At 42.4% G+C, this 72,089-nt stretch overlaps 1 protein-coding gene across 1 annotated transcript; it reads right to left on the bottom strand.

Annotated features, from left to right (window-relative positions):
* Positions 1-26,341: 26,341 nt before the first annotated feature.
* On the bottom strand, positions 26,342-71,754 carry LOC150077195 (solute carrier organic anion transporter family member 74D-like). Its single transcript, XM_090385810.1, has 9 exons — positions 71,151-71,754; positions 69,637-69,723; positions 67,288-67,482; positions 67,021-67,185; positions 53,352-53,547; positions 44,071-44,230; positions 27,928-28,082; positions 27,628-27,692; positions 26,342-26,715 (listed from the first exon to the last, which is right to left on the bottom strand). Exons 1-9 carry the CDS (start codon positions 71,752-71,754, stop codon positions 26,342-26,344), a joined length of 2,001 nt encoding a protein of 666 aa, XP_090241936.1.
* Between the last annotated feature and the right edge of the window lie 335 nt (positions 71,755-72,089).

The raw sequence follows: 72,089 nt of genomic DNA, 5'->3' as shown, positions 1-72,089 counted from the left end.
ACGTGGAGGCAGGAGCGGTGCCACCTAGTGGCCAAGCGGTTGGAGAGGTTAGTTTGTTAGTGCAAAAATTAATAAATATGCTAGGAAAAGAAAGGTAATTTTCCTTTCTGGGTTCTTACTTAGGATCTGTTAAGTACAGAACCACTTACAAAGAAATGAGGATGCGAAAAGCACTAGAAAGTAAATATAACCAAATCACTGAGAAAGAGCACTATATCTCACTTGGGAAAATCGCTTGGACACTATCGCTTGGCACTCGGGGCCTCAGCTAATGGAGAAACGGGCAGTTCCTCATAGATTATTTGCTGATGCTGTTAGGCAGAATTTGGTTTGTGAGAATTTAAATGGTGATACTATTGTTAGTGACGCTACTGAGAGGCGCGCAATGGGTGTTGCAGCTGCAGATGAGGTTGTGCATGTGTCCCCGGTTAGTCCCCGTGGTATTTCGGACCCTAAAAACATTGTTATACTTAGACCAACAGAGAATTCTGCTTTGGCTTCAAGCCAAGACGTCAGGAATGCGGTGGCAGACGCAATTAAGAAGGATTATAAGAATATGAAAATTAAAAATATTCGTCTCCTGAGGAATAAAGGGGTTTTATTAGAAACCACAAACTCAGAAGATGCAACTAGGATAGGGAATGTTTCAGCTTTAAAGGAGGTTGGTATATCGATCGAGAGGCCTAAAATGTCAGATCCAACAGTGCTTGTATACGGGGTGCCCAAGGAGTTTACAAAGGACGAAATCCTGGAGGATTTATATTATAAAAATTTTAAAGATTATGAATTTACTCAGGATGAGGTAAAAGATGAAGTAACATTCAGATTTAATTCTGGATCTGGAACTAATGCAACTAATTGGGTCATTGGTTTCAGCCCTCGATTATATAAATGCTTGTTTCATAATGAAAGAATTTTCCTTGGATTCGGTTCACATAGGTTTCGGAAATTCACGGTGGTGAACAAGTGTTTTAGATGTCTGGGTTTTGGACATGGTGCACAGTCATGTTCACACAAGACTGTTTCTTGTGGTCACTGTGCTAATGGGGATCATGTTTTCGCTGAGTGCCCTCACAAGGAGGATCCTCCACAATGTATTAATTGTAAGAGAAGAAACAGAGATTGTAATCACTCCGTAAGGGACATTAAGTGTCCTGAGTACATGAGAGCAGTGGAATTAGCAAACATGCTGCGCATCAATCATGGATAATAACTCCTCTGATTTTACCTCTGGAGCTTTGCAAGGACATAGAGATTTAAAAATTTTGCAAATAAATGGTCAGCGCTGTCGGGCAGTTACTGATGAAATAAGGGTGATTGCCTTGGAGCATTGTATAGATATTGTTTGTATAGAGGAGCCATTTTATTCCTCACAAGTGGGAGGGGCAGCTCATAAGATTATGGGTTTTCCTTCTTCTACTAGAATAGTAGCAGCTGTGGATGTTCCTCCAAAATCCGCTATTGTGATTTTTAATCAAGACCTTGTTGTAACGTCAATCACGGGTTTGTGCTCGGCGTGTATGACAAGCATTATTGTGTCTTCACAAGTTTCTTCTTTCTGCCTAGTGTCACTGTATTGTCCTCCATCGGAAAATATAGATAGCGCTTCATAATTTGGAAAATATTTGTTTAAGATATGCAACCCATAATCTTATTGTGACTGCTGATTTTAATGCAAAATCACATTTTTGGCACAGTGGATATACTGATGTGAGAGGGAACCAATTTGAAGACCTCTTATTATCTCATAATCTTGTTGTTCAAAACCTTCCAAATAAGCCGTTCACCTTTTCAACTGTAAATGGAGAGTCTAATATTGACGTAACTGTGACATCTCTTCGTATGTGCCATTCCGTTTTGAACTGGGAAGTCAATTCTGGTTTAGTAAATAGTGATCACCGTGCAATTTCATTTGATCTCTGTTTAGAAGTAGGGGAAAAGAGCTTCGCTACGAGTGATCTGTCTATATTTTCTATGGACCGTGTTAACTGGAACAATTTTAAAAATTATTTGACTACAGTTTTCGATAGTGATAATTGTGAGATACCTGGAGAGAGTTTAAATGATATGACAGCTTATGAATATGTAAACTATGTACAGTATCATATTTTCCAGGCTTGTGTGCACTCCACGAGGAGAAAAAGGACTAAAAAGTTGTCTGTGCCGTGGTGGACTCCTGCTTTGTCTTCTCTGAGGTCTCAGGTATGCCAGGCTAGGAAAGTATACCAAAGAAATAGACATCTCTCTAGTGTTGATGTGGAATCATTTAAAAATGCCTATAAAGAGAGAAGAAAGGCCTTTCATAAGGCTATTTCTGAGAGCAAGAGAACTTGTTGGCAAAATTTGGTTAATGAAGTTGGTAACAGAGATCCCTGGGGTCTCGTGTATAAAATTTCTCGTAATAAGTTGCTTTGTGGAGAAATATACAACACTGTATTGAACAATAATGATGAGACATCGGATTGGTTTTCTACTGTGGAAACGATTGTTAGAAGACTATTTCCTCAGGATCTTCCTCAAGATGATTCACCTGAACAAACGGAGATACGCCGGATGAACTCTGAGTTTACAGGAGCAGGTGACGCTGAAGCTGAACTCTTCAGTTTGGTGGAGTTGGGTGCAGCAGTAGCTAAATTGAACGTTAAGAAATGTCCAGGTTTGGACTTAATTGAAAATCAAGTAATCATTAAGTTTTATGATTACTTTCCTCAAATTATGTTAAATTTGTTTAATAAATGTTTCACTGAAGGTACTTTTCCAAGACCGTGGAAGATGGCACTGCTAAAGATATTGCATAAGCCTGGTAAGCCCAGGACTGATCCGAGAGCATACAGACCAATTTCTCTCTTGGCGAACATGGGTAAGGTTTATGAAAGGTTACTTGCTCCCAGAATTTCTGCAATTTTAGAGGATAAGCATCTGTGTTCTGCTGATCAGCATGGATTTAAGAAGGGGCACTCTACAGAGGACGCCATAACATCTCTTTTAAAGTACATTAAGGATTCTTCTGAGAAATATGTTCTTATGGTCTTTATAGACTTCGAAGGAGCATTTGATTCGGTATGGTGGGAAAGTGCCCTTCGATCTCTAGTGCTTGCAGAGTGTAATAGTTACATATTTAACACTATAAGGTCATACTTTCAGAACAGATTTATTACTGTGCGTGCACGTCATCTGTCATATAGTGCCAGTGTCTCGAGAGGCTGTCCTTAGGGTTCGGTTTTGGGACCTCTCTTTTGGAATGCAGTTTTAGATCAGTGGCTTGTTAAGGAGAGTACAGAGTTTGCTAAGATAGCTTATGCTGATGACCTTGTGATTGGAGTTTCTGGGCGCTCCAGACTTATATTGGAAGGAAAAATACAGTCAGTTTTAGATGATTTAATGGAGTGGGCCAATTTGAACAAATTGAAGATCTCTGCAAGTAAGACCTGTTTTATGGTTTTTAAGAAACAATTTGATTACGGCAGACCTCCAAGAGTTCTTTTAGGTGGAGTTCAAATTCCTTATGTTGCTAAAACTAAGTATTTGGGATTAATCATAGATTACAAACTTTCCTTTTTCCCACATGTTTCACACCTAAATGTAAAAGTAAGACACTTTACAGGCTCCATTGCTAGGATTTCTCGTAAGGAGTGGGGATTGAATAAGAGGGTGTTGTCATTGTATTATAAGACTATTTTTCTCCAGATAGTGGCATATGCGGCTGTTGTTTGGTTTTCTGTGGTAACTAAAACTAGGATTCGATCGGAACTTTTATCGCTTCAGCGCTCTATGTTATTAACTTTATTGAAAGTACCTAGAACAGCGTCTACAAACGCCCTACAGGTAATTGCTGGTACCATGCCATTGGATTTATTTATTGTCTACAGAGGGTTTTTGTACAAATTGAAAAAGGGTACATCAATAACGTTTTTGGATATTACAATAGATTTGGAGAATAATATTAAAGACGAAAAACAACGAATATGGAACAAATTAATGGATTTATGGCAGACCAGATGGGAAAGTGGTGATGTTGGAGCTGTGACGAGGAAATATATTCCCCAGGTGAACTATGCATTGGCAAAAACCGTGGCATATTGGTTTACGCCTTCTATGTACACTTCTTATTTGTTAACAGGAGACGGCTCACTTAGGGCCAAATTATATGAGAGAGGGTTGGAGACTGATCCTTTCTGTACATGTGGCGAGCAGGAGACTTGGATGCACGTAATTTTTTTATGTCGGGAGTATGAAGACCAAAGGCGGATTTTGATGGCGCATGTTCCTGACTTATCATTTGATACAGTGCATTTGCTTATTGCAAATCGTGACTGTTTTAATTTATTTCAGGAGTTTTCAGCTGCTGTTTTTGCAAGAAGAACTGTTCTCAGAGCCTTTCTTCAGAGGCAAACCTAGTGTCTTAATTGTCTTCATGGAGTTTCACTATTTGTTTCTACATCTGGCTGGCGGCTGGGGTGCTGGACCTGATTCATGGTGTTGGGTCTGGTGCTCTGGTTGGTTGTCTTTTGTGCTGCGATCATGAATACTCCATTCTGGATTCTGCCGTGCTGGATCAGATTCATTGCGTCGGGTCTGGTGGTCTAAAGGTTCTATTATCCATGGCGTACAGTTGGAGATTGCTGAATAGTACCGTTATTGGTTTTGGAGGTTCCAGTGCATGTGAAACAGCAGCTGAGGAAATATTCAGTTGAACTGTGATTTTTGAAGTTTATAGTTGTGCCATCCAGACTATTGAATATTATTGTTGTTTTATTATATATATATATATATATATTTTATTATTATTATTATTTTTTTCCCTGCTGGCTCCCTGGTATGGGCAACCCGGGGCGCGGGATTGCTGGCACTCACTGGTGTTGCACTACCTCCAGTGGGTGCGGGATTTCAAGTGCGAATAGCGCTACAGTAAAATCAGACTCAGGTAATTTAAAATACTTTTTAAGGACTTTGTAAAGACTATATATTCCCAAGTTCTCAAGGTAGATTTGGGCTTATGCCTGGGAGCTACCCTGAATAAGAACACACTTGCACACACACACGAGAGTTTAATGTTTGTCAGAGCATATAATTATATGTAAATATATCTTGTATATAAATCATGTATATACTTTTATGTACATAATGTTGAGACTATATTGTGTGTAATTAATAAATGAATGAAAAAAAAATGAATGCCCTCAGCAGATAGCAATGTGTCAAGTGACAATGTCCTATGCGGAGTCGAGATAGAACAACTTCCTCTTTTCGGTTCCTGCGCAGACTAGACTGCCAATGTTCAATTACAGGCTTAATCTCATATAACTTGTTTGTAGTCTGTCCATGCCAAGAGTGTTGCCATTGGGATATCAGTTTCTTTCAATTACTGGCCTGTAGTCTGTATAGGGGACTGACAGGCAAGAGTTAAATAGGTTCGCTGATTTGGCTGCAGAGTCTGCCAAATCATTTCCTGAGATCCCAATGTAGCCTGGGATCCAGCAGAAACGAACATCAAATTTGAATTGTGCAAAGAAGTGCAGCTTCTGCTGTATCCGGGTCAGGACAGGATGAGGGTTGAACCTCATCGATGATAAAGCCTGCAATGAACTCAAGAGAATCGGTATATAATATATTTTTTGTGATGGCTGGTGGTTTGTATACGATCCAAGGCTAGTTGAACTGCGTGCAACTCTGCAGTGAACATACTGCATTCGTTGGAGATCTGCTCAGATTCCGTGGTGTCTGGGGAAACAGCTGCAGATCCAACAGACACTTCTGACCTCGAGCCATCTGAGCAGACGGGCAAGAAGTCAGAATGTTGAGAGCGCTCTGCTAAAAAAGAGCTGCAGGTAGACAACGGATGGTGTGCTGTCTTTTCTCCAATTGTTAAAGGAGAGGTTGCAGTTTGGGACACGAGCATGTCAGGGTGGACTGGGTTGCCCGGGTGACGGAGCAACATTGTCTAATGCGATGTTCAAATCGTCGCTAAGTAGCCTTTGGATAAGGAACACCGAATGGTTGATTGGCAGTCTGGTGAATGTTGTACATATTTTCCCAACGTGGCTCAAAAACGGGTGTCCACGTCGGATGGTCTGGCAGGGATTTCAGTTTCGAAGCATACTGTAGAGAAAACTGTTTCCTGCGAAGCGATAACGAGGGCTCATTCGCTTCGACATATAGGCTATGGACGGGAGATGTTCGAAATGTTCCAGTGGCAATACGGATCACATGATGGTGGATGGGATCCAGCCATCGGAGTACGCTGAGTCTAGAAGATGCATATACCTGGCACTCGTAATCTAACCTTAATCGCACAAGTGCACGAGAGAGGTGCAAAAGGATGCACCGGTCAGCGCCCCAAGAATGTGAAGAGATTGCACGTAGGATATTCAAACCTCTCGTGCACTTCGTACGTAGTTGAGGAATGTGTTGTGGAAAGGTCAACTTTCTTTCAAATACGAGCCCCAAAAATCTGGTCTCAGGTACTGCTGGAATAACATTAAGTATAAGCCTCAATTCAGGTTCGGGGTGAACATTGCGCTTTCTGCAAAGATCCATGCAAACAGTCGTCTGTGGAGAGAACCTGAATCCGTTATTCGTTGCCTATGAGTTCAGATGGTCTATGGCACGTTGCAGTTGATTCTCAATTACCCCCATGTTGCAGGATTAACAGAAAAGGCTAAAATCACCAACATAGAGGGCACAGTTTACAGTTGGAGGGAGTTGTTCTGTGATGGAATTCACTTTGATGGCAAAAAGCGTAACACTTTAAACGGATCCTTGAGGTACTCCCTCCTCTTGGCTAAAAGGGCGAGAGAGAGTAGATCCTACACGACCTTCGAAAGAACGATGAGATAAAAAGTTTTTTATAAAATTTGGGAGATGACCTCTAAGGCCGATGCTGTAGAGGTCTTTTAAAATTCCAAATCTCCAAGTTGTGTCATACGCTTTTTCCATATCGAAGAACACAGACACCAGGCGTTCTCGTTTTAAAAAGGCATCTCGAATGGAAGTTTCGCGCATGATTAAATGGTCCAAAGTTGACCTGTTCCTACGGAAGCCGAACTGAAATCTGGAGATGAGCCCATTTGCCTCCAAATACCATATAAGGTGGGCATTGACCATTCTCTCCAGAATTTTGCACATACATCTGGTTAGAGTAATAGGACGGTAGTTCGCTGGGATTTTAGGATCTTTTCCTGGCTTAGGAAAGGCAAGCACTATCTATTAGGATCTTTTCCTGGCCTTATGCCAGGAGTCCGGAAACTGCTCTTCTTGAAATATTCTGTTATATAGAAAGAGCAGTTGGTCCATGGATTTTGCAGACAGATGCATGATCATATCATAATCGATAAGATCTGGTCCAGCAGTACTTGCCTTGGAAAGAGTTAGAGCTGTTTTTAACTCTTCCGAGATGAACGGTCCGATTTAGGGATAAGACTCTTTTGATTTAAAGTTAATTGGCTGCTTTTAGAGATTGTCTTTCCACACAAAAAATTCTGGGGAGTAAGCAGATGTTGACGAGATGGCGGAAAAGGTCTCCCCAAGTACATTGACTATTGCAGTTGGGTCCGCAATAACGCATCCATTATACTCCAGGACCGATGAAGGGTGCGATGTATATTTACCCTTCATTTTCTGGATTTTGTCCCAGATAGCTTTACTTCCTGTTGACTGGGTAATAGTGGATTTAAGCGGATCCAGGATTCCTTTTGGCTCTGACAACGAATATATCGCGCTTTCGCGCGTGCACGTTTCAAGGCAAAGAGATTTGCTGTGGTAGGATATCGTCGGAATATCCACCAAGCTTTAGGCCCCGGGTGCCAAGCGTTCCGTGACCAAGTGATTTTTGTGCGTTCCTGAAAGCGTTATACCCAAAGAGCCTTTGAACAAATTATATTTCGTTCCAACTACCGTTTTCTTTATTTATAAATTACTGCAGCACTTTCGCACTACAAGAAGTAGGCAAAGGCCCAGAAAGGGAAGCCACCTTTCTGTTTCTATTTCTAACAGTACTAACCAATTAACTCAGCCGCTTGGTCACCTAGTGGCACTGCTCCTGCCTCCCCGTGGCGGGGCCGGAAACCTGGGAGGTAAAGCAAACCCCCAGGGCCAAAAGGAGCAAAACATGGAATATGACAACTTCCCCCCGATTAAGACTGCAAATCTGAATAATACGGATTTGCATCAACCTGATATCGACTCTACCAATCCAAAGAGACTGAAAACGGATACTCATCGAATTGAACATCCGAGTTTTCTGATTCTCCATTCACTGACAAACCAACCCTTAGGCAATCTATCGCCATTTCTAATTCAAAAATGTCTTGAGAATGTAGCTGGTTCCCCGAAAATGGTGAGGCGACTAAAATCTGGAGACTTGCTTGTAGAGACCACAAGCTCTAAACACTCTGAGTCTCTACTTAGACTCAATTCATTTGGTGGAATTCAAGTCAAGGTGTCCCCACATGCCACACTAAATACATCCAAAGGCGTAATTTCAGAATGGGACCTAATGAATGTTTCAGAGGAGGAAATTGTACAGGAATTGCAGGAACAGAAAGTCACACAGGCCAAAAGAATCATGATGAAAAAAGATGGCGAGCTAACTCCAACTCGGAGCATCATACTAACATTCAGCTCACCAAACCTACCTTCGTCAGTGAAAGCAGGGTATTTGCATTGTCGCATACGGCCATACATTCCAAACCCAATAAGATGTTATAAGTGTCAGAAATTTGGACACTCACAAACAGTCTGTCGAGGTGACCCAGTCTGCCCAAACTGTGGATCGAAAGAGCATACCCAAACTGATTGTAATGCCCAGTCTTCTCTTTGTCCCAACTGTAAAGGCAACCATCCAGCCTTCTCCAAAAATTGTGAACAGTGGAAATACGAAAAAAAAAATCCAGAAATATAAAATAGAAAACAAAGTCTCGTTCCCAGAAGCACGAAAGCAACTGCAAATACAGATGCCTAGACGTACATATGCCGAAGCCTCAAAAAAATTTCATTCAGTATCCATCCAAACTGACACATCAATTCCACCAAACATCTCTATTGCTGAGTGGGCTCGATCCCTGCTCTCTTCTGCACCACAATCATCAAAGCAACATATATCAAGCAGGGCTAACAACACGCCAATCACCATACCACCTGCTGTCCATGCAGCCCCTGTAATATCCGTTCAAACAGAGAAACCAGATCCCGTTAGCAAACAGACAGTTGACTCCATCCTTATGGATACCAATGAAATCCCCAGTCAGGAAGAAACAGAAATGATTCTGGAGATCCATCCGGAAGATGAAATAGACAAGAGACCAGTTTTCTCAAAAAGAGATAAAATCAAAATTGACCGCGGTAAACAGACTTTGAAAAAGCAGACAGACTCAGCTCCCTCATCTAAACCTAAACAATGAATAATATAGTCCAGTGGAATTGCAGAGGCTTGCGTAGCAATATTGATGACATCCAGGAAATAATTAAACATCATAATCCAGTTGGCATCTGTTTACAGGAGACATATTTAACTCCTAAGGTATCTCTCTCGATCAAAAATTATTCTCTTTTCAGAGAAGATAGACCAGTTACAAATAAAGCTCACGGTGGGGTTGCTATTCTCATAGATTCACGAGTCCCTTGCAGGCGTATTCCTTTGCAAACCTCTATTGAAGCGGTTGCTGCGCGAATAGCAATTGGGTCACTATAACAGTTGTCTCTATCTATCTACCGCCCACTCAGCCTTGCACTATTCATGAACTTGAAGATCTAATACTGCAGTTGCCAACCCCTTTCTGTTTATTGGGCGACTTCAATGGACACCATCCATTGTGGGGCTCTCCCAATGCAGATGGACGGGGACAACTTATTGAAATGCTCATTGACAGGCAGAATTTATCCATCCTAAATACTGGTTCACCAACTTACATTCATCTCCAAACAGGAACTGTGTCCTCAATAGATCTATCTATATGCTCTCCAATCCTTTTTCCTTGTATTGAGTGGACAGCTTTGGATGATCCACTGAACAGTGATCACTATCCACTAATCTGTAAAATTCAAACTTCACACTCTGTGAGTTCAGAAAACTGCATGAAATGGAAATTTTCCAAGGCTGATTGGGCAAAATATACTTATCATGTATCATTTGATAATCAGATAATTGAATCTTGTCCAATTGACATAGTCACCAGCCATATCACTAAACAAATCCTAGCAGCTGCGTCTATTGCCATTCCACAGTCACAGTCAAGCTCTCGTAGATCCATAAATTATTGGTGGAATGAAGACTGTAGAAGTGCCAAAAAAGAAAAAAACCGAGCCTGGAATATATTCCGCAAACATCCTACTACCAATAATCTTATAACTTATAAAAAACTCAGAGCCAAGGCTCGCCATATCAGGAAAAAAGCAAAAAGAGACTCCTGGATCCGATTTGCAAATTCAATTAATAAAAATACAGATTCTAGAATAATATGGAGAAAAATAAAACAATTAAATGGCAAATTTCCTCCTCCATCCTCCCCAATTTTCAACTGGAATGGACAGGAGCTGTGTACTCCTGCAGAAATTGCAAATGCTTTAGGCTCTGTATTCTCACAGCTGTCTGCATCGACCGCATACGACCAGTCATTTCAGAAGATTAAAGCTTCAGCTGAAAAATCTCGATTGAACTTCAAAACCAAATCGTGTCTATCATATAATCGACCCCTCACTATGATTGAACTTCAAGAAGCTATACATACCTCAAAGAACAGTGCTCCTGGTCCAGATGGAGTGTATTATACAATGCTTAAACACTTAGATAACAAAGCATTATCCTTGCTGTTAACTTTCTACAATCGTATTTTCACTGAACATTCATTCCCCACATGCTGGCATCACTCCTATGTACTGGCAATTCCCAAACCAGGGAAAGATCACTCTGTCCCTCACCACTATAGACCTATTTCTCTTACCAGCTGCTTGGGCAAAACCCTGGAAAAAATGATACACCGCCGACTAACCTGGTATCTTGACTCCAAACATTTAATATCTGATAGCCAATTTGGATTCAGGAAAAATCGATCATCCCTGGATCTCATGGTCAAAGCTGAAACAAACATCAGGAATGCGTTTATCCGAAACGAGCATCTCGTTATGGTATGCCTTGACATAGAAAAGGCCTTTGACACCACTTGGCGTTTTGGTATCTTGAAAGATCTACATTCCCTTGACCTCAGAGGCCACTTACCATATTTCATACAAAACTTCCTTCAGAATAGAACTTTTCAAGTCCGCTATCGGCAAGTCCTCTCGCAAATCTATATACAACAGGAAGGAGTCCCACAAGGCTCAGTTCTGAGTTCTACCTTATTTGCAATAAGAATAAATAATATAACCAAATGCATACCAGTCCCTGTAAACACATATCTCTATGCCGATGACCTGTTTCTTGCAGTTCACAGAATATGAACTTCATCGAAAGGCAACTACAAACCTCTCTTAACAATATTGAATTATGGATGACACAGAATGGATACTGACTATCACATCAGAAATCCAGTGTCATTCATTTTTGCAACAAACGAAAGATGCATCCTGAACCAGAGCTTCACTTAACGAATCATCCTATATTAGTCATGAAAAGTATTTCTCTCCTGGGCCTCATTTTTGATAGTAAGCTTAATTTCTTAGAACATATCAAATATCTGCGGACTACTTGCCAGAAAAAAATGAATATACTCAGAGTTCTTTCTTCGACAACATGGGGTGCAGATCGCTATACCCTGCTTCAATTGTATAGAACTCTAATTAGGTCTCGTCTTGATTATGGTGCCCCAGTTTATGACTCTGCCAGGGAAAGCGTACTTACACGCCTTGCACCTATTCAACATTCTGCTCTCAGGATTGCTACAGGAGCTTTTAGGACATCGCCAGTACAAAGCCTTTATATTGAAGCCAATGAAGTTCTACTCTGTCTCAGAAGAAAGGTGTTACTTCTGAATTATGCAGCTAAAATTCGAAGCATGCCTACCCATCCAATTTGGCCTATACTTAGTGACCCACAGTTTAAAATCTTTTATAGAAATAAACCCAGTGCTGTTCAGCCTACTGGTATCAGATTACAAGCACTATCAGAAACCTGGAATGTCCATCTCGAAAAAGTCCTCCAAGATCCAACCTGTCCAGTCGCCCCATGGGCCTATACTATACCATCCTGCGACAATTACTTCCTAAACTGGGGGAAGCATTCCCTGGCAAATATCAATATACAACAACTCCATACTGCTCACACAGAGAATTATCCTCTTTTTACAAAAATATATACCGATGGATCAAAGTCTGATAGCGCAGTAGGTGCTGCAGCAGTATTCCCTTTTAACACCATCTCTCTATCACTTCCCACAGAATGCAGCAGTTATACAGCTGAGTTATTTGCCATCAAGCTTGCCCTACAAAATATTCTCCATCTGTCCATCAAAAAGAGTATAATATATACGGACTCGCAGAGTGCACTTATAACCCTACAAAACACCTCCTCACCAAAGAATCCTTTAATAAAAACTATAAGAGATATGTTGATACACACTCAGGAACGCCAGCTTGTAGTTATCTTTTGCTGGATCCCAGGCCACACTGGGATACCTGGAAATGAATGTGCAGATTATGCAGCCAAACATCCTTCTAATTCAGAGTCATCATGTGCTCTCGTTCCATATGCTGACTACAAATCTAATATACAAAGGATATGTAAGGAACAATGGACACTTATATGGCAAAATAAACCAGATAATAAGCTCTTTCAAATAAAACCAGATCCACAATTATGGGCCTCTAGCTTCCGGGAAAACAGAAAGGAAGAAGTAATCCTAGCCAGAGCAAGAATTGGTCACAGTCACATTACCCACCTATTCCTCCTCACAGGCAATGATCCTCCTCAGTGTACACACTGCAATTCTCAACTCACAATGAAACACATTCTTGTTGAATGCACCTTATACTCGCATGCCCGGCAACTCTCATTCAGTTTTCTTCCTAATCTTAAAGAATCTTTAAACCTCTGTCATATCATAGGTAATAATGCCAATCTCACAGAATTTTTCTCATTTATCAAACGGATAAACTTATATGATCAGTTCTGATTGTTTGCAAAACAGTCATCATGAGTATCGTCCACATCGCTGATCGGCGCAATATGGCCTGAGCAGCCCTTGCGCCAAAAATAACAACAACAACAACAACAACAACAACAACAACAACCAAGCTTTATTTTGTGCCTTTTTTGCTGCTGTGCATTCAGTATTCCACCAAGGTTTTGGAAATGGCGGAAACCGGGTAGATGTTTTCGAAATTGTAGCTGCAGCTGCATGGACAATGCTTTCTGTGATGTACGCCACTGCATCATTGATAGGCTCCTGACTGAGTGCACTGATATTAAGGTCTACCAGTCAGCCTGATCAATCTTCCATCGCGGTAACCAAAAATGTTTTTGATTTGATTTGGTTTTTTATGGCGCATTGGCAGCTAAGGCCATAATGCGCCAAGTCAAATTTTAAAATGTATTAAACATTTTGGTAGCCAAGGCTACCACGTAAAACAATTATTGTGTTAAAAAGGTATAAAAGTAAAAGCATAAAACTTAGATCTTTGTATAAAAATTAATAAATTGTAAAAAGTTAAAAACGTCAGACGTATTGTGTCTGTCACCTACAATCTGACTGAGTGTAAATGGCTCAGTCAAATTATTAAAATCAGTAAAACACAAACGTCGTGCTTCTATAAAAACAGGACATTCTATTAAAATATGACGGACGGTTAAAATAACATTACATATCTCGCACATAGGTGGGTCATCCGCCCTCAGCAAGTAGGAATGCGTTAGATGACAATGACCTATGCGGAGCCGAGCAAGAACAACTTCCTCTCTTCGGACCCTGCGTAGACTGGACTGCCATTGCATAATTACAGGCTTGATGTGATGTAATTTATTTGTATCCTGTCCATGCCAAGAATCTTGCCATTGGGAAAGCAGTTTAGAACGTATTATTTGCCTGTAGTCTGTATAGGGGACTGATAGGCAATGATTATCCAGGGAAATGGCTGATTTGGAGGCGGTATCAGCTAATTCATTTCCCCGGTTCCCAATGTGGCTTGGGATCCAACAAAAGCGAATATCGAATTCTAATTTCTTGAAAGAAAAAAGAATCTGCCGGATCCTGGACAGGATCGGATGAGGGTTAAAATCCACCGATACCAGAGCCTGTAACACGCTCGATGAATCACAATAAATCATATACCTCTGGTAGTCGCGATTTTGAATGTGATCTAGGGCTGTTTGTATTGCATGCAACTCTGCAGTATAAATGCTAGTTTCTTGTGGGATCTTATAGGATAATGTTTTGTGAGGGAACACAACAGCAGATCCCACATGACATTCTAACTTTGAGCCATCTGTATAGATTGGCAGAAAGTCAGAATACAGCTGTCTATGTGATGCAAAGAGTTGCTGGTAGACAGATGGCGGTGTAGTAGCCTTCTCCCAGATCTTAAGGCAGAAGTCGCAAGTTGGAAAATGAGCATGCCAGGGTGGAAATAATTGCCTTGGTGACTGGGCAACGTTGTCTACCGTCAAGTTCAGCTCATTCAGCAGCCCTTGAATGCGAATACCAAAAGGTTTGTTGGCAGTCCGACGGGTGTTGTAGAGGTTTTCCCACCGCGGCTCAATAACGGATGGCCACGTGGGATGATCGGGCCGGGATTTTAATTTGAAGGCGTGCTGTAAGGACAACTGCTTACGTCGGAGAGACAGAGATGGTTCATTTGCTTCAACGTAAAGGCTTTGGACAGAAGATGTGCGAAATGCTCCAGTGGCTGTCCGGATGGCTTGATGGTGGATTCGATCTAACCACCGAAGTGCACTATCTCTAGCAGAACCATAGACCTGAGACCCATAGTCGAGTTTGGAACGGACAAGTGCCCGGTAGAGACGAAGAAGGGTAGCACGATCTGCGCCCCATGAGGTTGACGAAAGGGCACGAAGGATGTTAAGCCCTTGACACATCTTGTCCTCAGCTGATGAATATGTTGTAAGAATGTCAGCTTTTTGTCGAAAATAAGTCCAAGGAATTTGAATTCTGCTACAACTGGGATGTTATTCTGCCCAAGCCTTAATTCTGGGTCAGGATGAAGATTACGTTTGCGACAGAAGTGTACACAAACAGTCTTCTGTGATGAAAATCTGAACCCATTAGCCAAAGACCAAGCTGAAAGATGGTCAATGGTTTTCTGCAGTTGCCTTTCAATGACCCTCATATTGCATGAATGACAAAATATAGCAAAGTCATCAACATAGAGGGCATTGTTTACAGTGGGTGGAAGTTGTTCTGCGATAGAGTTTATTTTGATTGCGAAAAGCGTGACACTTAGAACGGATCCTTGTGGGACTCCCTCTTCCTGAGAGAAAACTCGAGAGAGGGTGGATCCAAAACGGACTTGAAATTGGCGATTCGAAAGAAAGTTTTTAATAAAAAACAGGAAGGTTACCTCTAAGACCAAAGTTATAGAGGTCTTTTAAAATTCCAAATCGCCAGGCTGTGTCGTACGCTTTTTCAATATCAAAGAAAACTGCTACCAAATGCTCGGATTTAATAAAAGCATCACGAATGGACGTTTCCAATCGGATTAAATGATCCAGAGTGGATCGATTTCTTCGGAAGCCGCACTGTGTCCTGGAAAGCAGACCATTTGTTTCTAAATACCATACGAGGCGTGCATTAACCATTCTTTCCAGGAGTTTGCTCAAACAGCTTGTCAGAGGAATAGGACGATAGTTACTTGGATTGCTAGGGTCTTTTCCTGGCTTTGGGAAAGCAAGGACGATAGCCCTTTGCCAGGAATCCGGAAATTGTTTGCGAATAAAAATTCTGTTAAACAGAATTAAAAGGTGATCCTTAGATTGTGGTGAGAGGTGTTTAAGCATTTCGTAGTGGATGTCATCAGGCCCCCACGGCACTTGCATGCGTGAGAGAGAGAGAGTGCTGTATTTAACTCTTCCTGTGAAAAGGGCTTGTTATATGATTCAAGCCCTTTTGAAGAGAAGTTCGGTGGGTTTTTCTCACTTTTCTTTTTCAGGGCCAAAACCTCTGCGGGAAAAGATGTTATTGCAGAGATTTTGGCAAATGTTTCACCTAAAGTATTTGCAACTGCAGTTCGATCTGCAATTGGACATCCGTTGTGCTTGAGTATCACAGAAGGGCATGGTGGATATTTTCCCTTCATTTTCCGGATCTTATCCCAGACTACTTTTGAGCTTGCAGCCTGAGTTATGGAAGATGTAAAACGAATCCAAGATTTCCTTTGGCTCTGACATCGTACATAACGTGATTTTGCACGTGCACGTTTGAATGATATTAAATTTTCAGTGGTGGGATATCGGCGGAATATCCCCCAGGCTTTGTTTTGTGCTTTTTTCTTTGCTGCCGTGCATTCTGAATTCCACCAAGGTTTCGGGAATAGTGGGAACCGGCTTGATGATTTTGGGATTGCAATTGCAGCTGCTTGGACAATCGTTTCTGTGACATACATGACTGCTTCATTGATTGGCTCCTGACTGACTGTAGTGATGTCAAAGTTTGCCAGATATTGAAAGGCATTCCAGTCAGCCTGATCAATCTTCCACCGCGGTAAACTAAATGGCAGGCAGGGTCTACCACTAGTTAGGGTTGTTATCACGGGGAAGTGATCGCTTTCATATGGATTTTGTTCTACCTCCCAAGTAAGTGAAGGAAGGAGAGAAGGGGAGCAGATAGAAAGATCAATGGCAGAGAATGTACGGGTAGGCATGTGGAAGAAGGTGTTTATTCCCACATTTAAGAGGGAGAAGTCATTGTCAGTGAACATATGCTCTATGACTCGTCCCCTTCCATTGGTGTTAGTACTACCCCACAGAGTGTTATGTCCATTGAAATCCCCAAGAATTAAACATGGGGAAGGCAATTGCTTGATAACATCATTAAGGTCTGTCTGGGGGATGTCTACCCCAGGTGGCAAATAGACAGAGCAGACAGTTAATAAGAACCCCACTGAAAGGCGAATTGCTACAGCCTCAATGCTAGTTTTAAGCTGCAAAGGCTGACATGGGATCTGGTTGCCGATGAGGATTGCGACCCCTCCGTGAGCAGGACTATCCACAATTCTATCCTTACGAATGATGGTAATGTTATGCATAGTGGGGTCGTCATTTGCCTTTAAATAAGTCTCCTGTATGCAAAAGCAAGTTGGTTTGTGCTTTTGCAGGAGTGCCTTAATGTCATCAGTATTTTGCCGGAATCCACGACAGTTTCACTGTAGGAATTTAGCCATTATTTTGGCTTGGTGGGTCCATCAGGCGGCTTCCGAGGTACTGAGGGCTTACCTTTTTCAGTTCTGGCCTTCTCCTTCCTGGGGGAGTATGAACGCTGTCCAGTGTCCATTTCCTCCTCAGCAAAGAGCTCCAAAACTGAGTCTTCTTTTACCTCCTTCTGCTCAACATCCATGTTTTCTTGGGTACTAGGTGGTATTTCACCTTTCTTATTCTTTTCTTTTGCATTTGCTTTTGTTATTTGTGGAGCATTAGGAGGTACCGATATAGGAGTGGCAGCAGATTGGTCCTTCTGTGCAGGTTTTTGGGAGCTTAAAAGATAACGTGCAATGGGAGTAAATGATTCTTTCGGAGGGACGGACATGTCCGTCTGAGTCCCAATCGAACACCTACCTGTTACCTTCTGGGCGTAGGTAGGTTTTTTGATGTTAAGAGGTTTCACTGCTTTCCTTGCCTCCTGGTACGATATGTTTAGCTCTGCCTTCAGCCGTTGAATTTCTTTTTCTTCTTTCTACCTCTGGCATGCTCGTGAGTAGGCCGGGTGTTCGCCTTCACAGTTAATGCAGGTGGGTTTCGTGGCTGAACATGCTGTTGTTTCGTGGTCCTTTGCACCACATCGAACGCATGCAAGGACTCCACGGCAGGCCATTTGAGAATGTCCCTATTTCTGGCATTGAAAACACCGTAAAGGGTTTGGAACATATGGACGCACTGGAGAGTTGATGTAGCCAGCTTTAATCTCATCAGGAGGTTTGGGAGAGTTAAAAGTCAGGATTACGCTCCTGGTTTTAACAATTTTTCCATCCCTTCGCGCAGTGATTCTCTTGACGGCAGTAACTCCCTGTGGTTTTAATTCGGAGCAGATTTCCTCCTCGATGACGTCGAGAAGGTCCCACTCCGAAATGACACCTCTCGATGAATTTAGTGTTCTGTGTGGTGTCACTGTTATGGGTATACCTCCGATTGATGTTACTCGGAGTAGATGTTCAGACTGCCTGTCATTTTTTGTTTCAATCAAGAGGTCCCCAGAACGGAGCCTCTTAACTGACTTGGGTGTACCTGTTAACCCATCCAACCCTTTTTGTATAAAAAAGGGTGACATTTTACCAATCGGTGTTTCGTTGGTGGAATGCATTATTAAGAACCTTGGGACAGGCCCTGATGGTAGTTCAGTTCGCTGCCGCTTTGTAGCAATAATGCTATCTGCCTCTCCGTCATTATTTTCAGATAGGGACCGGGTTGGGGCCCCTGAAGGAGTTAATTTATCAGGATTCATAAAGTTTTTATATGGTTCAGTGCCCGGGCTCCCCATCCACCACGGAGCCCAAAGGGACGCCCACTACCTGGCATACAATAAATGCGCTCGGGAGTGGAACGCCAGGGCTACACAGACACTATACCCGCACCGCCGCCAGCCTGAATCCTGTCCCTCGGACCATGAGGGTAGGGGCGTGGCATTGACACGGTTGACCCTCGCAGGCGAGCCTACTAGCCGATTGATCCTAGCCGGGCCTTCCAGGACCACCCGTCTTGTCGAAGCAGGGGCCAAAGTGGTGTATTGAAGCTGGGACCCTCAACCACCAGGATCCCCCTTTCCGAATTTCCACGGGTCGCAGCGCACGGCAAACACGCCGGATTCCATTGATGTAAGCCTGGAACCTGGGCTGTGGGCGTTGGATCCCAGTGATGCTAGTCTGGAAGTCCAGCAGCGTCACTGGGAGGTCCCCTCACCACGTACAGGTGTCCACGTCGAGAGGAACCAAAAAGGTGAGCACGGCCTGCCTTTAAGTAAGTTTGTCATCACGGGGAAGTGATCGCTTCCATAAAGGTTCTCCTCTACCTCCCAGGTGAGTGAAGGAAGAAGAGAGGGGGCGCATATAGATGGGTCAATAGCAGAGAACGTACGGGTAGGCATGTGGAAAAAGGTGTTAATTCTCACATTTAGAAGGGAAAGGTCATTATCAATGAGCATATGTTCTATGACACGTCCCCGTTCCATTAACGTTTGCACTACCACACAGGGTGTTATGTCCATTGAAATCGCCCAAGAGTAAGGCAGGAGTAGGCAGCTGCACGATGAAATCATCAAGATCTTTCTGGGAGATATCAGCCCCAGGTGATAAATAAACCGAACAGACTGTTAATAAAAACCCACCGTTAGGCGAACCGCTACCGCTTCTACTTTGGTAGAGACCGGAACAGTTTGAAATGGGGTGTGGTTGCTCAAACGTATAGCAACACCCCCATGAGCAGGTCCATCTCCGGTTCTGTCCTTTCGGACGATAGTAGTGTTACGAATTGAAGGGTTTTCATTTGCCTTCAAGTATGTCTCTTGTATGCAAAAGCAAACTGGCTCATGGTTTTGCAGAAGGGCCTTGATATCACCATTGTTTCGCCAGAATCCACGACAGTTCCACTGCACGAATTTAACCATTATTTTGGCTTGGTGGGTCCATCAGGTGGTTTCCGAGGTGCTGAGGGCTTACTTTTGTCCGTCTTGGCTTTATCGTTCCTGGGGAAGTACGGATGCTGTCCACTGTCCATATCCTCCTCAGCGAAGAGCTCCAAGACTGAATCTTCTTCTACCTCCTTCTCCACGACATGGATGTCGTGGAGAAGGGTACTAGGGGATACTTCGACTTTCTTAGCCTTTTCTTTGGAAGTTGCTTTTGTTACTTGTGGAGCATTAGCAGGTATCGATATAGGAGTGGCAGCTGATTGATCTTTCTGTGCAGGTTTTTGTGGGCTTAAGAGGTTGCGTGCAATGGGAGTGAATGACTCTTTTGGGAGAATCGTCATGGCTGTCTGAGTTCTGATGGAACATCTCCCTGCTACCTTCTGGGCGTAGGTGGGTTTGGTGATATTTAGAAGTTTCACCGCTTTCCTTGCCTCCTGGTATGATATGTTCAGCTCTGCCTTCAGCCGTTGGATTTCTCTTTCTTCTTTCCACCTCTGGCATGCTCTTGAGTAGGCTGGATGTTCTTCCTCGCAGTTAATGCAAGTGGGTTTTGTGGTTGAACATGATGTTGTTTCGTGGTCCTTTGCATCACATCGAGCGCATATGCAAGGACTCCACGGCAGGCCATTTCAGAATGTCCATATTTCTGGCATTTAAAACACCGTAAAGGGTTTGGAACGTATGGACGTACTGGATAGTTGATGTAGCCAGCTTTAATCTCATCAGGAGACTTAGTTGAGTTAAAAGTCAGGATTATGTGTCTAGTTTTAACAAGTTTCCCAACTCTACTCGCATTAATTCTGTTTATGGCAATAACTCCCCGTGGTTTCAGTTCTGAGCAGATTTCCTCCTTGGTAACGTCGAGAAGGTCCCACTCTGAGATGACACCTCTATATGAATTGAGTGTTCTATGTGGTGTCACTGTTATGGGCACTCCTCCGATTGATGTTGTTCGGAGTAGTTGCTGAGACTGCCTGTATGTTTTAGTTTCAATTAAGAGGTCACCAGAACGGAGCCCCTTAACTGATATGGGTGAACCTGCTAACGCATCTAACCCTTTCCGTATAAAGAAGGGTCACATTTTGCCTATCGGTTTTTCGCTGGTAGAATGTATAATTAAAAACCTTGGAACAGGCCCTGATGATATTTCAATTCGCTGCCTTTTTGTAGCAATAATGCTATCTGTGTCTTCATCTATATTTTCAGATAGGGACCAGATTGGAGCCTCTGAAGAAGTAAGTTTATCAGGATTCACGAATTTTTGAAATGGTTCAGTGTTCGGGCTCCCCACCCACCACGGAGCCTAAAGGGACGCCCACTACCCGGCTTGCAATAAATGCGCTCGATAGTGGAAGGCTAGTGCTACCCAGACACCATATTCGCACCGCCGCCAGAATTAATCCTATCCCTGGGACCATGAGGGTAGGGGCATGGTATTGACACGGTTGACCCTCGCAGGTGAACCTACTAGGCGATTGATCCTAGCCGGGCTTTCCAGGACCACTCGTCTTATCAAAGCAGGGGCCAAAGTGGTATATTGAAGCTGGGCCCCACAACCACTAGGATCCCTTTCCGAATTTCCACGGGTCGCAGCGCACGGCAAACACGCCGGATTCCATTGATGTTAGCCTGGAACCTAAGCTGTGGGCGTTGGATCTCAGTGATGCTAGTCTGGAAGTCCAGCAGCGTCACTGGGAGATCCCGTCACCATGTATATGTGCCCACGTCGAGGGACAGTACCATGGCCTACAATTTTTAACTGGGACCCAGTAAAGAACTTAAAATTATATTTTTAAGAAATTGAATTGATATTTTATAATCATCAAAATTTTTTAAACTTAAAATAATGAAATGTTTTTGTTTTATTAATTTTTTATGTTGTTGGTTTATTCTTCAAGGCCTGTTCAATAAAGACAATATTTTTATGATCTTTATTGAACAGTCCTTGAAGAATAAACTACACACTTTTATTAATCATCCATATTTTGATGGTCTTTTCAAAGTAGTCCCCAATCTTATGAAATGAATTTAGTCCAACGTTTCTGCCATTCTTCAAAAACATAGTGGAAGCCATTTTTTTGACATGCGCTTGAGAATCGCGTCCGATGTCTTTACAACTTCTGGAGACTGGAACCGTAGCGGAGTGGTCAAGAGCACGGGTGCGATTGTACTCTCTCCTTGAGTGGACCGTAGTTCAAGCTCGTGATTGCTAAATACAATTAACGATCGTATTCATGTGCAGAACCTCACCACCTTCAGTAACATCCTGTTATGTAGCTCCTGACAAAATTCAATGCGAATTTTCTGTTACTCAAGTGTGAGTTGTCTTGGAACCCCACGTGCACAACACGTGCCATAAGCAAATGTCCATGGAGAATACCGTGCGTGCTTCCTACTGATATTCCGAACATCTCTGCCAACCGCCTTACTGTTATACGACGAACTTCTCCCACGATTACAGAAACAGCGTTTATGGTTTCTGTGGTGAAAGCAGTGGTTGGAGCTTCAGGACCGCCTGGTTTTGTGATTGCATCATGTCCATATTTAAGCATTCCAAACCACCTGCGATCTGTGCTATATTAGTATATACGCACTCACACACAAACACACATGGAAGACAAAGACAAAGGGAAGCCCACCATGCACACTGAAACGGGATCCTCATAAGCTCCCAGTTCCTTGTTGGCCACGCCCATTGAATATTGAATCCTGCCACTTGTCTACTTAATAGTGATGCAATAGGTATTGAATCACGTTACTGGTGAGTGTGCTTTTATAAATATTTTCACTTTAGAACGTATTTTATAATGTCCAGTTGTGTCGTATGTCATCAGGCGCTCTATAAATTCTTTTGAATACTAAAATGCCCTTTTTTTTCTAGAGCGTTGAAATGTTAAGCTACATTGGGGGTTACATTGGAATATGGCTGGGAGTATCACTGATTGCTCTCTTTGATCTGGTGGAAGGTATGTTGATGGTGATTATCTATGGAATTACCAACTCCTCTCCTAAGCTCACAGAAAAAGAAGAACCGTCTCCCAAGTTGACAGAAAAAGAAGAACCGTCTCCCAAGCTGACAGAAAAAGAACTGTTTCCCAATTCTGATATCAACTAATTGACTTCTTACGATTTGATCGAGAAATTGCATTTATAAAAGTTACCATAAGGACAACTATTTTTGCTGTTTTGTCACATCCCTTAAACAACCTGATTCTTTGCAAAAACACAAAACTGAGTCTTGTATGTTAATATAATTTATGATATTATTTATGTGCTTATTTTTACCTTTTAAATGCCAGGAATATAAATTATTATTGTAGCTTTTCTTTTGTACTGTTAAGACTCTTCATGCCTGACCATGACGGAACATGCCTTATTTAATAACCTGTGTCAATCTGAATTATGTATTACTATAATGATCATAAATACTGATCATATCTAATTTATAGACTGGAGATGTCATTAATAACAAAAGTCTTGTTGCTTTGTAAAACTGCATTTAAGAGAATTATAAAATTTAAGATAACACGAAAGAGATCAAGTGAAAGCGTAGCCCAGGGAAGATGGTGGAAATCCGTGTCATGTTCTTCGAACCATTCTTGCATCTTTCTGGAACGATGTGCTGTTGCAGTGTCATCTATAAAGTGGGTATCACGTTCGGGATAAAAGTGTACCATTGCAGGGTGCAACAGATCTGATACTAAATACTTCCTGGATGACATTCCACCTTCCACCGGTATCAACCGACTCGTCCATACCAACAGAACATTCTAAATACCATGATACCACTTCCATCTGCTTGGGTTTTCTTAAAAAGGCAAGCCGGGTCCATCGCTTCTTGAGGTTCTTACCGCAGTCTCTGTCTTCTATCAGTGCAAAAACAAAGTGTATCGTGAATCGTCTTACTACATGACTTTCTTCCATTATTCCACTGTCCAATATCCACATTCTCGGCAACACTGCAAGTGGATTTTTCTCTTAAACCAGTGGGTTCCGAATAGGCAAGCGATTGGCACTACCCAATTTCTTCAATTCCCTGCGCGTGGTACGGAATTGAATTAGGATACTTCTGGGCTTGGTTTAATTCAGATATTAAAAATTCTGATATTTCCCTCAATAATAAAATTTGTTGAGGAGGCTTCCCTCCTGCACCTTGAAATGTGCATGATGGAAGCCTCTCCAACAATTCATACTGAGGGAAATGGACCATAACCTGCCACGCTGGTCCAGTGCGGGTTGGCAGTCGACCGTATTTAGCAGTCAGGGGCTTGAACCCCTGTCTACTCAAAGAGCGTGTGCTACTGCACTCCCACCAGATATTATTTGCTGCAAACTGGAAACTATTTCTCCGTGCAGTCCTCCTTAGTACAACGACTTCGCTCTTGAAGTTTGTTTTTTTGCCACGCCTTTGGGATTCATCAAAAACCTTTGAGATGTTTTTGAGAAACCAGTTATGTCTTTCGTTTCTGGAATCGTGGCTCCTGCTAAACGTGCACCCAATACCAAGACCTTTTTCAAAGTCTGATAGGTCACACGCTTTCCCCAATCTGGCTTCGGATTACTTCAGTCGAACAGCCTGTGCAGCTTTAATAACCAAAAACGCAACACATCATCATCCTATTTTCTCACAATTTTCTTTGCATCTGTTTGCATTTATTCTGTCTGTTACTATCTTAATTCAAAGGTTCGTATTTTTATGGCCAGTGTGTGTAATTGCTCATTGATCGGCGCAAACAATAACTGTTATTTAATATTCGATAACACTGCATTTTAGTATAATTTTATTTCAATTATTAATCATATCTGTTTACTGAATCCCAAAGTACAAATGCCTTTTTTATTGAGGTAGTTGGGCAATATAAGGTCACAAAAACCTTTTTTCATCTAAGTACTGTAATTTGAGAAATAGAAACGATGTGCACAATTCTTTAGGAAAGGGGAAACCAGACGTTTATTAGAATCTAATAGATAGCTAATTGATTTTATAATAACTGAGAGGAAAGTGGAGGAGAAATTGTTGAAGCTAAACATGCACTGCTTGACAAAATTAACAGAACATGTAGATCACGTCGTGTAATTCGTGCAGATTGCGATGAAGCTGGAAGAAATTTGGTGTACCATAGAATGACGATTAAATTAGGAAACATCGAGAAACTTCGAACAGGTATAAAGCACATTTCTAAGAGTTGAATAAGAATTACCAAAAAAAAAAAGGTTACATTACAGAAAGCGATACAAGATGTTCGAAAATATGGTCACATAATATCACTACGGCGTATGATCTCCTTTAACAGCTAAACAGGCCTGATAGCGGCGAACCCTGCTCCATATAAGGGGTGTCTGTAAGATTCTGTGGCAACAAATCCCATTCTTCCACCAGCGCTGACCTTAGCTCACCAAGTATCAAGTGTCTTTTGAGGTTGCTGCGGCCACAGATAAAAAAATTCCAACAGGACTGTGTTAATAAGGTTCAATTCAAGTGGACTCTACGCAAGGAAGTCAGCGTTTGCACCCCATTAACCCAAAACAACCAGAGAGTTCGTCGAAATTGGTGCTATGACTTGGAGTTCTGACAAATGGGGTACAGTTCTGTTTTCTGATCAGTTCCGGTTTAGCCTACAAGCAGATTCTAGACGTTATTTCATCCGGAGACGAAAAGAGGCATGCGATACCATCCGTCCAACATCAGAGAAAGGGACACTTCACAGTGGAGGCAGTGTTCTGGTGTCGGAGCGGAATAATGATCAACGGCTGCACCCCTGCTTATGTTTTTGATAGGGGCACTATAACTGCGCAGAGGTACCGAGAACAGATCCTCGAAACCTATGTACGACTTTTTAGGTGTGAGGCTAGCCCAGATTTTCATTGCACATAGAGCTGCTAAAGTGGTGGGGGAATATCTTGAAATTGATAATATCAAGACTATCGTAGCCAGCACGTTAACAGATTTAAATCCGATCGAACACGTTTGGGGCAATCTAGGGAATTGCATCGCACGACGACACTGCGCTGGTGGACGAATGGGATTTGTTGCCACAGAATGTTGAAGACATCTTTACATCGAGCATGGTTCAAAGCTGCCAGGCCTGTTTAGCGGTAGGAGGGGATCACACGCTGTACTTGATGTCATGTGACCATATTTTCAGCATCTTGTATCGACTTCTGTAATGTCACCTTTTTGGTAATTCTTATACAACTCCTATAAATGTCCCTTATACCTGTCCTACGTTTCTCGCTGTCTCCTCATTTCATTGTTGTTCTATTATATACCACCACAACAAATGTTGTGCCATTTCATCGCAAGCTGCACGAGTTACACCACGTTTTCTACGTGTTCTGTTAATTTTGTCGAGCAGCAGTGTACTTTAGTTCTATTTCCTAGAAATAGATGTTCCTCCACTGAAATCTAATAATGTCCATCTATTGGTTTCTCAAGCTTAACTTGAACTTTATAATGCTGTAATTTAGGTATTTAAATAAACGTATGGTTATTTGCTAGTCTGATGTCTGTATTATCTTCGATAACTTCTGCCACAATGTTCTGTGACAATGCTTAGCCATATCTACAAGTTAGTGGTTTGTGCTGTACTAGTCTCTGCAATACCTTCAGTTTCTTTAGTTTTCCCGTTTGTCGTGTCAGCGAGGGGTTTCACCATCATAGACTCTTTTCCTTCAGATATCTTAGTTTTATTTTCTTCATTCCTTTTCTCGTTTTCTTCATCGCCGTAGAAATTCTTCACCCTGCTGATTAAGCAAAACATCATCACATCAAAGATGATTCCGGTGCTTGTCAACACGGTGGACATTCCATGCAAATAGTAGCGAAATTTGTCTTTATCGTAAAGCCAGCAATGTCCAGTTTCCCCACACTTTTCCTCCCACACGAGGCACGTAACATCCGTCACTGCTCCATATATTAATGGAGCTGGAATGAATACTGGAAAGAAACAGATTGTAATTGTAAAATGCAACTGGTTTCAACACTCGTAATTGTTATGTCATAAATAGGAAACGCATCTAACATGTTGGAACCATCTAGGTGTGAAAAGAGAATAAGAACAAACTCTTTATTAAACAGTTTACTGCAATAAAAAAGGCATGTTAAGGAAGTTAACCGAGTCCTAACGTCCATAAAAAAGAACTTAGAACCAATTACACCCAGGAATGGCCATATATAGGGCTCCAAGAATTCATCTCTATATCGTGGAACCTTCTTCTCACAAACTTAATTCATTAAATCAAAAATTGTCTTTTCACAGTGTCTTGGAAGTATGGAATCACATGTTTTTCTGGATTCAGCATAATCGACAATCGCTTTTCATGCCGAATCTTCACTCAGAGAACAGGACTTGACCTCATTTTCCTATGTCCGAATTTCGGCACTTTGTGAGATGCACGGTCTCTTTGTACGATTGTGTTAGAGCAGCAGGGTCCCATTTGATGGTTCGGAAACCCCTGGGGATTTGCAATGATGATCTACGGGTTGGTGGATTCTAAAATTCTATGATGTCTTCAACAATGTCTTCAACGATGTCTTTTATGAAATTCTATGATGTCCTTGAAAGTGAAATATCTTCCACTTTCGGACACACTGAAGAACCTGCTGGGTTCTACTTGTAACTGGCTAAATCTCCATACACCCAACAACTTCGATCGCTGGCAATCCTAAAGATAGCATCCCCTTGCTGCATTTTACAGTCTGTTCAGTTTACACCAGCATTTTGTCTCAAACAGTGGAAAGCATGTAACTTCCTTAACTTTTGCACATCAATACAGCATTTTTTTAAAATGATTTAATGAAACTAAGAAATAAAATAGTCCATTAGCGTGTATTCTTAGGTCCACTTACCTAATACTGTCAAAATAAAGTCATATAATGCTAGGACCATACTTTTTTCATCCTCGTCAACACACCTAAAAAGAGATATTAATTTTTGGATTTAATGTCTTAAATAACTGTGACTCAAATTATTATAATCACAAATTATCGCGGAAATAAGGAGGCATAACACGGGTTGGACTTAAATTAGATTACAGCATCGAGTGCGGTTGGTTAGTAGAGATATCCATAACGATACCAAATGATAACATATAAGATTCGTTTGATAAGCGAGTGATAACTGCGTACATAGATGATTCTGATATATACCTTAAAGCAATTAGAGTACATCCAGTTTCAGAAGCAGCCAAAATGACAAATCTGAGGCAAAAAAGGATCATGAATGGTACAAGCATACCACATTCTTGTGGACAGTAACCACTCGAAGCATAATCAATTTCCACGCAAGAACATCCATGGAATATCTGTAAAAGAAGTAATTAAATGTGTGAGGAATCATAAATATTCTCTTTCTCTCTCTTTCTCTCATTAACTCAATGTGATAACCCAGCGACTATTTGCCCTTCTTGGGGTTAGTTGGTATTATTATTTGTCATTCGTTTTCAGGAACGACAGATAGTAAATCTGAAAAATAATAAATCAACGTCTTAAGTACCTTGATTTCCAAAATGGAGGGGGAAACCTTTCCCGATTATTTCATATTTGGAAAAGATTTTAATGACAATATTTAGTCAACACTTTTACTTCGTCGAAATCCCGACACCGCATGATTATTAATAAATTACCACGTCTCAAGGTCGCTGGGCACATTGCGTCCTACAATTCAAGAGGACAGAGTTTGCGTCAAATTTTGAGCAAAGCTTGATAAAACAACTTCAGAAACACGACAGGATAGGAACAGCCTTTGAACAAGATTGGTTGGTTGGTTTAGATTTTATTGACGCATTAGCAACTAAGGCTATAATGCGCCAAGATCAGGTCATATATAAGTTCATTTCCCCCGATCCCAATGTGGCTTGGGATCCAGTAGAAAAACAGGGAATGTAACGTCTGCTGAATCCGGGTCACAATCGGATGAGGATTACACCTCATCCCCGATAAAACCTGGAGTGTACTTGAAGAGTCAGTGTACACCATACATCTTTGGGGCTTACGGGTTTTAATGTGGTCCAAGGCTAGCTCGATAGCATACAACTCAGCTGTATATATGCTGCATTCGTGGGAAATCTTCCCAGATATAGTACTATCTGGAAAGACAGCAGCAGATCCTACACACAACTCTAACTTCGAGCCATCGGTGAACACAGGCAAGAAATCAGAGTAATCGGATCGGTGGGCAGCATAGACTTGTTGGTAGACAGAGGATGGAGTTATGACCTTACCCCAACTTTTAATGGAGAAGTCACATGATGATAAGCGAGCATGCCAGGGTGGAAGTAGATGTCTTGGTGACTCGGCAACATTGTCTACCGTGATATTGAGCTCTCTGAGCAGCTCTTGGACACGGATACCAAAGGATCGGTTAGCAGTCTGACGGGTTTTATAAAGCCTTTCCCATCGTGGCTCAAAAACGCAAGCCCACGTTGGGTTGTCTGGCAGGGATTTTAGTTTGAAGGTATATTTTAGCGACAATTGCTTTCGTCGGAGCAATAGTGGTCGTTCACCTGCTTCGACGTATAAACTCTGGACAGGAGATGTTCTGAATGCTCCAGTAGTAGTACGGATGGCTTTGTGGTGGAGTGGGTCTAGCCACCGTAGTACGCTATTTCTAGCCGATGCGTACACTTGGGACCCATAGTCTAATTTTGAACGAACAAATGTACGATAAAGGTGGAGTAAAGTGCACCGGTCTGCCCCACCATTTATTTGAGGAGAAGGCACGAAGGAGATTCAATCCCCTCGTGCACTTTGTTCGCACTTGACGGATATGTGGTAAAAATGTCAACTTCTTATCGAATGTGAGACCCAAGAATTTTGTCTCAGGTACTAATGGAATGATGTGTTGTCCGAGTTTGAGTTATGGTTCAGGGTGAAGGTTCCGTTTGCGACAAAAGTGTACGCGGACGGTCTTCTGAGGTGACAGCCTGAAACCATTAGCCATTGCCCAAGTTGTGACATGGCCAATGGCATGCTGCAATTGTCGTTCAATAACCCTCATGTTGCATGACTGACAGAAGATGATAAAATCATCAACAAAGAGGGCGCTGTTTACAGTTGGAGGAAGTTGTTCAGTAATAGAATTAACTTTGATAGCGAAAAGCGTAACACTTAACACTGACCCTTGAGGGACTCCTTTCTCTTAACAAAAAGATTAAGAGGAAACAGAGCCGACACGAACTTGAAATTACCGGTTCAATAAGAAATTTTTAATGAAGAGGGCTAGATGGCCCCTCAGACCCAAATCATAGATATCCTTTAAGATTCCAAATCTCCAAGCCGTGTCATACGCTTTTTTCGATATCAAAGAAAATTGACACCAGGTGTTCGCGTTTAAGGAAAGCATCTCGGATAGATGAGTTCAGTGTTGGCATTCGAGGTGAGCGGACGCGCTTAGTCAGGGCTCCTCAGTTAAGTGGTTTACTTTTGGATAGTGATTTTAAATATTTGATTTATTTAGATATTGTTGGATTATTTTGTTATAGGTTTCCTGTAACTCTTTGATTTTAATAATATTATAGATATAATTTTTTAAAGTTACTTTCATTGATATTTATTTAATTTTATAATGGTAGTTACGAGATCTGCCTTAAACACGCCACAGGGTATCGTGACTCACACGGAAATAGCAGATGGCGATTTACGGGTGAGTCATAATTCAATCCGTTGTGGAACCTGTGGAATGTTTTCCAAGGTCGACCTGGTGAATAATCCTACCTCACCTGGGGATTCTTTTCTTTGTGATCGATGTAAGGAGTGCACCGATCTTAAATTACAATTTGGTGCACTGATGGAACAATTTGAGTCCCTGAAAAAACGACTGCTTGCCCTCGAAAATAATGCATCTGGGAGCTCGTCAGGGACTCAACACTCCAGCAATCTACCAAGTGATGCACATCCGAATCGAGCCTCAAAACAGAAAAACCAAGTGCAAACTACTCTGGTTAAAAAGGACATTGTTTTATTAGGAGACTCCATTGTCAGGGAAACGGGGAATATTTTTTTGTAATAAGGATAGGTGGAGCAGAACCAGGGTATGTCTGCCGAGAGCAACTATTGATGATGTCACCAACAGATTGTCAGACTTTAAAGGGGGTAAAGAAAATATTATTATTCATGTGGGGACAAATGATATTAAACGAACACGATCTGACGATTTGTTGGAAAAATACAGGACCATGCGGAGGAAATGTCGCGAGCTAGGCCATAATGTCTATGTGTCTGCAATTCTGCCCAGACAAGATAGGAATCTGCAAGGCTTTAGGGGGTAAATTTCTATCAGCATGGCCCACACTTGTAGGTAGAAGGAATTTGTTTTGTAGAGACGGGATACACTTAAACAAAGGTGGTGCAAAAGTTTTTGCCAGTATTATTGAGGATACCTTAAAGGTTCAGGGAAACTGCTAGTTAGGGGGGGATGTGGGTAATACTGACACGCGTTTATCTGATAATATTGGTCAATGTAACTCTTGCACATACCTTAAGAGTTCTTATCTGTTACCCCAACTGGACGTATTATCTAGATGTTCTGGGGGCAAAGACGTTTCACGTGAGCGGGTGGCTAATATCAGGGAAGAGAGCCTAAAAAACTTCAAGGGTTGTTAAATATACAAGAACAGTAAATCTTAATTGTTTATACAGTAACGTTAGAAGTGTCGTCAATAAAATGAGCGAATTCGAACTGCAGCGAATAATAGGGCTTACAGAGACGTGGTGCCACCCGGAAATTGGGGATGATGAGTTTCAGTACGGCTTGTATAATCTATTTAGGAAGGATAGGGTAGATAGAAAGGGTGGTGGGGTAATGCTTCTTATCAGAAGCAGCCTGTGTGCGACGATAGGTTTCCCGGATTCAGACGTTTCACATGCTAGTATAGAGTCTGTATGGTGTGAGATAGTTGGAAACAAAGGTATAATGCGAGTAGGTTGTTGTGATGGGGGTTTAATGGCGCACGAGCTGCTGAGGCTATAGTGCGCCTATTCATAGGAAAATAGTAAAAATCAAATTTCAGATAGAATCAATTTATGGTTTAATAGAGTGATGTTTTAAAATTTATGATACAGTCCAATTTTGTTCAAAAAAGAGAAGAATTCGTTGATGTTTGCATCGTCACCTATAATATTTTTTAATGTCTTCGGTTCCGGAAGATTTTTTAGGGAAAGGAGGATGGATATTCTGTCCTGATCATAGTGAGGGCAGTCAACGAGAATGTGTTTGACTGATAAGTGCGAGGAACAGTGTGGACAATCAGGAGGATCCTCTCCTGTAAGTAGGTGAAGGTGAGTCAGATATGTATGTCCTATCCGTGCTCGTGCAAGCACTACTCCTTCTCTTCGTACTGTTTTGGTGCTAGAGCGCCAAAGCTGTGGATCCTGTTTCAACTGATAAAGTTTATTATTGCTTTGGGTGTGCCATAGCTCTTTCCACATCGCAAGACATGTTGTTTGTAGGATATGATTATAGTCATAGATCGGAATAGGAGCAAGGGATAAATCATAAGTTGATGGATTTTTGGCAGTTTTGTCAGCGAGTTCATTCCCTTTTATCCCCGAATGGGCTGGGATCCAGCAAAAGGTCACTGATTGTAAAACTTAGAGAGTCAGTGTATACAATATATTTTAGAGATGGGCAGAGATTCAGGTTTTCTAAAGCTAACTTTAAATGCATGAAGTTCTGCAGAGAAGCTGCTATACTCAGGTGGAAGGGAAGCAGAAATGATTGTAGAGGGAAATACTGCTGCTGCTCCAACGGCTGAATGTGATTTGGAGCCATCAGTATATATTGGCAATAAACTAGCATATTTCTGAATATGGCTTGCATGGAGTTGTTTCATGTTAAGTGACGGTAGAAGATTCTTTCCCCATTTTTTAAGATAAGTATCACAAGTTAATTGTGGACGAGGTGTCCAAGGTGGGTGAAGGCATTTCACTACGTCTAGCCTGTTGACATTAGGAATATTCCAACTCTGTGTTATTTCAATTAGGCGTAAGCCTGCCGGTCTTATTTTACTGGGTTTGTTTCTATAAAGGTTTTGCAGTGGTGGATTAAAGAGATACGGCCCAATAGGATGCTGACAGCAGTTTTGTATTCGGGCTGCATACTTAAGAAGTAGTGTTTTCCTGCGGAGACAAAGAGGGGGCTCATGCCCTTCAATATATAAACTTTGGATAGGGGATGTCCTGAATGCGCCAAGGGCAATCCGCAGTGCACTATGCTGTATAGGGTCTAACCAGCGTAGTGTACTCTTTCGGGCAGAATCGTAGATTGGAGCACCATAGTCCAAACGGGATCTGATCAATGCTCTATATAGCAGAAGCAAAGATGTACGGTCTGCTCCCCAAGACATTGCAGATAAAGCTCTCAATATGTTCAGTTTTTTAAGGCAGGAAGTACGTAGCGATTTAATGTGCTCAAAGAAATTTAATTTTCTGTCAAGGATTAATCCCAAGAATCTGATATTGTTGGTCACTGGAATGGTAAAATTTGACATCTGAAGTTCAGGATCTGTATGCATTTTTCGTTGATTACAAAAGTGGACTGCAACAGTTTTCTGCTGAGATAGACGATAGCCATTGAGTCCTGCCCACCTTTGCACCTTATTCAAGGATAACTGCAGTTGCCGTTCAATGGATCTCATATTCTGAGAATGGCAAGAAATGGACAGATCATCCGCATAAAGATAGGTCTCAACTGTATTTGGGAGTTCTTTTGTTATAGAGTCAATTTTAAGGGCGAAGAGGGTTGCACTCAATACAGAACCTTGTGGCACTCCTTCTTCCTGTAAAAATGTCATAGAAAGCGAGTTGTGGTATCGAACTTGGAACGAACGATTCTGGAGAAAGTTTCTGATGAATATAGGAAGGTTGCCTCGTAGACCAAGGGCATGGAGGTCGCTGAGAATGCCATGACGCCAGGTGGTGTCAAATGCCTTCTCTATGTCAATAGAAACTAAAACGAGATGTTCATTTTTTACGAAGCCATTGCGAATTGCAGACTCTGCCTTAATCATAAGATCTAAGGCGGACCTGTTCTTACGAAAGCCATGCTGATTATTACTCATTAGGTGTTGTGTTTCGATGGTCCAAACAAGTCGATTATGAATAATTTTTTCAAGTAATTTACCGAGGCAACTGGAGAGGGAAATTGGTCGGTAATTGTATGGCCTTGTAGGGTCTTTTCCAGGTTTCAAAAAGGCAAGAACTGTGGCATGATGCCAAGAGATGGGATAAATGTTTTCCATAAATATTCTGTTATAATAGACCAGTAGTATTTGTAAATTTTTGTCTCCAAGGTTTTGTAACATGATATAAGATATTCCATCTGGCCCAGCAGCACCGTTGTGTGTCATTTTCATGGCATGTAGAAGTTCGGGATATTGAAGAGGCTGGTTATACGGAAGGAAGACTGAGGTTTGAAAGTTTATAGCTCGTTCTTCGGTCTTGGTCTTTATTTTCAGAAAATCCGCAGAATAATTTGAGGCCGCTGAAACTTTAGCAAACGTTTTGCCCAAAGCATTTGCTATGTCCTCAGGAGCAGAGAGTTCCTGCCCATTCCATGAAAGAATTGGTGAGGGGGTTGTTGGGAATTTTCCAGAAATTTGTCTGATTTTCTTCCATATTAACCTGGAGTTAGTGTTTCTGTTTATGGTAGATGCAAAATGAATCCAAGAATTCTTCTTGGCTTGCCTTTGAATGAGACGTGCTTTCGCTCTTAGCTTCTTGTAATTGATGAGATTGGTCGTGGTTGGTGATCTGCGAAATAAATTCCATGCTTTATTTTTTAACTTCTTTGCTTTAGTGCAGTCTTCATTCCACCAATAGTTATGGTGCCGTCGGGATCGAGGATTCGAAAATGGAATTGAACACTTAGCTGCAGATAGTATGTGTGAAGTGATATAATCTGTGGCTTCATCTATCGACTGTGTACGTATATATTGCTCGTCCAGGGTGACAAAAGATTGAAATTTGATCCAGTTGGCTTGAGAGAACTTCCATTTCCTGCAGGGATTGAATAATGGTGGTTGTGCAGTGAGCAGATCACAAATAATCGGAAAATGATCACTGCCCAAGGGATCATCTAAAACAGACCATTCTATGATTGGAAACAGAATCGGGGAACATACTGATAGATCAATTGCAGACGTTTGTGCGGTTGGTAATTGTATGTAAGTGGGTTCACCTGTATTAAGAACAGTAAGGTTTTGTTTGTCTAGAAAAGTTTCAATTAGTCGGCCATGTGTATCTACTTTTGTTGATCCCCATAAGGGATGGTGGCTATTGAAATCACCCAACAGACAGACCGGGGGTGGCAATTGCATTAGCAAGTTTTCAAGATCTTGGCAAGAGAAAGTATGACTTGATGGGAGATAGACTGATGCTAGTGTTAACGCAACCTGGGTTATCAAACGTACAGCAACAACTTCAATATCAGTTTGCAAAACAATTTGTTTGGTCGGGATCTTTGAGCTGATGAAGATGGCCACACCTCCACGGGCAGCATTTGAAGTATTACGATCTTGTCGATAGATGACATAGTTCTTTATGTTGGTGGAAATTTGTGGAGTTAGGTAGGTTTCCTGTAGACAGAAACCAACTGGAGAATAGCGCTGAATTAGGATTTGAATATCATTAAGGTTGCTACGATATCCTCTACAATTCCATTGTAGAATATAAGGCATTATTGGTGTTTAGTAGAAGAAGCTGTATCTGACTGCTTTTTTAATGTGGTTGGCTTGTGACGTTCAGGCTTTGGTTTGTCTTTTTTTGAGAAGAATGGTCGACCGGTGTCCATTTCTTCTTCCGCATGTAATTCTAATATAGTTTCTTGTCTAGATGAGTCGAATGTATCCATAGATGTTTCTTGGATATTCCTTTTTAAATGTGAGCTCCGATTATTTGATGTAGAAGCAATCACTGTGGGAGGAGAAGGAGATGTTGCTGGTACTGTAATTGCAGTATTATTTGCCTGGTTCATCTGCTTAGGGGTATTGGACTGTTGCTGGGAGAGAACAGCCCGAGCCCAGTCAGAGATTGAAGTGTTTGTAGATACTGTAACATCGGTTTGGGTGCCCACTGATTGATACTTTTGCGCAATACTGGCGTATGTACGCTTAGTCATACTGGGAGCAATTACTTTCCTTTCTTCTTGAAAACTTACTTTATTTTCAATCTTATATGTCACAATTTTCTTTTCAGTTTTCCATTTCTCGCATGACCTGGAATAAGCAGGATGGTTGCCTTTACAGTTGGGGCAGGCCATTTCTTTTGTTGAGCAATCACTTTGAGTGTGCTCAGTGGACCCACAATTGGGGCAAACTTGATTTCCTCTGCATGCCATTTGAGAGTGACCATACTTTTGGCACTTAAAACATCTCAAAGGATTAGGGATGTAGGGCCTAATGCGACAATGTAGATAGCCTGCTTTTATCGATGTTGGTAGATTTGGCGTATTGAAAGTGAGAATAATGTTCCTTGTAGGTGCAAGTATATTGTCTTTTTTAATCATAATCCTTTTGACTGCAATGACATTTTGGTCTTGAAGTTCTTGCATTATCTCCTCCTCTGTGACATTCAAAAGATCCCAGCTGGATATAATCCCTTTGGATGTATTTAGGGTAGCATGGGGAGAAACCTTTACTGGAATTCCAGCAAGGTTGGGAAGGTTTAGTAGTTTCTGCGAATGTCCATGGTTTATTGTCTCCACTAGTAGGTCGCCTGATTGCAGTCTCTTGACTGTCTTAGGCGATCCTGCCAGTCTTTCCAGGTGTTTTTGGATAACAAACGGAGAGAGCTTACTGAGAGGCTGATCTCCAAGAGAGTGCATTATTAGAAATGCAGGACAATTTGTCGCTGAGGAAGTGGTTTTCATTCTCTTGGGTTGCGACGTGTTATGCTCATTTTCTAACTTGGCCGAGAGCTTGTCGGCTCGAGAGGCGGAAAGGCATGTTGATCCATGTTTGCTCCTTTTAGTCCTTGCCAGATGAGCTTTTCTGCCAAGACTTCCGGCCCCGCCACGGGGAGGCAGGAGCAGTGCCCGGTGTGACCAAGCGTAGAGTATTAAGTGTTAGTAAAAGAAGTATGAAAAATAAAGAAAGGTAGCTTTTCTTCCTTGCTCTGTACAAGTACTTTTTGTGACAGTAGCTGATATAAAAATAAATTTATTAAGGACAGGAACTTAATATAACTTTAAATCGCTTTTAGATAATCACTTTTTTCAGCACAGAGAAAACGCTCGATCACATTCGCTTGGCACCCGGGGCCAATGCGAGTAGGAGCAATCTACAGACCAGGTGATTGTGAAGATTATGACAAAAGCCTCTACATGCAAATGGAATGGGCAAGTAAGCGTCAATGCCTTATTATGGGTGATTTCAATTTGCCTCTAATTGATTGGAGTAAATGGGAAGGAAACTCGACATGGGGAACAAAATTTTTTTAAATCAACTAGATGACTGTTATTTGTATGAACATGTCAGGGAAAATACTACAGAAAAGAATATCCTAGACCTCATCATCACACATGAATCAGATGACATAACAGGGCTGACAGTAGAGGAACCAGTAGCAGGAAGTGATCACGGAGTTCTACGGTGGATGATGACGAGAGAGGTAGCAGAAGTAAAAGGAAAAGGAATGGGTTTTAATTTCAGAAAAGGAAATTACGATGTCTTAAGGTACTGCATGGCCTCTATTAACTGGGTAGATATCGCGCAGAGAATGAATACAATTGAACTGTGGTACGCTTTTAAAACATTAGTCAGAGATGCCTTGAATGCGTATACAGTATACCATTGAAAAAATACTCCACGAGAAGGGTTCAAAGTTGGATGAATAGTGAAGTTGCCACATTACTTGAGCAGAAAAAGGTGGCATGGAAAGGTTACAGAGCAATAAAAAGTACTGAAGCAGCTATAACAGCTACAAGGTGATGTGTAATAGAGCCACAGAAAAGGTTCGACAGGCAAAGGCAGTTTATGAGAAATCACTAGCAAACAGAGCAAAGAGGGGGGGATAAAGAATTCTTCACATATATAAATGCCAAGAAGAGCAGGACAAACCAGATCGGACCTTTACGTAAGGGAAAGGGGATAGTAATAAATACACCAGTTGCCGTTGCAGATGAACTCAACAGTTATTTTGCATCGATATTTATAAATGAAAAGCCTTTTGTGGCAATGTGAAATTGTGGGAGCGAAGTTAAAAAATATGTAATTAATGATACTGAAATTTCGCAAGATTATTTAATGAAAAACCTTTCGAGCCTACAGACCAGTAAGGCTCCTGGAGTTGATGGAATATACCCTATAATCTTAAGAGAGGCGGCAAGCGAGTGCATTGACCATTGAGGCTAATTATGCGAGCATCACTAGACTCTGGGGAGATTCCCTTGGATTGGAAAAGTGCAAATGTATCTCCCATACATAAGGGTGGCTCTAAAAGTGAAGTTGGAAATTATCGACCTGTCAGTCTGACTTCAGTAGTAGGGAAAATCATGGAGGCAATGATCAAGGGTGGAATTCAGGATCATTTGGATCGAATTGAAATTCTCAAGGATACTCAGCATGGTTTTGTAAAGGGAAAATCATGTTTAACAAATCTGGTTGGCTATTTCGAAAGGGTCACTCACGAGCTGGATTTAGGGAATAATTTCGACATTGTTTATTTAGATTTCAGCAAAGCTTTTGACTCAGTCCCACATGAGCGGTAGCTTTATAAGCTGGAACAGGTTGGAATCACGGGGAAAATCCTTAGATGGATAGAAGGATGGCTTCAGGGCAGGAGGTAGAGGGTTGTGATAAATGGCTATTCCTCAGATTGGGTTGATGTAAGAAGTGGGGTTCCCCAAGGATCAGTATTAGGACCACTGTTGTTTTTAATTTTCATAAACGACATTGATGAAGGGATAGAGGGCGTGATGTCTAAATTTGCAGAAGATGTTAAAATTGGTAGAGCGGTTAATGATCACTGTCAAGCTGAGCTTCTTCAGAGAGACCTAGATAGACTTCAGGAATGGTCAGAAAAATGGCAGCTGTGCTTTAATCCAACAAAGTGTAAGGTATTACACCTGGGAACCAGTAATCCCAAAATAACTTATTCTATTGGTGGAGTTCAACTAAACCCAGTACTGGAGGAAAGGGACTTGGGTGTTACGATACGGTCAGACATGAAATTCTCTGAGCATTGTAAACAGGTTGCAAGGAAGGCCCATGGTGTCCTATTGATGATCTATGGAACTTTTGCAAGTAGAGATAGGGACGTGATAATCCCATTATATAAGGCTTATGTTAGACCACACTTGGAATACTGTGTTCAAGTATGGAGACCGCACCTAAAGAAAGACATCGAGCTTCTTGAAAGGGTGCAAAGACGGGTAACTCGCCTGGTAAGATCGGCAAATGGGTGTCCTTATGAAGAAAAACTTCGAATATGTGGGTTGCAGAGTTTGGAAACTAAACACCTTAGAGGAGATTTGATTGAGGTGTTTAAGGCTCTGAGAGGCATCAGTAAAATGAATGAGGACAAAATTTTCAAGATTATAAATGATGCTAGAACTAGGGGACATAAATTCAAGTTACGGGGGGAAATGTTTAGATTGGACTGCAGGAAGTTTTATTTTAGCCAGCGAGTTATAAATTACTGGAATAAGTTGCCTTCATGGCTGGTAGAGGCCGACAGTTTGGGGAAATTCAAAGGTCATCTGGATAGTACTTTCGGGTAAGGAAAGCGCATAGGATGATAGGTTAAATTTCCTTTTTTTATTAATTATTATTATTTATTTATTTTTTTTGGTTTTTATCATTGTTTTGTTCGGATATTTTTTTTTTTTTTTTTTTTTTTTGGCTGGTGCAGCATAAGCCATAGGCTTTCTTGCTCCATGCGGCCATTACTAATACTAATACTAGATGTTTCCAGTCTTATAAGATGGTCAAGTGTTGACCTGTTCCTTCGGAAACCACATTGAACTTTGGAAAGGAGGTCTAAATACCACATGAGACGTGTATTCACCATCCTTTCCAGGATCTTGCACAAGCAGCTTGTCAAAACAATGGGACGGCAATTACTCGGAAATTTTGGATCTTTTCTTGGCTTTGGAAAGGCAAGCACGATTGCCTTATGCCAGGAGTCCGGAAATTCATCTTCAAGATAAACTATGTTGTTCAAACAGAGCAGCTGATCCAGAGATTCAGACGAAAGATGTTTAATCATCTCATAATGGATGTCATCTGGCCCTACGGCACTCGCCTGGAACAGTGATAGTGCCACTTTCATTTCCCATTCGCCGACAGGGCTAGCCAGGTGGGTAAAGTGCCTGCCTGGCAACCCAAAGGTCTCGGGTTCGAATCCCACCTCGGGCTTGGATCAAAGTATTGCAAAAACCTTGGGAGGTGCACTATGGCCACAGAAGCCGATGCGTCAACAACTACCAAAAAAAAAAAAAAAAAAAAACAATATCCCATTCTGTGAAGAGTTGATTGTATTCGTCACAGTTCTTTGATGACAATTTCAAATGTTGCCTTTCGGCATTTTGTTTGAGGGCCAGAAACTCAGGGTGGTAAAATGTTTTGGCAGACACTTTAGCAAATATTTCTCGAAGAGTGTTTGCAATTGCAGTTGTGTCTGCACTTGCACTTCCATTTTGCTCCAGGATCGAGGATGGGTGTGATGTGTATTTCCCCTTCATTTTCCGGACTTTATCCCAGACAAGCTTAGATGATGAAGCCTGGTTGATAGAAGATGTGAATTTAATCCAAGATTCCTTCTGACTCTGACGTCTTACGTAACGTACTTTAGCACGTGCGCCTTTGAATGTTATTAAGTTATCTGCGGTGGGGTACCGGCGGAAAAAACCTCACGCCTTGTTTTGATACTTTCATGCTGCAGTGCAATTAGAATTCCACCATGGTTTTGGAAATGGTGGAAACCGAGTCGAAGTCTTTGGAATTGCGATTGCTGCTGCTTGGACAACAGTGTCTCTAATGTACTTTACCGAGTCATTAATCGGTTCCTTGCTGACTGTGTTGATATCAAATGATGCTAGATCTTTGAAGGCATTCCAGTCAGCGTGACCGATCTTCCACCGTGGCATCCAAGACGGGTGGCAAGGTCTCCCTTTACAAAGGGTGGATATCAACGGGAAGTGGTCACTGCCATAAATGTTGTGTTCAAACTCCCATGTACACACGGGAAGGAGAGAGGGCGAGCATATAGAGAGATTGATCGCGGTAAAAGTACGGGTAGGCATGTAGCAAGTGTTAAGTCCAACATTTAGCAGGGCCAGGTCATTGTTTTCAAGCATGTGCTCTATAGTACGACCCCTTCCATTGATGTCGGCACTACCCCACAGAGTACTGTGTCCATTAAAATCCCCTAGTAAGAGAAAAGGGGGCAGCAATTGTCTAATGAGATCATGAAGGTCTGGTTGGCTGATGTCGTTCCCAGGTGGAAAATAGATGGAACAAACAGTTAAGAGAAACCCTACAGTAACTTGAACTGTTACAGCCTCTAGGTTGATGGTAAGTGGTGTAGCTTGAAATGGGGTGTGGTTACCCACAAGCATTGCGACTCCTCCGTGGGCAGGTCCATCCGCATCTCTGTCTTTTCGAGTAACTAAAAAGTTACGAAAGTATAGGTCCTCATTTGCCTTTAAATACGTCTCCTGCAAGCAAAAGCAAGTAAGCTCATGCTTACTCAGGAGCACCTTGATCTCGTCACTTACCCATTATTTGGATTTTTTGGGTCCATCAGGTGGTTTCCGAAGGGCTGTAGTCTTCATTTTGTCAGACCTGGCTTTATCTTTCTTTGGAAACACAGGTCGTTGGCCTGTGTCCATATCTTCTTCTGCAAAGATTACCAGGACTGAGTCATCCGATACCTCCTTATCCTCGACATCCATTGTTTCTTGTATTGCAGGTGACTCTTCCGATATTTGCACCCTTTCTTTATCACTCGGTTTTGGTAGTGGTGGAGCATTAGGAGGTACGGAAATAGGAGTAAAAGCTGACTGTGTTTTTTGGGTGGGCTTTTGTGGACGCAATAAATAGCGTGCAATCGGAGTAAATGACACTTTTGGTGGTACAGTCATCTCACTTTGTGTACCGATGGTGCACTTTGCAGAAACCTTCTGGGCGTATGAAGGGTTCCCGCTATTTATTGGTTGAATGCGTTTCCTGGCCTCCAGATAGGATATGTTTAGCTCTGTTTTTATTTTTCGAATTTCTTTCTCGTCCTTCCACCTCTGGCATGCTCTAGAATAGGCAGGGTGCTCTCTCCTTGGCAAGTTTTACAAATTAGGTTGGAAGCTGAACATTCCTTGCTCTCGTAGTCTTTCGTAACACATCGAGCGCAGGCAGAATTACCACGACAAGCTGTTTCTGAATGGCAGTATTTCTGACATCTAAAACACCTCAGTGGGTTTCGAATGTAAAGCCTCACGGGGCAGTTTAAGTAGCCTGCCTTGATGGAACTTGGAGGCCGTGGGGTGTTAAATGTTAGGATGAGAACTCGGGTAGGGAGGAGATTCATATCCTTCCGCATTGATATTCTCTTGACAGCCGTCACTCCTTGGTCTTTTAGTTCAGAGCAGATCTCTTCTTCAGAGACATGAAGAAGATCCCACTCTGACATGACACCTCGTGAAGAGTTCAAAGTTTTGTGTGGTGTTACACTAATCGGTATTCCCCCTATGGATGTCGCTTTCAGGATTCTTTCATTCTTTGTGCTTGAAGCTTCGACTAAAAGATCGCCAGAACGCAGCCGTTTTACGGATTTTGGTCATCCTGGCAACCCTTCTAATCCTTTCTGGATTAAGAAGGGTGACATCTTCCCAATTGACTGCTCTCCGGTAGAATGGAGAATGAGAAAAAAGTGGTGTTATAGATGGTGTTTTATCCTCAGTTCTGGCTCTTTTGGCAGAATTGGTGTCATTTTCATCTGATCGATTAGGTATGGGCCTTCTTGGGGCCCCAGAAGAAATTGGATTTAAATTACTCATGGGAGTAAAATAAAAATTTAAGATGCCCTAAGTACCTCACCCACCACTGAGCCCTACGAGGGGACGCCCACTCGTGAACTAGCAGGTACTGCGTACACGAATGGGACGCCAAGTTAGCTTAGGAGCACCATACCCATGTTTCCAATAAGCCTTGATCCTGTCCCAGGACCAAAGGGAGGGAGACTTATTGGAACGCAGTTGACCCTAGCAGTAAGAAGAACCACCCGCCGATTGATCCCAGTCGGGCCGGTCTGGCACTACCCGTCTTGTCGAAGCAGGGGCCAAAGTGGTGTATTAAGGCTGGGTCCTCCAACCACAAGGATCCCCCTTTCCGAATTACACGGGTCGCGGCGCACGGCTGCACACGCCGGATTCCCAAGATATAATCCTGGAACAAAGGTATGGGCGTTAGATCCCAATGATGCTAATCTGGAAAAACCAGCAGCATCACTGGGAGATCTCCCCACCACGTACAGGTGCCACCGTCGAGGGGGCCTTTGAACAAGACGCTTTATTATCACCAGAAAACGTTCAGGTGGTTTTTGTGATTCAAAAGTGGACAAACAGAAAAATATCTGTCCACCTTTGACAAACACTGAAAGAGTTGGAGTGTTAATTCATCAAGACAGGTGTCTAAGCAATTATGATTTGAGAGAATAACCGAATTCGTTTATTGATAAAAAATTTATTTATAAACGGATAAACAAAAACAAAGTGAAGCCAACTCTGCATGTTATCTTCAAGTATAAATTCTAGATGACTCAACCTTGGGGAGTCCCCAAAAATTGCAAGAATATAATGATATACTCGACAGTATTATGAAAAAAGGAATTCAAAAAATGCTTCTAACGAAGGGGCAATCGCTGAGCTCTGTGTAATAAGTCCCAAAGGATCGTTGTTTTTAAATGTATTCTCGTAGTTTTCTGGTAGCATCTCGAGCATTTCGATTCCAAACCAGGTCAAACCTAATGCCCACAAGCATCAAGTTTATTATCTATTGTGAAACTCCCGGCAGCATGTAAACTATCTGGTATTCGTTGACCAAAGTCTAATCTAGCCAAGTGCTTCCACTGGTAAAGGTTGACAACCCCCCCCCTGGCCGCCCCATACTATATAATGTCCAACAGGAAGCATTTAGTGTGTGTTTCTGTATTGGGCCAGTCTGGAATTAATTACAATTCCAGACGGGCCCAATTAGAATTAAATGAATGGAATTAATTAGAGTTTAATTAGAGCTAATGCACTTTTCATATTCAAAAGCTGAAACTACTCCATACAAACAAAAATATTGAAAGTAATTTTACCGTGTAATTATCTGTAGCGTTCTGATGTGTGGTGTAGTTAATACATCCGGCATAACATGGAGAGAAATACGCAGAAACTCCGTCCGATCCACAGACAGGCTCAAACACTGCTTTTGTACATTCACATTCACTGTTACAGCTGTTAGTCAGATTTAGAATCCTGAAAAGAAAATAAATAAATATTTCTCAATTCCTTGCACGTACTACTTAAAACTTTGAAACATTAAGAATCAGTTGGTTGGTTGTTGGGTTTTATTGGAGCATTAGCAACTAAGGCTATAATGCGCCAAAACCAGATGATATATAAAAATTAAAATTTCACTAACCTAATTACTTAGATAACCATGTCAAGATATAAAATAGCGAAGGTATAAAATGCAGAAAAGATAAATCAATAAGGAAATAACAATAACATGTACATTTTAAATACAAGTAAAAACCTTTATTGATTTAAAAAAGCTAAAAACAGCAGACACATTGTCATTGTCGGATAAAATCTGACTGAGTGTAAACGGCTCAGTCAGATGGTTAAAAGCGGTAGAACGAGTGCTGCTAAAATCTGGACAGTCAATTAAAAGGTGTCTTATTGTTAAAATTGTGCCACAAGACTCACACATAGGAGGGTCATCAGCCCTCAGCAAAAACGATTGAGTCAAATGACTGTGTCCTATGCGGGTCCGGGCAAGAATAACTTCCTCCTTACGATTCCTGCGCAGACTAGACTGCCACGGTTCAATTAGAGGCTTTATATGATATAATTTATTCGCAGTCTGTCTATTCCACGAATTCTGCCATTGGGAGTGTATCTTTTGGTGTATTATTTGCCTGTAGTCTGTATAGGGGACTGACAGGCAGCGATTATTATTGGGAATTGCTGATTTGGCTGCAGCGTCAGCCAAATCATTTCCCCTAATCCCAATGTGGCTGGGAATCCAGCAGAAGCGGATGTTATATTCACGTTCATGGAGGAAGTGAATCTTCTGCTAAATACTAGACAGAACTGCATAAGAATTATATCTCACGTTTATTAAAGCCTGTAACACGGTGAGAGAGTCGGAATATAAAATGAACCGTTGGTATTGGCATTCACTAATGTGATCCAAGGCTAACTCTATAGCGTGCAGCTCTGCAGTAAATATGCTGCATTCAGAGGGAATCTGCTCCGATGTAGTGCTGTCTGTAAAGACAGCGGCAGATCCCACATATGATTTCGACTTCGAACCGTCTGTGTAGACTGGCGCGAAGTCAGAATGTTAAGTTCGGTGTGCTCAATGAGGCTGCAGGTTGACAGATGGAGTGTCCAACTTGCCCCAATTTCAGTCACATGCTGGAACATGAGCATGCCAGGGTGGAAGGGGTTGCTTTTGTGTTTGAGCAACCTTGTCTACCTTGATATTAAGTTCTTTAAGTAGCGGTTGGACTCGAATACCAAAAGGACGATTGGCAGTCTTACGGGTGTTGTACAAATTTTCCCATCGTGGCTCAAAAACGGATGGACACGTGGGATGGTCTGGCAGGGATTTCAGTTTTAAGGCGTACTTTAGAGACAACTGCTCACGTCGAAGCGATAACGGTGGTTCGTTTGTTTCGACGTATAAGCTCTGGAGAGGAGATGTTCGATATGCTCCAATAGCGAAACGGAGAGCCTGATGATGGACGGGATCCAGCCAACGAAGTACACTGTCTCTGGCCGAATTGTATACCAAGGGCCCGTAATCTAATCTGAATCGTACAGACGCACGGTAAATGCGTAGTAGGGTGCATCGATCCGCACCCCAAGATGTAGAGGAAAGAGAGCGCAGAATATTCAGGCCTCGTGTGCACTTTGTGCGGAGTTGACGGATGTGATCCAGAAAGGTCAGTTTTTTTATTGAATATGAGTCCCAAGAATTTTCTGTCCGCTGCTACTAGAATAGCATCTTGTCCGAGCTTTAATTCAGGTTCAGGATGAAGACTACGCTTACGACAAAAGTGTACGCAAACAGTCTTCACCGGCGAGAACCTGAAGCCATTAGCAAGTGTCCAGGAATTAAGGCGATCAGTGGCTTTTTGAAGTTGTCTTTCAATAACCTTCAGATTGCATGACTGGCAAAATATGCTAACATAGGGGGTACTGTTTCCCCTCTATGTTATCAACATAGAGGGTACTGTTTACATTTGGAGGAAGTTGTTCTGTGATGGAATTTACTTTGATGGCGAAAAGCGTGACACTTAATACTGTTCCTTGTGGTACTCCCTCCTCTTGGCTGAAGGAACGAGAGAGTGAGGATCCCACACGAACTTGGAAAGATCGATTGGCTAAAACGTTTTTAATAAAAATGGGGAGATGCCCTCTAAGACCAAGGCTATGCAAATCTTTTAAGATGCCAAATCTCCAAGTTGTGTCATACGCGTTTTCCATGTTAAAGAATACAGACACTAAATGTTCACGTTTTAGGAAGGCATCCCGGATGGATGTTTCCAGTCTAATTAGATGGTCCAAAGTGGACCGGTTCCTTCGGAAGCCGCACTGGATGTTGGAGATGTTGTTGTTGAGTTTAACGACACATAGGCTGCTGGGGCCATATTGTGTCTTTCTAATGGTGAATATGAAACAATAACTATATTTTATGGTATATTCCTATCCGATTTAAGAAAGTAAATAGTTCCTTTTTATTAGGATCATTTCCCAGGATCTGCATTAAATTTACTGATGACTGTATATTAAAATTTGACTTAAAGATGCCTAAGCGGATGGTTTGAAAGTGGGGACAGTCCACGGATGTTGGAGAGAAGGTCATTTGCTTCTAAATACCATATGAAATGAAAATTAACCATTCTCTCCAGGATTTTGCACGGAGAGCTACTCAGAGCAATAAGACGATAATTAGTAGTGTCTTTTGGATCCTTTCCTGGCTTAGCAAAGGCAAGAACGATTGCCTTGCGCCAGAAATCCGGAAACTGCCCTTCAATAAAGATTCTGTTATATAGAAGGAGCAGAAAATCCATAGATTTTGGTGAAAGATACTTAATCATTTCATAATGGATGCCATCTGGTCCAAGAGCACTTACTTTGGAAAGAATGAGACCTCTTTTCAGTTCCTGTATAGTGAATGGCCTGTTGTACGGATACACGCTCTTAGAGTTAAAATTAAGTGTCGGTTTTTCGATTTTATGTTTCAGGACCAGGAATTCTGGGGAATACGAAGATGTTGCAGAGATATCAGAGAATGTTTCCCCAAGTGAATTGGCTATTGCAGTTGGATCTGCAATAGTGCATCCATTATAATCTAGGATTGAAGAATTGTGGGATGTATATAAACTCCCTTCATTTTCCGAATTTTATCCCAGACGAACTTAGTACTAGTATACTAAGTAATTCATGAAGTAAAAAGGATCCACGATTCCTTTTGACTCTGTCGGAGGATGTAGCGTGTTTTGGCCAGTGCGCGTTTAAAGGCTAAAAGGTTGGTCGTGGTAGGATATCGGCGGAATATCCCCCACGCTTTGTTTTGAGCCTTTTTTGCTGCTGTGCATTGTGAATTCCACCAAAGTTTGGGAAATGGTGGAAACCGGGCAGTTGTTTTTGGAACAGCATTCGCAGCTGCTTGAACGATAATTTTTGTGATGTTCGTTACTGCATCATTGATAGGCTCCTGACTGACGGTACGGAGGTAAAACTTTCCTGATGTTGGAAGGCAGACCAGTCAGCCTGATCAATCTTCCACAGTGGTAACCTAAGAGGAAGACACGGTCTCGCACTGTATAACGAGGTTATCACAGGGAAGTGATCACTTTCGTATGGGTTCTCCTCCACTTACCAAGTGAGTGAAAGGAGTAGAGAAGGGAGCAAATAGAAAGATCAATAGAAGAAAAAGTACGGGTAGGTATGTGGAAGAAGGTGTTTGTTCCAGTATTTAGAAGGGAAAGGTCATTGTCATTGAGTATACGCTCTATGACTCGTCCCCTTCCATTGATGTTGGCACTACCATACAGGGTGTTATGTCCATTAAAATCCCCGAGAAGTAAGAAACGGGGAGGCAACTGCGTTTTAAGATCATCAAGGTCTTTCTGGGATTGTCAGTCCCAGGTGGCAAATAAAAAGAGCACACGGTTAATAAAAATCCAACTGTAAGGCGAACTGGAACAATCTCTATGTTGGGTGTAACCAGGAAGGGTTGAACTGGGGCCTGGTTGCACACAAGGATAGCCACTCCTCCATGGGTTGGTCAATCTGAAATTCTGTCCTTACGAAAAAATGTTAGGCATGGGGGGTCATCATTTGCCTTGAGATAAGTTTCCTGCAAGCAAAAGCAAACTGGCTCGTACTTTTGCAGGAGGGCCTTGATGCCATCAGTATTTCGTCTGAATTCACGACAATTCCATTGTAGGAATTTAGCCATTATTTTGGCTTGGTGGGTCCATCAGGCGGCTGCCGAGGTGCCGAGGGCTTACTGTTGTCAGTCTTGGATTTATTTTTTTGGGGAAGAATGGACGCTGTTCGGTGTCCATTTCTTCTTCCGCAAAGAGTTCCAAGACTGATTCATCCGGTACCTCCTTGTCCTCTACATCCATTGTTTCTGTTATTACTGGTGTCTCTTTACCACTTGGTTTTGGTAGTGGTGGAGCACTCGTAGGTACGGATATAGGAGTGGCAGTTGACTGTTTTTTTTTTTTTTTTTGGTGGGCTTTTGTGAACTCAATAAATAGCGTGCAATCAGAGTGAACGACTCTCTTGATGGTACAATCATCTCAGATTGCGCACCGATAGTGCACTTCGCAGAAACCTTCTGGGCATATGAAGGCTTCCCGCTATTTATTGGTTGTATGCGTTTTCTAGCCTCTGGGTAGGAGATATTCAGCTCTGTTTTTAGTTTTTGGATCTCTTTTTCATTCTTCCACCGCTGGCTCCAGTAGCGATACGGATAGCCTGATGGTGGACAGGGTCCAACCATCGAAGGACACTCTCTCTAGCTGAGGAGTATACCTGGGCCCCGTAGTCTAATTTGGATCGTACAAGTGCACGGTAAATACGTAGTAGGGTGCACCCGTCTGCTCCCCAACGTGTGGAGGAGAGAGAGCGAAGAATATTTAGCCCCCTCGTGCATTTTGTACGAAGTTGACGAATATGTTCGAGAAAGGTCAACTTTTTATCAAACACCAGTCCCAAGAATTTTGTGTCTGACACTACTGGAATAGCATTTTATCCTGAACCTAAATTAGCCTTAATTTAAGTTCAGGATGAAGATTACGCTTACGACAAATGTGTACGCAAACGGTCTTCTCTGGCGAGAACCTGAAGCCATTTGCAAGTGTCCAGGAATTAAGGCGATTGATGGCTTGTTGCAGTTTTCTTTCATTAACCCTCATGTTGCATGACTGACAAAATATGCTAAAGTCATCAACATAGAGGGCACTGTTTACAGTTGGAAGAAGTTGTTCAGTGATGGAATTTATTTTGATGGCAAAAAGCGTGACACTTAAAATTGATCCTTGTTTTACTCCCTCCTGTTGGCAGAAGGGACGAGAGAGTGAGGATGCCACACGAACTTGGAAAAATCGATTGGCTAAAAAGTTTTTTATAAAAATGGGGAATTGCCCTCTAAGACCAAGGCCATGCAAATCTTTTAAAATGCCAAATCTCAAAGTTGTGTCATACGCCTTCTGCATGTCAAAGAACACTGAAACCAAGTTTTCGCGTTTTAGGAAAGCATTCTGGATTAATGTTTCCAGTCTAATTAAATGATCAAGAGTTGATCTGTTTTTTCGGAAGCTGCACTGGATGCTGGAGAGAAGATCATTCGATTCTAAATAACACATTAATCGAAAATTAACCATTCTCTCCAGGATTTTGCACAGGCAGCTAGTCAGAGCAATAGGACGGTAATTAATAGGGAATTTAGGATCCTTTCCTGGCTTCGCAAATGCAAGCACAAATGCCATGCGCCAGGAATCCGGAAATTGCTGTTTTATATAGATTCTATTATACAGAACAAGCAGGCGATCCATAGATGCAGGTGACAGATGTTTAAGCATTTCATAATGGATGCCATCTGGTCCAACAGCATTAGCCTTGGAATGATAGAGGGCTCTTTTTAGTTCCTGCAGAGTGAAAGGCAGGTTGTAGGGAAAAAAGCCTTTCTGTGTGAAATTTAGTGCCTCTTTTTCTCTTTTATGTTTCAGGACCAGAAACTCTGGGGGATAGGATGATATCACAGAGATGTTTGAAAATGTTTCCCCAAGGGCATTGGTTATCGCAGTGGGATCTACAATAGTGCATCCCTTATAGTCAAGGATCGATGAAGGGTGGGATGTATATTTTCCCTTCATTTTTCGGATTTTATCCCAGACTACCTTAGAGATGGTAGACTGGTTAACAGATAATGAAAAACGGATCCATGATTCCCTTTGACTCTGACGGGGAATGTAGCGTGCTTTGGCTCGTGCACGCTTGAAGACTATTAGATTAACAGTGGTAGGATATCGGCGGAATATCCCTCACGCTTTGGTTTGAGCCTTTTTTGCTGCTGTGCATTGTGGATTCCACCATGGCTTGGGAAAGGTGGAAACCGGGCAGATGTTTTCGGTATGGTATTGGCAGCTGCTTGGACGATATTTTCTGTAATGTATGTTACTGCATCATTGATAGGCTCCTGACTGACGGTACTGAAGTCAAAACTTGCCTGATGTTGGAAGGCAGTCCAGTCAGCCTGATCAGTCTTCCACCGTGGTAACCTAAAAGGAAGACATGATCTCCCACTGTGTAACAAGGTTATCACAGGGAAGTGATCACTTCCGTATGGATTCTCCTCCACTTCCCAAGTGAGTGAAGGGAGTAGAGAAGGGGAGCAGATAGAGAGATCAATGGCAGAAAACGTACGGGTAGGCATGTGGAAGAAAGTGTTTGTTCCAATATTTAGAAGGAAAATGTCATTGTCATTTAGCATACGCTCTATGACTCGTCCTCTTCTATTAATGTTAGCATACCCCACAGGGTGTTATGTCCATTAAAATCCCCGAGAAGTAAGAAAGGGGAGGCAACTGCGTTATAAGATCATCAAGGTCTTCGTGGGAGATGTCAGTCCCAGGTGGAAAATAAATTGAACAGACAGTTAACAGAAATCCCACTGTAAGGCGAATTGCAACAGCCTCTATGCTAGTTGTAATTAGCAAGGGCTCAACTGGGGTCTGGTTTCCCACAAGGATAGCCACTCCTCCATGAGCAGGACCATCCGCAATTCTATCCTTACGAAAAAGTGTTGTGTTATGCATGTTTGGGTTATCATTTGCCTTTAGATAAGTCTCCTGCAAGCAAAAGCAAACTGGCTCGTGCTTTTGCAGGAGGGCCTTGATGTCATCAGTATTTCGCCGGAATCCACGACAATTCCATTGTAGGAATTTAGCCATTATTTTGGCTTGGTGGGTCCGTCAGGCGGCTTCCGAGGTGCTGAGGGCTTACTTTTGTCAGTCTTGGATTTATTTTTTTTGGTGAAGAATGGACGCTGTCCCGTGTCCATTTCTTCCTCCGCAAAGAGTTCCAAGACTGATTCATCCGGTACCTCCTTATCTCTAAATCCATTGTTTCTGGTGTTACGGGTGTCTCTTCCGAACTTTTTAGCTTTTCTTTACCACTTTGTTTTGGTAGTGGTGGAGCACTAGGAGGTACAGATATAGGAATAGCAGCTGACTGCGTTTTTTGGTGGGCTTTTGTGAACTTAATAAATAGCGTGCAATCGGCGTGAATGACTGTCTTGGTGGTACAGTCATCTCTGTTTGTGTGCCGATAGTGCACTTCGCAGAAACCTTCTGAGCATATGAAGGCTTCCCGCTATTTATTGGTTGTAAGCGTTTTCTGCCCTCTGGGTAGGAGATGTTAAGCTCCGTTTTTAACTTTTGTATCTCCTTTTCGTCCTTCCACTGCTGGCATGATCGAGAGTATGCAGGGTGCTCTCCTTGGCAGTTAATACAGTTAGGCTTAGGAGCTATATATTCCTTGCTCTCGTGAACTTGAGCACCACATCGAGCACAGGCAGGGTTACCACGACAAGGTGTTTGTAAGTGGCCGTACTTTTGACATTTAAAACACCTCAGTGGGTTTGAAACGTAAATCCTCACTGGGCAGTTTAAGTACCCTGCCTTGATGGCACTTGGAGGCCTTGGGGAGTTGAATGTTAGGATGAGAACTCGGGTAGGGACAAGATTCCCATCCTTACGCATGGATATTCGCTTTACAGCTGTTACTCCTTGTTCATTTAATTCAGAGCAGATCTCTTCTTCAGAAACGTGAAGAAGATCCCACTCTGATATGACACCTCGTGAAGAGTTCAAAGTTTTGTGAGGGGTTACGATAATGGGTATTCCCCCTATAGATGTGGCTTTCAAAATTTTTTCTGCTTGATTTATGTTGGATGCTTCAATAAGAATATCTCCAGAACGCAGCCGTTTTAGGGATTTGGGTGAACCTGCCCTCCCTTCTAATCCTTTCTGGATAAAGAAAGGTGACATTTTCCCTATTGACTGCTCTCCGGTGGAATGGAGAATGAGGAAAAGCGGTGTCACAGATGGTGTTTTCTCCTCAGTTCTGGCTCTTTTAGCTGAATTGCTCTCACTTTCTTCCGACGATCGATTAGGTAGGGGCCTTGTTGGGGCCCCAGAAAAAGAGGGATTTAAATTACTCATGAGAGTAAAGAGAAAGTGTCTGATGCCTAAGTACCTCACCCACCACGGAGCCCTACGAGGGACGCCCACTCGTGAACTAGCAGGTACTGCGTACACGAATGGGACGCCGAGTTCGCTTAGGAGCACCATACCCACGTTACCAATACGGCTTTATCCCGTCCCAGGACCAGAGGGAGGGAGACTTATTGGAACGCAGTTGACCCTAGCAGTAAAATACCACCCGCCGATTGATCCCAGTCGGGCCGGTCCGGGACCTCCCGTCTTGTCGAAGCAGAGGCCAAAGTGGTGTATTAAGGCTGGGCCGCTCAACCACCAGGACCCCCCCTTTCCGAAATCCACGGGTTGCGGCGCACGGCTGCACACGGCGGATTCCAAAGATGTAACCCTGGAACCAAGGTATGGGCGTTAGATCCCAGTGATGCTAGTCTGGAAGTCCAGCAGCGTCACTGGGAGGTCCCCTCACCACGTACAGGTGCCCACATCGAGGGGAACATTTAAAGTATTTATCGCTAATACGCATACACATTTTTCATAAATTATCTTAAATAATAAAAGAGTTTAAAAAGGAAATTAAAAAAAAAAGATGTACGTAATAGATTATATTATTAAGAATTAATATTTACCCAATGTCTGAGTACGTTGTTGCAGGTAAGCTTAACGAAGGGCACTCCATGAACATGGTAATCAGCAGTCTAACAGCGATGAGGGTTTCCTGGAACAAGATATATCCAGCTATATAACGAGGTCTTGGTTTATACCTTCTAATCACAACACCACCAATGAAAGCACCCACAAGCATACAAAACATGCTACCCGAACCTGAAAAGGTTAAAATTTCCATTCTATTTAATTGTTAGTGCTTCTGAGGCATTATTCAACGTTTTAACTGACCTAAACTTAACAAATACTTTTATTGTATAACGCGAGAAATTTAACAGTACTTGTATGCGCCCTTCAAGGTTTGAGTTTGAGTTTGATTTTGAGTTTATTGGCGCAAAAACAACTATGGTCATACTGCGCCAAGAAACGACTAAAATAACAATAAAGATAAATTCTGGTAACCTTTAAAAAGGTTACCTCGTCAAATTGTTATTTATATACGTGGGTATATATTAATAGCTTTTAAAAATTTAAAAACTGCCGACACATGGTCGTTGTCTGATAAAATCTGACTGAGTGTATAAGGCTCAGTCAGATGAGTAAAAGCGGTAAAATGTATATTGCGAACATGGGTATAATGAACGCAATCTATTAAAATATGCTTTACAGATAAAACGGTGTCGCAAGACTCGCACATAGGAGGGTCATCCACCCTCAGCAGAAAAGAATGTGTCAAATGACTGTGTCCTATGCGGAGTCGGGCAAGAACAACTTCCTCGCTCCGATTCCTGCGCAGACTAGACTGCCACGGTTCAATTACAGGCTTTATTTAATATAATTTATTTGTTCTCTGTCTGTGCCATAGTTCTTGCCATTGGGAATAAATCTTGTTGCGTATTATTTGCCTGTAGTCTGTATAGGGGACTTACAAGCAACAATTATGAGTGGGTGTTGCTGATTTGGCTGCAGCGTCAGCCAAATCATTTCCCTTTATCCCAATGTGGCTAGGAATCCAGCAGAAGCGGATATCAAACTTGTATTCATGAAGAGAATATATCTTCTGCTGAACTCGAAAAAGAACTGGATGAGAATTGTGTCTCAGAGATAATAAAGCCTGTAATACACTAAACGAGTCAGAATATATTATTGACCTTTGTAATTGACAAGTTCGAATGTGATCCAAGGCTAGCTCTATAGCATACAGCTCTGCAGTGTATGTGCTGGATTCAGGAGGAATCTGCTGAGATATTATAGTGTCCGGAAACACAGCAGCAGATCCTACGCACGATTCAGACTTCGAGCCGTCTGTGTAAACGGGCAGGAAGTCTGAATACTCAGCTTGGTGTGCAGAGTAGAGCTTCTGGTAGAGAGATGACGAGGTTTCAGATTTTACCCATTTCTTAAGGGAGAAGTTGCACGATGGAGTATGAGCATGCCAGGGTGGAAGAGTCTCTTTTTGTGTTTGTGCAACCTTGTCTACCATGATGTTAAACTCTCTTAGTAGCTCTTGGACACGAATACCAAAAGGTCGGTTGGCAGTCTGACGGGTATCGTACAAGTTTTCCCAACGTGGCTCAAAAACGGATGCCCACGTAGGATGGTCTGGCAGGGATTTCAACTTTAAAGCATAGTTTAAAGACAACTGCTTACGTCGAAGGGATAACGATGGTTCATTTGCTTCGACGTATAAGCTCTGGACAGGAGATGTTCGAAAAGCTCCAGTAGCGATACGGATAGCCTGATGGTGGACAGGGTCCAGCCATCGGAGGACACTATCTCTAGCTCAGGAGTATACCTGGGACCCGTAGTCTAATTTGGATGGTACAAGTGCACGGTAAAGCCGTAGTAGGGTGCATCGATCTGCTCCCCAACGCGTTGAGGAGAGAGAGCGGAGAATATTGAGTCCCCTCGTGCATTTTGTACGAAGTTGATGAATATGTTCGAGAAAGGTCAACTTTTTATCGAACACAAGTCCCAAGTTGATTGATTGATTGATTTTGTGTTTATTGGCGCAAAAACAGCTAAGGTTTTACTGCGCCATGAAACGATTAAAATATCAATAAAGATAAATTCTGGTAACCTTTAAAAAGGTTACCTCGTCAAATTGTTATTTATAAATGTGGGTATATATATTAGTAGCTTTTAAAAATTTAAAAACTGCCGACACGTGGTCGTTGTCTGATAAAATCTGACTGAGTGTATAAGGCTCAGTCGAATGAGTAAAAGCGGTAAAATATATATTGCGAACATGGGTAAAATGAACGCAATCTATTAAAATATGCTTTATAGTTAAAACGGTGTCTCAAGACTCGCACATAGGAGGGTCATCCGCCCTCAGCAGAAAAGAATGTGTCAAATGACTGTGTCCTATGCGGAGTCGGGCAAGAACAACTTCCTCGCTCCGATTCCTGCGCAGACTAGACTGCCATATTTCTATTACAGGCTTTATTTGGTATAATTTATTTGTTCTCTGTCTGTGCCACAGTTCTTGCCAATGGGAATATTTCTTGTTACGTATTATTTGCCTGTAGTCTGTATAGGGGACTGACAGGCAACAATTATGAGTGGGTGTTGCTGATTTGGCTGCAGCGTCAGCCAAATCATTTCCTTTTATCCCAATGTGGCTAGGAATCCAGCAGAAGCGGATATCAAACTTGTATTCATGAAGAGAATGTATCTTCTGCTGAACCCGACAAAGAACTGGATGAGAATTGTGTCTCAGAGATAATAAAGCCTGTAGTACACTGGAAGAGTCAGAATATATTATTGACCTTTGGAATTGACAAGTTCGAATGTGATCCAAGGCTAGCTCTATAGCATACAGCTCTGCAGTGTATATGCTGGATTCAGGAGGAATCTGCTGAGATATTATAGTGTCTGGAAAGACAGCAGCAGATCCTACGCACGATTCAGACTTCGAGCCGTCTGTGTAAACGGACAGGAAGTCTGAGTGCTCAGCTTGGTGTGCAGAGTAGAGCTTCTGGTAGACAGATGACGAGGTTTCAGACTTTACCCATTTCTTAAGGGAAAAGTCGCATGGTGGGGGATGAGCATGCCAGGGTGGAAGAGATTCTTTTGGTGTTTCTGCCACCTTGTCTACCATGATGTTAAACTCTCTGATTAGCTCTTGGACACGAATACCAAAAGGTCGGTTGGCAGTCTGACGGGTATTATACAAGTTTTCCCAACGTGGCTCGAAAACGGATGCCCACGTAGGATGGTCTGGCAGGGATTTCAACTTTAAAGCATAGTTTAAAGACAACTGCTTACGTCGAAGGGATAACGATGGTTCGTTTGCTTCGACGTATAAGCTCTGGACAGGAGATGTTCGAAAAGCTCCAGTAGCGATACGGAGAGCCTGATGGTGGACAGGGTCCAGCCATCGGAGGACACTATCTCTAGCTGAGGAGTATACCTGGGACCCGTAGTCTAATTTGGGGCGTACAAGTGCACGGTAAAGCCGTAGTAGGGTGCATCGATCTGCTCCCCAACGCGTTGAGGAGAGAGAGCGGAGAATATTGAGACCCCTCGTGCATTTTGTACGAAGTTGACGAATATGTTCGAGAAAGGTCAACTTTTTATCAAACACAAGTCCCAAGAATTTTGTGTCTGACACTACTGGAATAACATTTTCTCCGAGCCTTAATTCAGGTTCAGGATGAAGACTACGCTTGCGACAAAAGTGTACGCAAACGGTCTTCTCCGGCGAGAACCTGAAGCCATTGGCAAGTGCCCAGACATTCAGATTATCAATGGCTTTCTGCAGTTGTCTTTCAATAACCCTCATGTTGCACGACTGACAAAAAATGCTAAAGTCATCAACAAAGAGGGCACTGTTTACAGTTGGAGGAAGTTGTTCTATGATGGAATTGACTTTGATGGCAAAAAGCGTGACACTTAAGACTGATCCTTGTGGTACTCCCTCCTCTTGGCGAAAGGAGCGAGAGAGTGAGGATCCCATACGAACTTGGAAAGATCGATTGGCTAAAAAATTTTGAATAAAAAAGGGCAGATGCCCTCTTAGGCCTAGGCTATGTAAATCTTTTAAAATGCCAAATCTCCAAGTTGTGTCATACGCTTTCTCCATGTCAAAGAACACCGACACCAAGTGTTCGCGTTTTAGGAAAGCATCCCGGATGGATGCTTCCAATCTAATAAGATGGTCCAAAGTGGACCGGTTCCTTCGGAAGCCGCACTGGATTCTGGAGAGAAGGTCGTTTGATTCTAAGTACCATATTAAACGGGAATTAACCATTCTCTCCAGGATTTTGCACAGACAGCTAGTCAGAGCAATAGGACGATAATTGGTGGTGACCTTTGGATCCTTTCCTGGCTTAGGAAAGGCAAGAACGATTGCCTTTCGCCAGGAGTCCGGAAACTGCCCTTCAGTAAAGATTCTGTTATACAGAAGGAGCAGACAATCCATAGATTTTGGTGAAAGATGCTTAATCATTTCATAATGGATGCCATCTGGTCCAACGGCACTTGCTTTGGAAAGAGCGAGGGCTCTTTTCAATTCCAGAATAGTGAAATCCCCGTTGTAGGGATAAATGCCCTTAGTTTTAAAGTTAAGTGCCTGTTTTTCGATTTTATATTTCAGGACCAGGAACTCTGGGGAATACGAAGATGTTGCAGAGATGTTAGAGAATGTTTCCCCAAGAGCATTGGCTATTGCAGTTGGATCTGCAATAGCGCATCCATTATAATCTAGGATTGCAGAAGGTTGGGAGGTATATTTTCCCTTCATTTTCCGGATTTTATCCCAGACTACCTTAGAGTTGGTAGACTGGTTAACAGATGATGTAAAACGGATCCACGATTCCTTTTGACTCTGACGACGGATGTAGCGTGCTTTGGCTCGTGCACGTTTGAAGGCTATAAGGTTGTTCGTGGTAGGATATCGGCGAAATATCCCCCACGCTTTGTTTTGAGCCTTTTTTGCTGCTGTGCATTGTGAATTCCACCAAGGTTTAGGAAATGGTGGAAACCGGGCTGATGTTTTTGGGACAGCATTAGCAGCTGCTTGGACAACAGTTTCTGTGATGTACTTAACTGCATCATTGATAGGCTCTTGACTGACTGTACTAAGATCAAAATTTGCCTGATGTTGGAAGGCAGTCCAGTCAGCCTCATCAATCTTCCACCGCGGTAGCCTGAAGGGAAGACATGGTCTCCCACTGTGTAGCAAGGTTATCACGGGGAAGTGATCACTACCGTATGGATTCTCCTCCACTTCCCAGGTGAGTGAAGGGAGTAGAGAAGGGGAGCAGATAGAGAGATCAATGGCAGAAAAAGTACGGGTAGGCATGTGGAAAAAGGTGTTTGTTCCAGTATTTAGAAGGGAAAGGTCATTGTCATTGAGCATATGCTCTATGACTCGTCCCCTTCCATTGATGTTAGCACTACCCCACAGGGTGTTATGTCCATTAAAATCCCCAAGAAGTAAGAAAGGGGGAGGCAGCTGCGTTAGAAGATCATCAAGGTCTGCCTGGGAGATGTCAGTCCCAGGTGGCAAATAAATAGAGCATACAGTTAATAAGAATCCCACTGAAAGGCGAATTGCAACAGCCTCTATGCTGGTTGTAATTAGCAAGGGCTGCACTGGGGTCTGGTTACCCACCAGGATAGCCACTCCCCCATGTACAGAGCCATCCGCAATTCTATCCTTTCGAAAAACTGTGATGTTGTGCATGGTGGGATCATCATTTGCCTTTAGATATGTCTCCAGCAAGCAAAAGCAAACTGGCTCGTGCTTTTGCAGGAGGGCCTTGATGTCATCTATATTTCGCCGGAATCCACGACAATTCCATTGTAGGAATTTAGCCATTATTTTGGCTTGGTGGGTCCATCAGGCGGCTTCCGAGGTGCTGAGGGCTTACTTTTGTCAGTCTTGGATTTATCTTTTTTGGGGAAGAATGGACGCTGTCCCGTGTCCATTTCCTCCTCCGCAAAGAGTTCCAAGACTGACTCTTCGGGTACCTCCTTCTGTTCGACCTCCATGTTTTCTTGGGAAGTAGGAGGTCCTTCACCTTTCTTATTTTTTTCTTTGGTGATTGCCTTTGTTACTTTAGGAGCATTAGGAGGTACCGATACAGGAGTGGCAGTTGATTGGTCCTTCTGTGCAGGTTTTTGCGGACTTAACAGATAACGCGCGATGGGAGTGAAAGATTCCTTTGGAGGGATGGACATGTCCGTCTGTGTTCCGATGGAACACCTCCCTGCTACCTTCTGGGCGTAGGTAGGCTTGTTGATGTTGAGCGGTTTCACCGCTTTCCTTGCCTCCTGGTACGAAATGTTTAGCTCTGCCTTCAGCCGTTGTATTTCTTTTTCTTCTTTCCACCTCTGGCATGCTCTTGAGTAGGCCGGGTGTTCTCCCTCACAGTTAATACAGGTGGGTTTTGGGGCTGAACATGCTGTTGTTTCATGGTCCTTTGCACCGCATCGAGCGCATGCAAGGACTCCACGGCAGGCCATTTGAGAATGTCCATACTTCTGGCATTTGAAACACCGTAAAGGGTTCGGAATGTATGGACGCACTGAACAGTTGATGTATCCAGCTTTAATCTCATCAGGAGGTTTAGGAGTGTTAAAAGTCAGGATAACGCTCCTGGTTTTAACAATTTTTCCATCCCTTCGCGCAGTGATTCTCTTGACGGCAATGACTCCCTGTGGTTTTAATTCGGAGCAGATTTCCTCCTCGTATACGTCGAGAAGGTCCCACTCCGAAATGACACCTCTCGATGAATTGAGTGTTCTGTGTGGTGTCACTGTTATAGGGATTCCTCCAATTGATGTTGTTCGGAGGAGATGTTCAGATTGCCTGTCATTTTTAGTTTCAATTAAAAGGTCTCCAGAACGGAGCCTCTTAACTGATTTGGGAGAACCTGCTAACCCATCTAACCCTTTCTGTATGAAGAAGGGTGACATTTTTCCAATCGGTTTTTCAGTGGTGGAATGCATGATTAGAAATCTTGGGACCGGCCCTGATGATGGTGTTTCAGTTCGCTGTCTCTTTGTTGCAATAGTATTATCTGCCTCTCCGTCTATGTTTTCAGATAGGGACCGGGTTGGGGCCCCTGAAGAAGTAAGTTTATCAGGATTCATGAGTTTTTTTAAGTGGTTCAGTGCCCGGGCTCCCCATCCACCACGGAGCCCAAAGGGACGCCCACTACCCGGCATGCAATAAATGCGCTCGGGAGTGGGACGCCAGGGCTACCCAGACACCATACCCGCACCGCCGCCAGCCTGAATCCTGTCCCTCGGACCATGAGGGTAGGGGCATGGCTTTGACACGGTTGACCCTCGCAGGCGAACCTACTAGCCGATTGATCCTAGCCGGGCCTTCCAGGACCACCCGTCTTGTCGAAGCAGGGGCAAAGTGGTGTATTGAAGCTGGGCCCCTCAACCACCAGGATCCCCTTTTCCGAATTTCCACGGGTCGCAGCGCACGGCAGACACGCCGGATTCCATTGATGTAAGCCCGGAACCTAGGCTGTGGGCGTTGGATCCCTGTGATGCTAGTCTGGAAGTCCAGCAGCGTCACTGGGAGGTCCCCTCACCACGTACAGGTGCCCACGTCGAGGGGCACAAGTCCCAAGAATTTTGTGTCTGACACTACTGGGATAACATTTTGTCCGAGCCTTAATTCAGGTTCAGGATGAAGATTACGCTTGCGACAAAAGTGTACGCAAACGTTCTTCTCCGGCGAGAACCTGAAGCCATTAGCAAGTGCCCAGGAATTCAGTCGATCAATGGCTTTCTGCAGTTGTCTTTCAATAACCCTCATGTTGCATGACTGACAAAAAATGCTAAAGACATCAACATAGAGGGCACTGTTTACAGTTGGAGGAAGTTGTTCTGTGATAGAATTTATTTTGATGGCAAAAAGCGTGACACTTAATACTGATCCTTGTGGTACTCCCTCCTCTTGGCTAAAGGAGCGAGAGAGTGAGGATCCCACACGAACTTGGAAAGATCGATTGGCTAAAAACGTTTGAATAAAAAGGGGGAGATGCCCTCTAAGGCCAAGGTCATGTAAATCTTTTAAAATGCCAAATCTCCAAGTTGTATCATACGCTTTTTTCCATGTCGAAGAACACCGACACCAAGTGTTCGCGTTTTAGGAAAGCATCCCGGATGGATGCTTCCAATCTAATAAGATGGTCCAAAATGGACCGGATCCTGCGGAAGCCGGACTGGATGTTGGAGAGAAGGTCATTTGATTCTAAATACCATATTAAACGAGAATTGACCATTCTCTCCAGGATTTTGCACAGACAGCTAGTCAGAGCAATAGGACGATAATTGGTGGTGGCTTTTGGATCCTTTCCTGGCTTAGGAAAGGCAAGAACGATTGCCTTTCGCCAGGAGTCCGGAAACTGCCCTCCAGTAAAGATTCTGTTATACAGAAGGAGCAGACAATCCATAGATTTTGGTGAAAGATGTTTAATCATTTCGTAATGGACGCCAACTGGTCCAACAGCACTTGCTTTGGAAAGAGTGAGGGCTCTTTTCAGTTCCTCTATAGTGAATGCTCCGTTGTAGGGATAGAGGCCCTTGGTCTTAAAATTAAGTGCTTGCTTTTCCAGTTTATGTTTCAGGACCAGGAACTCTGGGAAATACGAAGATGTTGCAGAGATGTTAGAGAATGTTTCCCCAAGAGCATTGGCTATTGCAGTTGGATCTGCAATAGCGCATCCATTATAATCTAGGATTGAAGAAGGGTGGGATGTATATTTTCCCTTCATTTTCCCGATTTTATCCCAGACTACCTTAGAGTTGGTAGACTGGTTAATAGATGATGTAAAACGGATCCACGATTCCTTTTGGCTCTGACGACGGATGTAGCGTTCTTTGGCTCGTGCACGTTTGAAGGCTATAAGGTTGTTCGTGGTAGGATATCGGCGAAATATCCCCCATGCTTTGTTTTGAGCCTTTTTTGTTGCTGTGCATTGTGAATTCCACCAAGGTTTGGAAATGGTGGAAACCGGGCAGATGTTTTTGGAACAGCATTCGCAGCTGCGTGGACAATATGTTCTGTGATGTACTTAACTGCATCATTGATAGGCTCTTGACTGACCGTGCTAAGATCAAAAAATGCCTGATGTTGGAAGGGAGTCCAGTCAGCCTGATCAATCTTCACCGTGGTAACCTGAAGGTTGTTGTTGTTGTTATTGGGTTTAAAGACACAAGGGCATCTGAGGCCAAATTGTGTCTATTCATCGTTTAATTGCATGACCCAATCTTTATAGTTGTTAAATTATATGCTGTTGTATAGGCCAATACATTTTAAGTATCTTAAAAGTTCTTCAATATTTGCATTGTTTCCTAGGATATGAGATAAATCAGGTGATACGTTAAGCCTGGAAATTGATTGAAAAGTGTTTGACCAGATGGTTGAATGCAAGGGACAATCAAGCAGAAAATGGCGGACTGTGAGCCGACTGTTACAGGATGAACACTGAGGTGGGATTTCTCCCAATAGCAAGTGGAGATGGGTATGATGTGTAGTTCCAATTCTTAGCCTTGCCAACACCACTTCCTCACGTCTGTTTGGTCTGAAGCAAGAGAGCCACAGCTTTGGTTCTTGTTTTATTTGGTAAAGTTTGCTGTTAGTCTTCCTTTTCCATAGCTGTGACCAGTTGTGGTAACATGCTTTACGAATAACAGGTTTGTAATCAGTGTATGGAATCTGAGGTTGTTGTGAGAGAGTGGGTTGAGGATGTTTAGCGGCAAAGTCTGCACTTTCATTTCCCGGAATGCCAGAATGGCCAGGGATCCAGCAAAAGCAGATTGACAGATTGGACATACTACAGGAAAATAGTTGGGAATGAATTTCCTTCAATATAGGATGAGAAGAGGAGGAGAAATTCTTCCTTATGGCATTGATAGCACTGAGGGAATCCGTGTAAATTATTGCGGGTGAGATGCAAAGTTCAATAATCTTACTAAGTGCTAACTTGATGGCATAAAGTTCAGTAGTGAAGACACTGCATGATAAAGGTAGTGTGGCTGAAATTGTACATGTAGGAAAGACAGCTGCAGCACCTACCATACTATCAGTTTTAGACCTATCAGTATATATTTTACAGAAATCGGAGTTAAGATTAGCATGAGCTGAGTGCAACTGTCTCATGTTATTGGGAGATATGACATTCTTCCCCCACTGGAGAAAATGTGTGTCATGTGAGGCACAAACATACGTCCAAGGTGGAATAGGTGCAGTTGTGTTCTGAAAAATATCAGCTAAATCAATGTTCCAACTCAGAATAAGATCTTTGATCCTGAGAGAAGCAGGTCGATTTTCATGTGGCTTATTCTCATAAAAGGAATCCCACCGAGTGTGATAAAGATACTCCCAACTGGGGTGCGATGGAAGACTCTGGATCTTAGAAGCATAGAAAAGCAATAATGTTTTTCTACGAAGATGTAATGGAGGCTCGTGGGCTTCGATATAAAGACTTTGCATGGGAGAAGTCCTGAATGCGCCCAGAGCAGTCCTCAGGGCACTGTGCTGGATGACATTCAGCCGATCTAATGTGCTTTTCCTAGCTGAGTCATATACGGGAGAACCATAATCTAAGTAACCTGAAGGGAAGACATGGTCTCCCACTGTGTAACGAGGTTATCACAGGGAAGTGATCACTTCCGTATGGATTCTCCTCCACTTCCCAGGTGAGCGAAGGGAGTAGAGAAGGGGAGCAGATAGAGAGATCAATGGCAGAAAAAGTACGGGTAGGCATGTGGAAGAAGGTGTTTGTTCCAGTATTTAGAAGGGAAAGGTCATTGTCATTGAGCATACGCTCTATGACTCGTCCCCTTCCGTTGATGTTAGCACTACTCCACAGGGTGCTATGTCCGTTAAAATCCCCGAGAAGTAAGAAAGGGGGAGGCAGCTGCGTTAGAAGATCATCAAGGTCTGCCTGGGTGATGTCAGTCCCAGGTGGCAAATAAATGGAGCACACAGTTATTAAAAATCCCACTGAAAGGCGAATTGCAACAACCTCTATGCTCGTTGTAATTAGCAAGGTTTGCACTGGGGTCTGGTTACCCACAAGGATAGCCATCCCCCATGTACAGAGCCTTCCGCAATTCTATCCTTACGAAAAATTGTGGTGTTATGCATCGTGGGATCGTCATTTGCCTTCTGGTATGTGTCCTGCAAGCAAAAGCAAACTGGCTCGTGCTTTAGCAGGAGAGCCTTGATGTCATCAATATTTCGCCGGAATCCACGACAATTCCATTGTAGGAATTTAGTCATTATTTTGGCTTGGTGGGTCCATCAGGCGGCTTCCGAGGTGCTGAGGGCTTACTTTTATCAGTCTTGGATTTATCTTTTTTGGGGAAGAAAGGACGCTGTCCCGTGTCCATTTCCTCCTCCGCAAAGAGTTCCAAGACTGACTCTTCTGGTACCTCCTTCTGCTCGACATCCATCTTTTCTTGGGTACTAGGGGGGGCATCCCCTTTCTTATTCTTTTCTTTCATAACTACCTTTGTAATTTGTGGAGCATTAGGAGGTACCGATATAGGAGTAGCAGCTGATTGGTCCTTTTGTGCAGGTTTTTGAGAAGTTAATAGATACCGCGCGATGGGAGTGAAAGACACCTTGGGAGGAATGGTCATGTCCGTCTGGGTTCCGACGGAACATCTCCCTGCTACCTTCTGGGCGTAGGTAGGTTTGTTAATATTCAGGGGTTTGACCGATTTCCTTGCCTCGTGGTATGATATGTTAAGCTCTGCCTTCAGCCGTTGAATTTCTTTTTCTTCTTTCCACCTCTGGCATGCTCGTGAATAGGCCGGGGTTCGCCTTCACAGTTAATACCGGTGGGTTTTGCGGCTGAACATGCTGTTGTTTCGTGGTCCTTTGCACCGCATCGAGCGTATGCAAGGACTCCAGGGCAGGCCATTTGAGAATGTCCATACTTTTGGCATTTAAAACACCGTAAAGGGTTTGGTACGTATGGACGCACTGAACAGTTGATGTATCCAGCTTTAATCTCGTCAGGAGGTTTAGGAGAGTTAAAAGTCAGGATAACGCTCCTGGTTTTAACAATTTTTCCATCCCTTCGCGCAGTGATTCTCTTGACGGCAATGACTCCCTGTGGTTTTAATTCGGAGCAGATTTCCTCCTCGGTAACGTCGAGAAGGTCCCACTCCGAAATGACACCTCTCGATGAATTGAGTGTTCTGTGTGGTGTCACTGTTATAGAGATTCCTCCGATTGATGTTACTCGGAGTAGATGTTCGGATTGCCTGTCATTTTTAGTTTCAATTAAGAGGTCTCCAGAACGGAGCCTCTTAACTGATTTGGGAGAACCTGCTAACCCATCTAACCCTTTTTGAATAAAAAAGGGCGACATTTTACCAATCGGTGTCTCATTGGTAGAATGCATGATTAAGAACCTTGGGACTGGCCCTGATGGTAATTCGGTTCGCTGCCTCTTTTTAGCATTAATGCTATCTGCTTCACTGTTTAAGTTTTCAGATAGGGACCGGGTTGGGGCCCCTGAAGGAGTAAGTTTATCAGGATTCATAGAGATTTTTTATTTGTTCAGTGCCCGGGCTCCCCACCCACCACGGAGCCCAAAGGGACGCCCACTACCCGGCATACAATAAATGCGCTCGGCAGAGGGACGCCAGGGCTACCCAGACACTATACCCGCACCGCCGCCAGCCTGAATCGTGTCCCTTGGACCATGAGGGTAGGGGCGTGGCATTGACACGATTGACCCTCGCAGGCGAGCCTACTAGCCGATTGATCCTAGCCGGGCCTTCCAGGACCACCCGTCTTGTCGAAGCAGGGGCCAAAGTGGTGTATTGAAGCTGGGCCCCTCAACCACCAGGATCCCCCTTTCCGAATTTCCACGGGTCGCAGCGCACGGCAAACACGCCGGATTCCATTGATGTAAGCCCGGAACCTAGGCTGTGGGCGTTGGATCCCAGTGATGCTAGTCTGGAAGTCCAGCAACGTCACTGGGAGGTCCCCTCACCACGTACAGGTGCCCACGTCGAAGGGCCCTTCAAGGCCAAAGGGCGGGGGGCAAGGGGATGCATATTTGGAAATCACAATTGCAAAGACATCGTCAACATACCTACGCCAAAGTCTGATGGTAGCGGGCAAACCAGCAAATACGTCCTCTTCAAAAGCCACCATAGTAATATTTGCTATGTGGGCACTAACTGGTGCGCACATAGCACTGCCCTGAATTTACTTATATAAAGAACCGGCATACTCGATAGCACAGTTAGACAAACAAATATTCAAGGCCCGATATATATCGTCAATGGAGAACGAGGTCCTGCTCTTCAACGTGGAATCCCTGTCCAACAACCGCTTAACAAATGTAATGGTGGACTCAGTCAGAATAATTGTTAACAGGGAGGCCTCGTCAAAGGACATCATCACTTCACTCTCCATAATATTAAACTCTTTAAGGACCTTCAAAAATGAGGGGTGTCTCAATTCTGATGTGAGTTCCTCGCTTCTGGACTTGATGGGAAAATTACAACATTACCCAATCCTGTAAAGTACTCACTCATCTAATTGCAATAAGGATTCTTTCTCTTAATATTTCAATGGCTGCCTGGCCATTGAATTATTAAGAAAGAGAGAACTTCAATTTAAATATTAAATCTACAAATCAAGGAAAGGTAGTGATATGAGAATAAATTGACAAAAAATAGATTCATTACCTGAGAGAAGGTTTGCTGTGGAAGCTGACAAACGAAATTGTGTCTCCAAGTATTTAGGCAGGAACGTGAAATAACCTACTAATGCATTTGCATGGAAGATGAGGCCGAGGCATTGAAGCATGACTATTGAATTATGCAAAATTTTGTTCACTGCTCTGGGGATATCTGTGGACAAAAATAAAGCATTAAAATCAATTCATTTTGATAATTCAATAAATATACGTTTACAGTTGGGTTTACTCACTTAGTGGCCTGAAAGCAACTTGCCTGAGCATTTTAAAGTTTGGTCTGGTTCTTTTTTTCTTTTAAATTCCCCGGAAGGTGAGTTTGAGGAAGATTTCATTTGTTTTGGAAACATCGCCACCGGTATCGTGAATATTGCAATTAAGATGCCAAATAGAGGAAATGCCATCCACCAAGCCCCGATCCATTGAGGATCTTTTGGTGTATATCCTGGATTATCTAAAAAAGAACAATACACATCCCATATGATTTATTGCCAGTTGTCAATTACCATTTAACATTTTGCAAATCATCACAATAAATAGAACTCTTACCATTTTAAGATTCTTAAAGCACAATATGTGGACATGTCTTATGTCTTACGTAGCTCGGCTACTAAACGTTTAGTTTAACACCTCCATGGTTCACTGAAAGGATAAAGAACTCAGTAAAATGGCCGGAAATGTGCGTAGCTGCGTTTATGGAAGTGTGTGTACGTATTGTTTATATATTTCTGGCCACTTTACTACTAGGAAGCAGCGATCACTATGTACACATGTACAGTATCTTGTCTGCGATCACTAACACACAAAGTCACACTAGGATCACCCGAATATTAATGCAACTACCCAAAGTGTATTAGGTTCGTGAGTTTCATATGGTCTCTGTCGATCCGCTTGTTTTGGCGGACAAAAAAACCTTGTCATCGACGTCCTGAAACCGACTAACGTAGCCACGGAATGAAAAAAGGCCCATGAAAGATCCTTGCGTCATTGACGAGATTCGAACCCGGACCTTTTTCACCCGGTGTGGGAAGGGCGGTGACGGTGCGACTGTGCTACCAGCTCTAACTGTCTGAGATCACTAAGATTCTTCCCAGTGTTTGTTCGCGCCACGAGGAGAAAGGTCACAGTTCATGTATTGACCTTAGTGAAATAAATTCCGCGCACATGAAGGATTCATTACTCCACTAAAGTCAATGATATTTTCGTAACGATAGTTCTTGCACAGCGATTTGTAAAGAAAATTTTTCGATTATCATACAAGTATATTTTGTAAAGTTGCTGACTAAGTTTGGATGTAGAACGTCTTTAAATCAAATCCCGCTCGTAATTTATTTCTTGATGCTATTATCATTACAAGAAATTTTATACTTCTCATTTGGAAAGGTACAAGTCCTTTCATAATAAGAATAAAAATTCTACGCTGTTGCACTACATAAAGAAAGACTGGGAATGTGGAAGTTTGTAGAATTAGTCAGGACTATCGTCCTGGTTCATATTGAGAGGGAGATAAAGAAACTACTTCAGTGTGCCGTCTCTTTGCAGAGGTTGGCTGTCATCTTCGCAATGGATGAATGTGAGATAGAAGCCCTAAACAAACCCTCGTTTCTCTGATCACACCACTCTCTGAGGTTTGCTAACAAGATTTCCTTCTTTTCCCACGATTTCTTTTTCCATTGATCTTGCCCTGGATCATCAATTGAAACGTCTTATATTTGTCATTCCTCATCAAATGTCGTAACCTAAATATTTTAGTTTCTTCTCCTAAATGGTGTCCGATATTTTTGTCTTGTTCTTCATTTCGTCTCATAATCTCATTATTTTTTATCTTATCAGTCCATGACACTCTTAACATTCGTCTGTAACACCACATCTCAAAAGTAAACTTATTCTGGGTCTTCGTTGTCAGTGTCCAGGCCTCAGCTCCATAAAGGAGGACAGAAAAGACAAGACCTCAATATTCTTGTTCTTAAATGAAGAATAAGGCCACTGTAGCATAGAAGATTCTTCATTTTAAGGAAGGCTGCACGTGCTTGTTCAATTCTTGAGAGTACTTCAATAGAATGGTCCCAGTCCTCGCTCAGCAAACATCCAAGATAGCGATAGCTTTCAACTTCTTCATTGTTGATTGCAATTGTTTTTGCACTTCTTTCTTACTGATCACCATAAGTTTTGTTTTCTTGACGTTTAACGTCAGACCAAATATTTCGCTTATTCTATTAACTCTATCCATGAATGCTTGTAAGTCCTTCTCAGAGCTGGCCAGCGATACAGTATCATATTTTACACTCATTCCGTAGCTGAGTTAGTCAGTTTCAGGTATGGGCAGCAAGGTCTCTTCCCGAGAAACTCGATTTCGTCCAGCAAAACAGGCAACTCGACCACAGAACACAAGCAACTTATGAACATATTTTACACTTAGAGTTACGTTCCATCTTGGGTGGCTCTAATGTGACAGTTCTTTGTTTTTTTTTAAATTGTCCACATAAACGAGGGTGTTACTTATGTCAAAATCAGCAGACTGAGATATATTCAGTACTATTGCAAAGATTCAATATTTAATATCTAACAGAGTTCGGTTTTTCAGACATATTTACTGACTCTTACTTACAGAATGGGTCTTCGTAGTATTTCAGGGTCATCGAGGAGAGCGAAAAACCAATCACCGGACCAAATATTCGTAATGAGAACATTATACCTAAAAACAAAAAAAGTTACGATTTTTTCTATGGTCATGGATAACAAAATTTGTCAATACAATTATCCTTCGATAAAGTATCTTATATTCTCACGAGATATTTCAATTAATGTAATGTTTTCAAAGTTATGGAAAAATAATTCGTGTATTTAAATACTTCATGAAAACTATAAATACAAAATAGCTAAAAACACTTTACAGCGACTCCATTTAGAACTTAAATTTAGACAATGTGTACCTGACCACCGTAGATATTTATTAAAGTTCATCAAATTTTTAATGGTGATGATTATTAGTGGGATGGAGTTGCTGTTCCTTTATGAAGCATCGAATAATGAGGTAGAAAAACATTGCAATAATTGGCGAATCGAATCCTAGGTGAGGTGAAATGAACAGAGATATGTTGTTAGGGGGAGGACTTCTTTCCACAACTTTCTTCAACAAGCAATCACCGTTTTTGGTTTAAATTCATCGAATGATCTTATAATCTTTCGAACATTGCAGGACATTGAAGCTTTCGATCCTGATCCATTCTCTAAGCAGCAGGGAGGTCTCATTGTACAGTTTTGCTAATGCCATTGAAGAAGCATCAATGGTTCAGGGATGAAAGAGAAGTCGGCATACGACTCAGGTCAGTGGCACGGAACAAACATTTTCACTCTCTCTCTCTGAGAGCGCGTGTTTGCATCTACTGTTACTTTAAAAGCCGATAGAAAAGCATAAAAGAAGAAAAATCTATCAGCAATCGAAGGCCATATGGATCCTAGTGGGTAGCACTGTTGGTATAATCACCATCCTCCACATACCACGAGGAAAAGACCTGAGTTCTAATTCGTTAATGATGCGAGAAGTTCTTAAGGGCCGTTTTTACAACGTGGCTGATTTAATTGGTCTCATGCGAGGGTAGCATGGTTTTTTCGTTTTTCTCCTTGAAACTCTGGTTTTTCGTCCAGAAAATTGAAAATCGACCACAGAACACACGCAATTTACAAGACACATTATATACGGCTCAATATGGCCTAAATTGCTGATGGGCCTAAAACCTCGTAACAATGGATCATTGGAGTTATCTCCCCAGTGGTACAGAGAGCGGGTCTGGCTGAGTTAAAAGTAGGATCGAATGGTTGCCTACTGGGAATGGATACAGCAAGAATGTTCTGTTTATATTATACATACATGTTCTTGGAATAAAAGTGAGTTTAATAACGCACAATTAAAAGGTTATTTTAATATGAAGACAGCAATAATATTCAACGAAAACGTATTATGAAATTCATGGAAAATATTGGGATCTCATAAATTCAGACATATTTAAAGCGAAATTGATAAACTCTTAAAAGTAAACTTGATATTTTTATATGAAAAGATATCAGCAAAATTCAGAAACATGCAATTAACATCTACGAAGAGAAATCATACCTACTTACCAAGGTACAATGGAGATTCTTTTCTTTTTACGTTGTCATCCAAGTACGGTAATGCAACAATATTCACGGCTACGGATCCAATTCCATTTAACATATGACCGATGAAAAAGATACAAGCTACTGGGAGCACAGGAGACACATTTTCATCATCGTTACAAGAGTCTTGACGTGGAACAGTACACATCTGGTGCTTGCTTTCTGACTTGTTCTGAAAATTGGTTGGGTCAAGGGATGCATCATAATTTGCTCCGTAGATGAAATACGGCACTGCGGTCAAAAAACAACTGATAACCTCGATGATCATTCCAACAGCTATAATACGGGGCCTGTGGGCGTGTCGACTGTAATAGGCAATCGGTATGCTTCCAAATACAGGGCCTATATTTTCAGCTGCCATAAAGGCTCCCATGGTTTTGCTATCAAATCCAAATCGTTTCTCCAGCGTAGTGATAATACCAACAAAATATGAAGAATACGCACCTTGAACTATACTGATGACGCAGATCACTATTAAATAAACTTTAGGATCAGCAAATCTCTCCAGCCAACGAGGCTTGAAGTTACCGAACCCACAGAGATGGTCGTTATCTGTTTCTGTATCCATGATCGTTTACCTGTGTTGAAAAATAAACATTTTTATTAAACACACACGGGGAAATAAAACTGGTGCTGTTTATTCATTTTATTAAGTATTATCCACCCTTTGTATAGTTTTATAATTAGTTTTCAATACTGAAGAATTTCATAAGGATGATTATTTGAAGAATGGCAATATTATGGAAAGTGTGAATGTTGTTGGCTGTTCGTTGAGAGTGCTCTAGTTAAGGTGTTTCGAGACTGGATGGATAGTGGACAGAGAAGCAGTCGCTTGGTCAGTGGTGAACGTTGGCTGTCCAGCTTGCGAGAGATGGCTGATCGTGGACTTTAACTAGAGGATGG

The sequence above is a fragment of the Mastigoproctus giganteus genome, chromosome 12 (assembly GCF_048544385.1).
Source record: "Mastigoproctus giganteus isolate SK-2022 chromosome 12, ASM4854438v1, whole genome shotgun sequence".
Taxonomy (NCBI): Eukaryota; Metazoa; Arthropoda; class Arachnida; order Uropygi; family Thelyphonidae; genus Mastigoproctus; species Mastigoproctus giganteus.
Note: the sequence above shows the minus strand (reverse complement) of the source record. Positions and strands in the feature narration are given on the sequence as shown.

Bases quoted from the DNA above. Each gene is read 5' to 3' on its own strand.
- LOC150077195 (XM_090385810.1), bottom strand. From the start codon at position 71,754: ATGGATACAGAAACAGATAACGACCATCTCTGTGGGTTCGGTAACTTC. The intron at 69,724-71,150 runs GTAAGTAGGTAT...TTTTGTTTTTAG, and splicing joins AGAATCTCCATTGTACCTTG to GTATAATGTTCTCATTACGA. The intron at 67,483-69,636 runs GTAAGTAAGAGT...GTTCTTTTTTAG, and splicing joins ATACTACGAAGACCCATTCT to ATAATCCAGGATATACACCA.